Source organism: Quercus robur, chromosome 7, assembly GCF_932294415.1.
Source record: "Quercus robur chromosome 7, dhQueRobu3.1, whole genome shotgun sequence".
NCBI lineage: Eukaryota > Viridiplantae > Streptophyta > Magnoliopsida > Fagales > Fagaceae > Quercus > Quercus robur.
In genome coordinates this window covers 4,433,238-4,505,326 of record NC_065540.1, presented here as the reverse complement: position 1 = coordinate 4,505,326, position 72,089 = coordinate 4,433,238, and the positions used below count along the sequence as shown (strand labels likewise).

Below are 72,089 nucleotides of genomic sequence, written 5' to 3'. Positions count from 1 at the left end.
TTAAAATTATATAAGCTTTTCTTCTCAAAAAAAAAAAAAAAAATTTATATAAGCTTTTGTCATATGGTCCTAGCTAGCAGTGAGTACTGGTGTCCCTAGATACAGCTAATTACTTAATGAACGGGTGAGGTTTTGGTTGTTGATTTTTCTTTATTACGGTTTTCAATTGGTAAACTGAAAAAAAAATAAAATAAAAAAATCCTCCATTTATAGCAAAATTGTGAACAGTAGGCCACAAATGGAAAAGACACTCTAATCAAAAGCATTCATATTAAACTAATTAATGCCGAAAGTCTGACCACTATGATCCTATAAATGTCTAATACTGGCATGTTGTTTATTGAGAGTACTGTAATTGTTCAGAAATTGTTTTTACAATAATATGGAGGAGTGGGATCATGTTTTAGTACAGACCCAATTTGAATTAAGGCTATATGACCTAACCTGACAAGACATGCCTATTTCACTTTCCTGTAATCAGGTTCATAGATAATTCGTGACAGAAAAATTTAAGCTTGATCAGCGGAACTTTAAGAACTTACACATGTATATTTGGCTCAGTTCAAATTGATTTATATCTCTCACTTTTAAGTTCAATTAAAATTGTCAAAAGTCTCATAACTCAATTAGTGTTTTCAAATAAGACATTTAAGATTTAAATTTCTTTCCAAACCAATTTAATTATCCAAAAAAAAAGGTAAAGTTTGGATTGGCATATTATGAAGTTGGTTAGGTAAAACAAAAAATATTTACAAAAACTACCATGATTATTTTCTAATATCAGACTTGGTAAAGAGAAAGAGAAATGATAGGGCATTCCAAAGATGCCGAAGAGATAGGGTGTTTCACGGAAAACGGAGACAAAAAAGGTATTTCTAGCCAATAGGCATAGTCTTGGCTGATTGGAGGGGAGCTTAGTGCGAAGCAAATTGCCTAATACACGGGTTCTTTAATCTATAGTCTTGCTGGTTACCATCACTGTCAATCTATATCTGCATTTGAAGAACGCAATTGGCAAAATCAACATCATTTGATCCAAATTTCAAAAATGACATTATAAATAAGTGCGACATAATTATGATCAAACTACCCTATACCTTAGGGGTAATAATCCCCCTAAAAAAAGACCTTAGGGCTAATAACCCCCCACAAAAAACCTTAAGGGTAATAAATTCGTGATCCGAAAAGAAAGACAAAGTTTTTCTCCTAATGAATATGAGGAGAAAATGATTCCAAGAGAAAATTTTCAAAATTGGGTTTTGATGATTTTTAGAAGAGAAAGTCTTAGTCGTTGCCTTGTAACTAAAAAAATAAATAAATAAATAAAAGTAAGGGAGTCTTTTTCGTCTATACTCGTCAATTCAATGTCACGTAACAACAATAAGTAATGCCATATGTACTACCGAGTCCTTGATGAGGCTATTATTATAAAAACTTTGTAACTTAACTTACATTTCTTGATATTTTTAACAAATACGTACATAATTTAAATCTCTTTTTAGCTATCAAAAAGAAAAAAGAGTCTAGAGACATGACGTTTCTATTAATATTACCACAACTTTAAAGTGATGAATTAATGTAAAAATAATTATTTAACATTTACCGTCAATCATCATAACAGTAGACGGTAGTCTTGTAGAAAAATTACTTTAAAAGATGAGGTTATGTTTTTAAATTTTTATTTTTTACAATGTCCCCACCAAATAATATACACATTAAACATGAGTCCTCAAAAATAAATTAATATAAATATCTTAAAAGAGAAAATGCTGTTAAAGCCATGATATGACAGTGTATCAAAGTGAAAATAAAAACATAATTAGTCATGGATTGGAAGAGCTTGCTTTAAATCCTTTCCTTCTATAGTATCCTATGACTTTGAAGCTTAACAGCTATGACACCAATAGCAAAATATAATTTTTTGGTAAATGCCATATCTCTTCTGTTATGATCACATGATAACATATTAGTCTTTCCATAATCAGAAAATCAATAACACAAACCCACATGTTTGGATAGATTAAAGTTGACCACCACTTGTACACTGATTATAAGCCAGCAGGCCCAGCACTAATTAAATTAATCAATGGAGTAATTAAAAGGGTTAAATATGAGCTTAATGGGGTGAACCAAACTTTCACTTTCAAAAATGGGCCAAAGTTCAAATTGACATTGTTTGTTTATTAATTTTTACGAGACTCTATATGAGTGCTCTTCCATTTATGGTGCCTGTGAAAAGAGCGTAAAACTGTAGAGAATTCACCAGAAGTGGAAAAATCCATTTGGGTAGGTCCCAAAAGAGGGCTTTGTTTACTACACACGCTTTACAGAAGGGCGTGGCGAGTATATTTTCTAGAGGAAGGTTGCGTAGAAAACCAACAGTCAGTTTCATTTTTTCATTTTTTTATTGGGTCAAGAACCTCAACACTGACTCCTTTGTATAAAAAAATTAAAACAGGTCACCCCGACCACAAGCAGAAGGGATGCAGTGATATCCACGCGCCAACTCATTGTCAAACTCAATCTTGGTGTGTGTTTAGGTTTGACTGTAGATGAGCCTAGCTGATATTAACAGCTGCGAAAAACACTGCTTGGAAAAGTTTGTTTGCAAACAAGTCAAATCTAATCACAAGCTTAAGCTCGATTATTAGACGCGCTAAGCTCAAACAATGTATTGCATTGGTGAACAAAACGAAGGTGATTTGAGTGTGTATATTTGGAGGGGTAGGTTTACTCACTTGTACAGGACTAGGACTAGGCTTGAGTGGATTAGCTCCCCATACCTATTTCTTATCGTGAGCTTGTTAATAACTACCGTTTGTCTCATTGGGAGTCACAAAACTCACTAATCTTTTTAGTCGACTAGAGATAGAGAAACAATAGACAAAAGCCATCATTCCATTTAGGGGGAATAATCCCAAACACCATGTATAAAATACTCCATCAATCCCCTAGGTAAGGGATTGAACAATTTTTATTCTTTTAATGACTACAAAGCTTCACATAAGCACACTATTTATTATCTTTGTCCATCTCTGACTTAAGCTTTGGATGATTTAATCCTTTAAGGTCAACAATCCCAGTTGACCTGAGACTTAGGAAATAGGATTGTATTCTCTTGTTTGCAGTTTCAGTGATCAAGACCTATTCCTAACGCTAGAATCTAGTTCCTTTTTGCTACTCCATTAATCACTCACCTAAAATATTACTGCATATATTTGTATGTATACATATCTAACATATATTTTAGACTTGAGATTGCATTGTTTAAATTTATAAAGAAGTTCATAAAATATTAAAGGGAAAAGTACACAAAACCTCAAAGTTGTTTATCCATAAAACACTATATATATATATATATATATATACATATTTTGAGAATAATTTATATACAGAATATGATTGTATTGAAGATGTATTATAAGCTCTTAATGTACGATAAGAAAAGAAAACCCTACCATATATAAAATTCCCCAGGTGACAAATAACTTTTTTTTTTTTTTGGGCTGAATTTTCATTAAAATTTGTCTGTTTTTCTACTATGAGAAAATGATTTTTTTATAAATAATTTTATAAGAAGAGTAATTATAAGGTTTCCTACTAGAATAAGGAATTTACTATTTACCAATCTATACCTAAAAAAAAAAAAAAAAAACCATTATATACTTTTCACATTATAGTTATAGAGAATCAGCAATATGATAAGCGTGACTCAACAACTCAACAACCACATCGGTTAATCTATTGTAAATTTTAGTTTATAATAACACTATTTTTTTTGTTATCATTTTATAACACTATTATGTAGTACCGGGAAATTTTTATTCTAATAAACTATGCAAAAAAAAAAAAAATCTCCAAGACACTTAACAGACATCTCACCCGTGCATCTAGTACATAGAACATGTCACTAGATACAAAAATTAATTTAAAATTTATATAATACTGTAATTAAATTAAATATTTTATTTTATTTTAAAATTATTTAAAATAAAATTGTAGTTTGAGTCTAATTTTTTTTTTTTGAAACTTAACTAATAGAGATTTACTTAAATCAAATTATAGTTGGAATTAAAATTTAAATTTCTTAAAACTTAGCTGTGGGGGCCAGTTAATTAGGAAGTATTGTTAAGGCAGTATTAACTGGGCCTATGGCCCGATCCGAGGACGTTAGACCATCCGAGAAGGTCTAAATAAGATTATGAGGAGAACAGAATGAAGAGAGGAGTAGAAACAATATGAGATAGGTCCAATAAGCATCCGAGGACAAAAGCCCTCTCGGCAACATGTGTCCGAGGTCGATCTGAGTGCCATATCATCACAGACTTACTTCGGAGTTACATCATCACTAAGGGTTAGACGTCGGACAAGGGATAAGAAAGGAGAAGGACATCAAATATCTTCAAAAAACTACTACCTCCGCATTAAATGACTCCTAATTAATTCTCTGGCCGCATTAATGTGGAAATGACCCCTGAACAGTGATCAAGCAACCTTACAGCTACTAGTTGATGGTTCTGGAAAATGCTAGATGGGACAGGAACGAGTTCTCCGAATCTAACCTACACGTGTGTGGTAGGGATGACACTAAGGCTGGGATATATAACATAGAAAGATGTACTAAAAAGAAAAAGGAGAAAAAAATCAAAAATCTGGACTGTAACTCTTGTACGATTTTATTATTCAACAAAACCATATGATACAAACTACTTGAGCTATTCCGAGGATAGATTTTCTAATCTTACTTGTGTCTAATCGTCTTGAACCGTTAAATCTAATCGTTTTTCTTCTGGGATAGATCTAGTTCTTCTATCCACGCTCTACAAATTTATTATTTGGGCCGTTGGGGTTTGAGCCCAATCCGGTTTTGGAACCAATCCAATTTCAGTCCTTACATTAGCTAAAGTGAAAAATCTTAAATAATGAAAATTTAATTATTTATTATAGAGAGAAGATAGTAATTTGGCGCAACTACAACAGTCTAATTTTTATTACTCATATAGTAAGTGTATGATGTTTTATACACTTGGTTTGTATACATATTCATTGCTTTAAAATAAAATGAAGTTATTTTAAAAAAGAAAAGGTAAAAGATAAGAATGATTTACCACAACTGGCTCACTTTTTGCAACATATTATGAATAAATTCATTTTGAAGTGGCACACATGATTATAGAGTTTACTATTATTTTTTTTCAACCATATAAAGATATATATATATATATATATATATATATAGGAGAAATATATTTTTAAGTTAATTAAATTACGTAATTGTCAAAGACCTTGTAGCTGAATTGGCACCTTCTCATGCATAAAATGCTTGGGGGTCTAGGAGAAAAAGAGTTCAAGCTGCGTGATTAACAACATATTGTAATTATTTCTCAAAAAAATTACGTAATTTGTTGATTTTACTCGTATTAAAATATATTTGTACTTTGATATGATCAAACATTTATAATTTCATTTTAATCTATTTTTAATACTTAATATTTTCTTATTTTTCACATAAAAAATTTAATTAATGAAATTCAGACCTTTTTATTTTTATTTTTTTATACAAGATAGAAATTCTACTCCAATCTAATCTAAGCATATGTGTGTGTCCTTTTTAGAAACTTGAACCTCGACCTTACCTCCTATACCCCACAAGTATTTATACTTATAGAATAACTGTCACGCCAAAAGTGCGCAATGGTAAATTCAAACTTTCAATTAAGTTAACTTGTCATATCTATCCTTCAATAAGAGCATAGTTTTAAATGACTCATATACTAAAGAACAATCATCATACAGTAAAATTCATATTTTCAAATCCTATCGTATTTTTAAATTATTTAAAAAAAAAAAAAAAAAACTTGTCTGGTTAAAGAAGCTCTTTACAGTAAATTTCCTTTTTTTAGATAAAAGAATAAAGAACTTCTTTCAAATTAATAAGATATAACCCCTACAAAATCTCACCCCAGTTGCGGCTCAACTGACTTGAAGCGTGGTATTCACGCGCCAAATACGAGAGTGAACTAAACAACCAGTCTCTCTTTCCGGGGACCAAACAAGTGAACTTAACTAACCCAACACAACAACGTAACCCCAGAGAGTACAATTAACCATAGTTGACTCAAAAACGCTGTAACACTCAACCACAGTTAACATCTCTAGTTAACTACTGCCTTGCTTTTAGAGCAGAAAAATAAAAATAAAAAACCCGCGATAAATTGAATTTATCGCGATACAGTAAGTAAAAATGAAAGATGAATCTTAAATGAAGACAAAATTAATCTGTTAGATTAATCAGAAAGGGAATAAATAAAACCATTAATTAATTCGAAAGCAAATAAAATATTAGAGAAATATATATATAAAAAAAAAAACCCAAAGTGAAAAGAAAATGGATAGTTTTCCTTAAAGATCTTTGTTGTTTTGCTGGCTTCTGAAGATACACAGAGTTTCTTCAGATCCGAAGAAAAAGGTAAGAAATCTTAAATTCTTATGTTAAAAAAAACAAAACAACATAAAAACTCAAGACTGAAGAAGAGAGAGAATAAAAAGAAAAAGAAAAACTAGTACTACTACTCTGTATTACTACAAAAACCAGTACTAAACTGGTTTGATATTTTTGAAAAAGCTTGTTTCTGTTGTTATTTTCCTTTTGTCTCTGCTTTTGTACATCCAAAAGTTTGTATAAGAATAAGAAGTGCTGATTTTATTTGTTCTATAATTTTGTTTTTTGTGTTTTCAGGATTTTTTGTGGCGAAATTTGGCGGTAGGAAGAGGTGTTTTTTTTTTTTTGTGTTTTGTGTTTTGTTTTGAGAGTGTGATTGTGTGAGTTTTGTAGCAGATCTTTTTTGTGTGTGATTTTGAAGAAGCTGTTTGAAGCTATAGAAACAAAGATTGTGTGGGATTGTTTGTTTTTGTGACTCTCGGTGAATTTGAAAAAAAACAAACAAAGAGTGCGTAAAAAACTGTGTATTTTTTTTTTACTTGTTAGTCTCCGAGTCCAAGCGAGAATAGTCTAACTGTGATTTCTTTTGGTGGTGGAGGTGGAAGCTGCGTACAAATTTAGTATATGATTATTTTGTGTTAGGGTTTTTTTTTTTTTTTTTTTTTTTTTTGGTTTCTAAAATGGTGGCTACAGAGTTGAAAAGCACTGAATTCAGAGAAAAATGAAGTTGAGATTCTGTAGAAATTGCTGCTTTCAGTTTTCGGATTCGGTTCGAATCCAATTCTGATTATGCGTCTCCTCTGGTCTTTCAAGAAGAAGATTCCGAATACTTCTTTTTCTGATTCACTGTGGCCAAGTGGCTTTTACAAGGTAAAAATCCATTATATCCAAATTCAACACTTTTAATCATTGAACTGGTTCTGATTTTTCTTTATGGTGTTTTTTGTTTTTTTTTGCTGTGACAGAGAGTTTAAACTTTTTGATTAAAATCGGTTGAATTTTGAATAATGATCACATTTATGGATTCGAAAGAGAAGTTGAAGGAAGTGGATAAATGCTTAGATCCTCAGCTATGGCACGCCTGTGCTGGCGGCATGGTTCAAATGCCTAGCGTGAGCGCCAAGGTTTTTTACTTCCCACAAGGCCACGCCGAGCACGCTTGCGGCGCCGTCGATTTCCGCAGCTGCCCCGGCGGGCTTCCTCCTTACGTGCTGTGCAGAGTTTCGGCTATCAAGTTCATGGCTGATCCTGACACCGACGAGGTCTTCGCGAAGCTTAGACTCGTTCCGGTGAGTGGCAATGATCAGGAGTTTGATGATAATGGAATTATTGGAGGAGGAATGAACGGTTCGGAGCCGCAGGAGAAACCGGCTTCGTTTGCGAAGACTTTGACGCAATCGGATGCAAACAACGGTGGGGGGTTCTCTGTTCCGAGGTACTGTGCGGAGACGATTTTTCCGAGGCTGGATTACTCGGCTGATCCGCCCGTGCAAACCATTTTGGCTAAGGATGTTCATGGGGTTACCTGGAAGTTTAGGCATATTTATAGAGGGACGCCTCGGCGGCATTTGTTGACTACCGGGTGGAGTACTTTTGTGAACCATAAGAAGCTCGTGGCGGGGGATTCAATCGTGTTTTTGAGGGCGGAGAATGGGGATCTTTGCGTGGGGATTCGGAGGGCGAAGAGGGGAATTGGGGGTGGGCCGGAGTCGGCTTCTGGGTGGAATCCGGCGGGTGGGAATTGTGCTGTGCCGTATGGGGGGTTTTCGGCTTTTTTGAGAGATGATGAGAGCAAATTAATGAGAAATGGGGGTAATGGGAGCTCAATTGGGATTGGGAATGGGAATGGGAATGGAAATGGTGGTGTGATGGGGAAAGGGAAAGTGAGGGCTGAATCGGTTATTGAAGCAGCAACACTTGCTGCTAATGGGCAGCCATTTGAGGTTGTTTACTATCCTCGTGCCAGCACGCCGGAGTTTTGCGTGAAGGCTGCGATGGTTAAAGCAGCATTTCAGATCCGGTGGTGTTCGGGAATGAGGTTCAAGATGGCTTTTGAAACCGAGGATTCATCACGGATTAGTTGGTTCATGGGAACCATTTCTTCTGCTCAGGTTGCTGATCCCATCCGCTGGCCTGATTCACCTTGGAGGCTTCTACAGGTACTAGAAAAATGAAATTAGCTTAATTTGTGTTTGCCTGATTTCAAATTTCTGAACTAGGTACTCAAATTGGATTGCTCTGGACCATTGGTTACCCAAGAACAATCAATTTGCCTATTTTCTTAATTCTTGTTCTGTTCACTTTGCTGGCCTATAGTTGTTCTGTTACATTATGCTTTAGAATCTTGCAATTTCTAGCTAGCGCATCAGGTGCAGTAACTTCGTTGTGATTGTGTAATGTTGCAAGTCAGTAGTATCATGGTGGGATGCATCTCTTTCTGAGGAAAAGATATGAGGGGTTCCCTCGACTAGGTGTGTGAGCATTTTCTCGGATTTGCACTGTGACTCATAATATTGGATTTGGAGATGCCCAACATTGCTGGTCAATGTTACTTTCTGCTGTATAGTTTTAGATGCATCTCCCCATGAAATTTCGATGGACATTCCAATGGCTTGAGTACATAATATATCTGAAAGTAATGATCTACTCTTTAGGGATTCGTTTGTATACATAAATGAATGTGTAACTCAAGGTTATTGATAATTGTCAATTATTACTTATCAAAAAACAAATCTGAAAGTAATGATGCCATATCCAGCTTTGCTTTCTGGTTGAACTCTTTATTTAGATCAAATATATTTTGTGTTAGAATGAACTTTACTAATGCACACATATGCTTTAGGCACTGCACTCTGACTTGATTGAATTTCCTCCGTAGAGCTTTTTGAAAATGAAAAATTGATAAACCTTTTAAACTTTCTATTGATTCAATCAAGGGAGACCTGGTTTATGATCTACATGATTTGACGATGCTGATATGCAAAAACTATGAAAATAATCATATTGAATTTGTCTTGTTTTTATTTGTTTATTGTTGGATGAAGAGAAGTAATGTTCTTTCCGCTGGTTACTCTGTAAACCTCTGGTTTTCTACCCACCGTTCAATGCCCAAGTTGATTTCTTTTCCTTCAACCAATTCTAATTGCTGAAGTGCTATGTTGTAGGTTACATGGGATGAACCAGATTTACTTCAAAATGTGAAACGCGTAAGTCCATGGCTGGTGGAATTGGTAGCAAACATGCCCACGATGCATTTGCCCTTCTCACCACCACGGAAGAAGTTGAGAATGCCACAACACCCAGAGTTCCCCCTCGATGGTCAACTTCAAATGCCGACATTTTCCGGCAACCTCCTTGGGCCCAACAACCCCTTTAGTTGTCTACCTCATGACAACACTCCTGCTGGCATGCAGGGAGCCAGGCATGCTCATTATGGTCTATCTTTATCAGATCTCCACCTCAATAAACTGCAGTCAAGTCTTTTTCCGGCTGGTTTCCCGCCACTTGATCATGCTGCCACACCCCCTAGGGCCCAAAAAATTTCAATGTTTCAAAAGCCTAGCATGAGTGAGAATGCTTCTAATGTTTCTTGCTTGCTAACTATGGCACATTCTACACAGACATCAAAGAAACGTGATGATGTCAAGACACCGCAGTTTGTACTTTTTGGTCAACCGATACTTACAGAGCAGCAGATCTCTTTGAGCTGTTCTGGCGACACAGTCTCACCAGTTCGTACTGGAAATAGTTCATCAGATGGGAATGCTGATAAATTGACAAATTTTTCCGATGGTTCTGGATCTGTACTTCATCAACAAGGCATACCCGAGCGCTTATCCTGTGAAGGCTTCCAATGGTATAAGTATAATCGCCAAGAAAACGACCACAATTTGGACACTGGTCACTGTAAAGTCTTCATGGAATCGGAGGATGTAGGTCGAAGTCTTGATCTTTCATTGCTTGGGTCTTATGAAGAATTGCATAGAAAACTAGCTGACATGTTTGGCATAGAGAATTCTGAGGCACTGAGCCATGTGCTCTACCGGGATGTTACAGGTGCAGTCAAGCACATTGGTGATGAACCATTCAGGTTGGAGTCATTTGCTTTTTTATTTCTTGCATTAGCTCCTGTTACCAAGAGTTGTCTTACATGATGAACCTTTCTTTCTTATTGCAGTGACTTCATGAAAACAGCAAGGAGGTTGACAATTCTAATGGATTCAAGCAGCGACAATGTAAGAAAGTAGAGAAAGCAGTAAATCTTTGTTCCAATTGTACAGCTGGTTGATCACACCCCTTGTTCATGTGCTGACCTTTTATCCTTCTTGAAGTTGTGGGAGCCGGGCTGATCCATTTTTTGGTTTTGTCAAGCTTGACCGCTCCAGATTTATGTTTTTCTTCAATTTTTCAAAGATGGAGGAATCTTTGGATTTTGAAACTTTCTTTCAATTGTCATAGATTCGGAATTTTTGTTAATATTGTTTCTTTAGATTTCTTTCTCCTTCCTTTCTTTTTGGTTTTCACAAATCCTACAATTAGTAGCGGTTTGTAGGCATTGTCTGAGTCTTTTGAGATTGTCATTGAAAAATTGTTTTGAGAATGGAATGTATCCTAGTCTTTCTCACCTTTTGAGAATATGCCAATGAAAAATTTGTATTGAGCATGGATCGGATTGAAGTCTTCTGAGAAACACTTTCTTTCATCAAGCGCAAGTGCAACTTAATTACTTATATGGGTTTTGGGCATAGCCATCTCCAAATTGGCTCCCTTGTTTTGCATTTGTAGTTTGGATTTAAGTAAGTGAAATAATTGTATGTATGTATTTTCTTGCTACCTAAATCCATGATTGAAACGAACTAAAGAGTACAAGATATTGCAATTACTATTAAAGACTTTTAAGGGTCTATTTGGATACTGCTTATTATTGAAAATATTGTAACAAAATAATTTTTAAATGTGTGAATAGTACCGTGGGACCTAGTTTTAATAAAAATTTTGTTGAAAAAAGAAGTTTAAGAATCCCGTAAACAGTGCATGGGACCCACGTGCAAAACGTTAGACGCATAAGCATTGGACGTTTGTGCTATACAAATGTACGGGACCCCATGCATAAAACGCTGGACACACAAACGTTGGACATTTGCGCTATACAAACTCACGAGACCACATGCATAAAACGCTGGACGCACAAATGCTGGACATATTGTAGCAAAATAATTTTTAAATGTGTGAATAGTACTGTGGGACCCATTTTTAATAAAAATTTTGTTGAAAAAAGAAGTTTAAGGATCCCATAAATAGTGCGTGGGACCCACATGCAAGACGCTGGACGCATAAACATTGGACGTTTGTGCTATACAAACGCACGGGATCCCATGCATAAAACGCTGGACACACAAACGTTGGATGTTTGTGCCATACAAACGCACGGGACCCCATGCATAAAACGCTGGACGCACAAAGGCTGGACATTTGCGCTATCCAAATGTTCACCAAGTATGAATGGAAAGAAAAGCACAAGAAAAACAAAGTTGAAGATGATGCTTACAAGTTACAACTTGTATTACAACTACAACATGTGTTATTTTCTTACAATTTTGTCTTTTTAAAAATATTTTTGGAGTATGGGAAAGGGAAATAAGATGACATATTTTTTTTCCCTATATGTCATAACAGATAACAAAAATTTGTGCCGTGCATGACCAAAAAAAAAAGAAAATAAACACAATAAATTAGAGTTTGGTTAAACGTCTAATCAATTCATAAAACATAGGTCGAGTTGACCTAATCTGCTCTCACACTGTTTGTGGGGTAGTTAAAAGAGTATCAGCCGTTTCACACAGCAATTAAGATTTTCAGAGATTACATATTAGCATCCAAGCAAGTAATAATATGCCACATGGAACACCAAAAAAAATAAAAAATAAAAAAAATTAAATGAGTTATAAAAGGTACAAGTCAGAGCTCCACATGGATAAAAAAATAAAAAAATAAAAAAAAATAGTCCCATCCTGATGCCGCAAGTGTGGGGATTACTAAGTAATCAAATCAATAAACTACTACATCATTGGGATTGCCAAAACCAAAAGTTGTCAAACACAAAAGTCAATAATTTAGAGAAAAAAAGAAAACAACAAAGAAAGAACAAGTGGATAGAGATAAAGAGAGAGAGGTGTGTGATGTGTGGCCAAGTTATTATTAGAAGAAGTTAGAAACAAAACACAACACATTCTGTCTCTATCTTTTATAATCAGCCGCACGTGAGAATGATGGGGTCCCACATGGCAGGTTTCGGTGATTGTGTTGTGGGGGTTTCAATTGGGTGTGGAGAGTAGTAATTATAGGTTCACGTGTGGACAACGTCAGCTTTGTGTTTTGCATGTGTTGCGGCGTTTCGATTACTGGGCTGTTTGTTTTTTGTTTCTTTCTTTTCTTTGTTTTTTTTATTTTATGTAACAAAATTTCTACAACCTCGTTGCTTTTTTTTTTTTTCATTTTGAGCTCTGACTAACAACACAAACAAAAACCCACCTGTCGGATCCTACCCACTTTTGCTCTCTCTCTCTTTCTTAATTTCAACGATTGTGATTTCATTTTACAGTGAAAATTTTTATATAATTATTTTGTTTTCTTTTTACGTACATTTTAGGACAAATACTCAATAATTCTCATTTGATGTGTACGTGTTCCCGCGTGATAGAGCAAGTTGTGTCATTTATTAAAAAAAAAGATAATTTAATAAACCAACAAGTTGTTGTTTAATTAATTTTTGTCTTGTGAATTAATGGTCAAGGTCTCAATCTAATTTACGTAATAATTTTATTATTATCATGAGATTTTAGGATCTGTTTGGTAAAGGAGTTTGAGTAATGTTATTTGTAATTTTTTGAAATACGTATGAGTGAAAAAGTGTATAGAAATATGTGTAAAGTTGTTTAAAAACTAAAAATGTGTGTTTAAGATTGCCTACCAAACATGCCTTAGTTTTTTGTTTTTTTTTTTAAGCATTATCTTATACAGTGTGTGCATATACAGTTCGACTACGTGTAATAATAATTAACCTACGAAAAAAAGCAAAAGTAGGTTTAAGTCCCATGATTGTTTTGAAACCTACCATTGATTAGTATGTCTTGAAGGAAAAGAAAAATATAAAACCCACATCATCAAAATAGCGTTCACATCAGAACCTGTCCAACCACTTTCTTTTATTCTAATATTTTCCATGACCTTAACACAGTTATAACTCTCTCCCTATTGGAAATCCAAAATCCAAAAAAAGAAAAAGAAAAAAACACATGGACATGATGCACCAAAGTAAACAAAAATAATAAAATAAAAACCCTTTACTTCAAAATTCATAGTCACCGACCAAAAACACAACCCGAAACATAAGCATCCTTTGATGACCAGATCCTAAGTTGGATCATGTGAAAATTTTGCGGAAACCGTTTGATCAACGGTTTTTCTTTCCACTGGTTTCCTTTTATATATTTTTTTAGTTAATATTACTACTTGTACCGACATATTTCTCTTACCTTTTTTTTTTTTTTTTTTTTTTTGGTAACTTGTAACTACATCAACTTGATTTGCTTTTGAACAAAATTTTTTGTTAATATCTACCTATTATTCTGTTCAAGCTAATTATTGTTGATAATATGATAATTTTTCCTTATAATCTAATCATAAAGTACCCATCATTTAATAATTGTGGCTATGGTGCAATTTTATAATTTGGAAAACGTTAACAAAAACGTCACCAACATGGTATTGATGTTGAAGTAGAATAAATGATACCAAAATTAATTGATCTAACTAGCTTTTATATATGTATATATAGTAAGGACTCCATCCCCAAAGTTGGCAAAACAGTAGTACTAGAAAAACAAAAAATGAAAACCCATTAAAGTTGGCAATTGACTTGTTGTGCAAAATAGAGATAAAAGGGCCAAAAGATTAGTTGGGAAAAAATAATAGTCCTGTACCTTTTCTTTTTTTTGCAATTAAAAACAATCTGTATCTCCTTGCTTTCTTCAATTTTATGCAAGTGGGGTTATTCAATTTTAACACCCCAATACCAAATTAGGAGGAAACAAACTAGAGCCATGGGAGCTAGTCAAAGATGGGTCAAATCAGCACACGGGGAAAAGAGAAGCAAAAAAGAAAAAAAAAACCATTTCCCAAAGCATTGTTTTTTAAAGTTTGGTTTACTTTGTTTTCAGTTCCCACCACCATGTATGGCATAGTTTCTACCTAGAAAGATTAAACAATAGCAAATAAAATATACATTTATAGCATTATTATGGTTGTGTCTGAGTGTCTTGCAAAGGAGTACTTACTTTTCTAATAAGGGTTTAACTTTTGGCTTGAGAAAAACGTAAAGCAAGAAAAAAAAAAAATGTGAGTTATGAAACACAGAGATAAAATGGAGAGAAGGAGTTGTTGTTTGTGAGATCCAAGTCACGTAAAAAAGGGCGGGGTACATGGAACAGCTGCAACAGCACAGAAGGTACGTCATCCACAATGAATGAGTATGGTTAATTTGTCTGCTCCATTATTATCAAACCATTGTTATTAGCGCCCTCACTATTTGATTCGTGCACCACTCTCTACCACATTTTCTCTTTCTTTTTCTCCATACTGTGTGGAATCATTTGAAACCACACAATTACGAAGCATCCTTTGCTTTTTCTACGTCAAAATTCCACTTTCCCCTTATATATATATATATGAGAGAGAGAGAGATGTAATCATAATTTGTAATGTTTCTTAAAAGGTTGGATTTTGTTAACATTCTCTTAAAGACATTTGTTTAGAAATTTTTTTATAAACAAATAAAAAATAATTGAGTTTTTGACAATTTTTTATTATATTTTTCACAAAAGTGATATTAAAAATTTTCTAAAATAGTTTATTAACAAATGATTGAGGGCACCTATTAACAAGACATTTTTAAGTTAGGTAATTTTTTTTTTCTATAAAAATGAAAGTTAGGCAATATTTCTTCAAATTTATTGGAAATAAATATTGTGGGGGAAACGAACATTACCACCTCGTGGACCATGGGCCAAAGAAAGAATGCCACATAAATTTCCAAAATGTGAAGACGGTCCAAGATCCCGACATTGAGAGCCCAAGCCTATGTAGTAGTAGGACGGCCCAGACAACCCATCGTGGGAATTAGAGGAGTACCTAATCGAGGAGAGAATCCAACTAGATTGACGAGGACATTATCTTGGTCCTCTTTCTCAAGGAACTTGAAGAGGATGATGCAAAACCCAAAGTAATAGCCACCTCCACATTAATTGGGTGTCCCTACCTAATATTAGTTATATTAAATGATGAATAACTGGACTGAACAATAAAGGCACCCTAAAAGTCTTTCATTATAATCAAGAAATGGTAGGAGGAGTGGCTGATGGAACAAGTATCTTTTGTCATTCAACTAGAAAATGCACAGGAAAGGAGGAATGAGGAAAGAAAGAATAGAGGGAAGAGTTAGCCCACAGAGTTGGAGATCTAGAATAATTGAGGAGAATGAGAGAAATAACAAGAGTTTGTAATCCTTTTTTATTTATATTTTGTATATCAGGAGAAAGGTTTTCTTAATCTAATTTGTTTTGTACTTCAATTCTTGTCCAATATTTCTATTGTGGATTTTAAAAATCCATTCTTAGAAATTATTTTTGTTGATCAAGAATTTTTGGTCTATTAATCACAACCCGTGTTTTTGACCCCCACAATAATCAACTTTGGTGTGTATTTTTCTAATTTCAACTTAACAAAACTTGAAATTATTCATTGCACATATGATTTATTACATCTTCTCATATAAAGATAAGTTTTACATGTGGATCTAAAAGTCACATTTATGTGAGACTTGGTGCATCTGATGCCATTTTGTTTTTGACAATATCTCATAAATGAATAACATGTTTCTTTTATGTGAAGGAAAAGTTAGTCAATGACTCAATGTTAATTAGAAGCTTCTATGAAGTTTTCTTCAATACACCAGATTAGGTGCATTAAATGGTCTGACTCATTGTTTTGCTTATTTTCCTCTAGGATATTTCCCCATTCTTTCTAATTATGCTAGCGAAGATAAATCCTCGATTATCCAAAAAATATAGATTATTAAAAAATAATGAATTTAATCATTTTACTATCATTCTAACATTCTCATTTAAGTGTAGATTTATATTCTTTCTTAATAAGTAGGTAGTCTAAAATATAAAACTTTTAAATTTTAAAATAGGAGATAAAGTTAACGCTCTCATTCATGTACTATTAAATAGAAGATAAAAGTAAAAATTTATTTCAAATTTAAGACCATGATAAATTATCTATTGTTCTAGAAGTTTAAGTTATTAAAAAAATTAATTATTTAAAATTTTTTAACAAGTACCAATACTTGCTCAGCATCAAATACCAAGCATAAGTGCATAACTCAGAAAATGGTTGGCTTTCCTGGGTCTTTGATCCTCATCAAATTATCAAATCCATGGATCTCAAAAAGGAATTTCAAAATTGAATTGCACGTATCTTAAATTTGGTTTGTCATTGACCATAATAATGTAATAGAAATTGTTCCCGATATTTAAGGTGAAGTTTTAAGATTCCATTAGAACATTTAGCAAGAAGTTATGGGTTAGGTTTTGCGATAGATCTCACTTAAAGCATAATTGACCAAGTATTGGTTAAGTAGGTAGATGAAGTCCATCCGAGGACTAATAAGATAAGTTAAACAGTTTTAAGGGTATAATTTAAACACTTAATAAAGCTAATAATAAACTAGCTCTTAGATGAACAAATTATTTCTCTGCATATGATCATCGGTATCTCTATCCAATCAGACTTAATTTATATTTTTCACAAAAAACAAAGACTTAATTTAATTGTACTATGATAAAGAGAGTAGAATTCAACAATTTTTTTTTTCTCTTAATAAAAGTATGTGATCATGGTTGTCAACTAAGTCATTGTTAAAATTTGCAGTTAAAAAAAATCCTTAAATTTAGAAAAAAAAAAAAAGAAAAAAAAAAAAAAGAGACAAATATAAGTGATAAGAGAGGTGGCAGTCTCTTGAAATCAATTAATTTTATAATTGTAGTAATAGCACAAAAATAAACTTTTTCTTATCAGAAAAGATTGTGCAAAAAATACACAAAAAAATTGTGCAAAAAATAAAAACTATTAAAAAAATTGGTGTCACCAACTTGGTATAAACTACAAACCAATTGATGATTAGCAGAAACATAAACAAAAAAAAAAAAAAAAAAAAAAGTCTGATTTAGTGTGCGTTTGTTTGGGTATAGATAAAAAATGAAAATTATTTCACTATTCAGTTTATTTTTACTACTATTTATGAATCTCATTGTATTATTTCAACTAACTTTTATCTTTATCTACAATACTTTTAGCAATAATTTTTTAGTTTTACAAAATAAGCGGTATTCAAACACTCTTAGCGTGTGTTTGGCTCCAAGTTAAAAAGCCATCTTATTTTACTATTCAGCTTATTTTTGCAACTGTTCATGGGCCCCATTGTACTTTTTGGTATTATTCATGGGTTTCACGTTATTTCAGCTAACTTTTACATTTATCTATCATATTTATAATAAAAAAATTCTCAATTTCAGTAAAATAAGTAAATTTCAAATAAACCCTTATTTAAAATACAAACAAGAAGTTGAAATTGCTGTTGAAATAGTGACATTAGAATTGAGTAATGTTGGACAAACAAAGAGGACCAATCAATATGACACAATCAGCTCATATAGTCATATGCATTTATCATCTTTATTGTCTGTTTTGGGGGAGTTTTATTTTTTTTGTTAGTTTCAATATTTTTTTTCTCTTCGATGATGCCAAATTATCAAAGAAAAAATTGCAGTGGCTCTTTTAAAATCTTCAATACGTCAAAATAGCCACTTTCCACAAGGGTGAGAAAAGTCAGAAATGATGAGATGAGATGATAGAAGTGAAACAAAGCAAAGCAAAAGTGGGCAGTGGGTACAGCCCAAACCCAACAACACCTGTGTGTGTGTATGTAAATTTCTCTTTCTTTCAGTCTCTGTCAAAAAGTCAGTGTTTTTTTAACCAAAACAAACAAAAAATAAGAGAAAGAGAGAGACAGACAGAGATTCTAATGAGGTGGCAGTTGGGTGGGCCCCCACAAAGGCCCACTAAAACCATGATCATCACGACCGACATTCAATTGTATGACTGCTAAACGTCACTCGCTGACTGTGACTTGACATTGACATCTCACTGTTTTTTTTCAAACGTACCCGCTACAGTTTCGTATTCGCCAATTTCTCTTCGATCCTATTTTTTGTTCGGAAGTTTAGGTTAAGAGGAAAAAAATTCTTCAAACTTCTCTTACATTTTTTTTAATGGTCTTATTAATTATTTATTTTAGAAATTTTTTTATAAATTTTTTTTAAAATTATTTAAGAAATTAGTTACTTTTTTCATTTCTCAATAAAAAGTTTCCTAAATTTGTTTTTTAATTGATATTCTAAAGGCATATTAGTAAAATTTAGGCGAAGTTACAAAGTTGGTCCCTCAAATTTAGGAACGACAACAGGTTGAGTTTGAAGTGGATTTTCTAATTCCCAAACCTGCCCCGCGGGCCTATCCCCATTACTCGAACCTTTCCCATTTAATAAACAGGCTTTTTTTAAAACCCCAAACCCATCCCGTTGGGCCCTACCCTAAACCGTTTTTCCAAATTTAAAAAAAAAAAAGATCAATTTTATGTTTTCAACTTTTAGCCCTAACCCTTGGCCCAATTCTGAAATCCAAAATAAATCAAACATAAACTAAGCAAAAATCAAACATATACAAGAATCAAGTATTGCCTAATGAACTCAGGTCTAATGAAATTCACATCCAATGATATTTAATTCAAGCATTAGTCCATTACCCAGTGAAACTTCACATCTATAAACAACCATTCGGAGCAAACAAATTTACAAAAACAATTTTTTTTGGCTCTTCTCCCCTTCACCAACTTGTTCAAGAAACTTCACTCTGCCACAACCACTTGTGAGAAGAAGGCCCCAAATTGGCAGTAAATAACTATGAATCAGTACTGAGGGGGGTACTGAGAGAGTGAGAGTGAAGGTGGTTCAACGAGAGCTTGCCGCGTTGGCCTGTGAGGATGGATCGGCGGCGGACTGAGAGAGTGAGAGTGACTTGAGGCGTGAGGGAATGAGAGGTGTAAGGGACTAAGAGATTTGAGGGTGGGTCAGTGAGAGTGATGTGAACCCCGTCAAAAATAACGAGACCCAACAACGAAAAGGAACCTAAGATCGTTCTATGGACAGATTCAAATGGGAGACCTTGACCCGTTGTTTATGACAAACAAGAACTTCAGTATAAGGAAGACGCTACAAACGGTGGTGGAAACTTCGTTTGATAAAGTCGAGATGAACGCCATGAGAATTCCCGATAAGTTCGAGTAGTTCTTCAAAGAACCAAAGAGAATAAACCTCACAAGTTTTATCAATAATCAATGTCCCCATTTTCCATTGCTTATGCACCTATTTAAAGGGCTGAACATTACAAGAAAAAAAAAACCCTAACATAGAAAACCTAATTAAAGCCGAAAATGGGTAAGGAAAGAAATCCTTACCTTCCTAAAACACACAAGACATATAAGGCAATAAAGGCTGGACGCCTAGAGTCATATAGAAGGAAAAAAGACAACATAAAAGGAAAGAAAGTGGCGCCTAGAATAGCCATGCAACCCGATCCTTCTAGAATAGACCCAAAATATTTCCTGCCAATTTTTAGCCTTGACTGGATCCTTCTAGAACTTGAATCAAGGTGACGATTTTTTGTTGCCCACGTGGATCATGCTCAATGGGCCTTCACGAATTTGCTTAAGCCCATAACTCTTGGATGAGTCCGTTGAGTACATCCTTAAACTTCTTTGCTCGTGCTCTCGTAACCGGTCCAATTGGTACTTGAACGAGATCCTTTGAAGCGGTGCCTTGATCTCCATCATTCCCCTCCTCTTGAAAAGGATTTACCCTCAAATCAGCACCTACATCAAAAGGACTCAAATCAGTAACATTAAAAGTGGCACTTACATCGTACTCACTAGGTAAATCTAGCTTGTAAGCGTTGTCATTGATACGCTCGAGGACTTGGAAGGGACCATCTCCTCTTGGGAGCAATTTGAAACATCTTTTCGCCGGGAATCTTTCTTTTCTCATATGCAGCCAAACCTAATCTCTGGGTTCAAAAACCAATTTGCGACGTCCCTTGTTGGTTTGTGTGGCATATTGCTCCGTTCTTTGCTCAATGTTGAGTCTTGCTTTCTCATGAATCTGCTTCACAAAGTCAGCTTTTTTTTTTGCCATTTAAATTAACGTGCTCCGTCAAAGGTAAATGAGATAAATCCAATAGAGTTAAAGGATTAAACCCATACACAATTTCAAATGGCGAAAATTTGGTAGCAGAATAACAGCTCTATTATATGCAAACTCAACATGTGGTAAATATTCTTCCTATGTTTTGATGTTCTTTCTAATGATTGCCCTCAATAAAGTAGACAAAGTCCTATTTACTATTTCAGTTTGACCATCAGTTTGTGGATGACAAGTAGTGGAAAACAATAACTTAGTACCTAGCTTACACCACAAAGTCTTCCAAAAATAGCTCAAGAACTTAGCATCTCTATCCGAAACAATTGTCCTAGGCATGCCATGTAATCTCACAATCTCTCTAAAGAACAAATCAGCAACATGCGAAGCGTCATATGTTTTGTGACATGGAATAAAATGTGTCATTTTAGAAAATCTATCCACGACCACAAAAATTGAATCTCTTCCACGTTTAGTCCTAGGTAGTCCTAACACAAAATCCATTGAGATATCAATCCAAGGCTCATTAGGAATTGGTAAAGGAGTATACAAACCGTTGGGCTGCACTTTGGATTTAGCTTGCCTACATGTGACACATCTACCACAAATCTGTTCGACATCTCGTTTCATGTGAGGCCAATAGAAGTGTTCCTGCAAAATAGTTAAAGTCTTTGCAACTCCAAAATGTCCCATTAATCCCCCACCATGTGATTCTTGCACTAATAACCCCCTCATAGAACAATTAGGCACGCATAGCTTATTTTCCCGAAATAGGAATCCATCAAGCTTAAAGAACTTACCAGAGGCGATTTTCTCACAAGCTCGATATTCCTCACAAAATTCGCGGTCTTCAGCATATAATTCTTTAATGTGTTCAAAACTAAGCAATTTTGCATCAAGTGTGGAGAGTAAGGCATACCTGTGAGAAAGTGCATCGGCGACTACATTCTCCTTACCTTGCTTGTACCAAATGACGTATGGAAACGTCTCTATGAACTCCACCCATCGCACATGCCTTTTGTTTAGCTTGTGTTGGCCCTTCAAGTGTTTCAAGGACTCATGATCGGTGTGAATCACGAACTCCTTAGGCCATAGGTAGTGCTGCCACATCTCTAAAACCCAAACCAATGCATACAACTCCTTGTCATAAGTTGGGTAGTTTAAGGCTGCCCCGCTGAGTTTCTTGCTGAAGTAAGTAATTGGTCGTCCTTCTTGCATAAGAACGGCGCCTATACCAATACCTGAAGCATCACATTCAATTTCAAACGTTTTAGAAAAGTTGGGTAAAGACAACAAAGGTGCGTTAGTCAACTTCTCTTTGATTAATTGAAATGCCTTCTCTTGTTCTTCTCCCCACCAAAATCCAACATTTTTCTTGATCACTTCGGTAAGCGGTGCGACTAAGCTACTGAAGTCCTTCACGAACCGCCGGTAGAAACTAGCAAGTTCATGAAAACTACGAACATTACCTACACTTGTGGGGCTCGGCCAATCTTGGATTGCACGTACCTTCTCTTTATCAACCTGTATACCTTGTGCAGTAACAACAAATCCCAAAAAATACAAGCTTATTGGTGAAAAAAGTGCATTTCTTTAAATTAGCAAACAACCTTTCTTTCCTTAACACATCTAAAACGGATTTCAAATGTACTACATGATCGTCTATGTTTTTGCTATAAATGAGTATATCATTAAAATAGACAACAACAAATCTGCCTATAAATGCACGCAAAACATGGTTCATAAGTCTCATAAAGGTGCTCGGAGCATTAGTCAAACCAAAAAGCATAACTAACCATTCATACAAACCATATTTTGTTTTAAAGGCGGTTTTCCATTCATCTCATTCTTTTATCCTAATTTGATGATAACCACTTTTTAAATCAATCTTAGAAAATATGCAAGAACCATGCAGCTCATCTAACATATCATCTAAGCGTGGGATAGGATGACGATACTTTACCGTTATGTTGTTGATGGCTCGGCAATCAACGCACATTCTCCACGTCCCATCCTTCTTAGGTACAAGTAAGACCGGAACCGCACATGGGCTCATGCTCTCCCTCATGTGCCCTTTCTCCAACAATTCACTTACCTGCCGTTGAAGCTCCTTTGTCTCCTCGAGATTGCTCCTATAAGCTGGTCGGTTTGGAATGGTTGCACCGGGAACAAAATCCATTTGATGTTCAATCCCTCGAATTGGAGGTAACCCATGTGGTGTTTCCTCGGGGAAGACATCCTCGTACTCCTGCAAAAGAGAAACAATAGAACTAGGCAAAGCAATATCAAGTTCATTAGTGTTTAAAAGTGTCTCTTTGTACAAAAGTACAATCATCAGCTGATTTGAAAACATTGCTTGCTTGATCTCACTCACTTTTGCATAGAAATTCTTTTGTTTTCTCTCTGATTTTCTCTCAAGGGCCAAACTTTGATTTTCTTTTCCTCCCTCATTTTTCTTGGCCTCTCTCTGATTTTCACTCTTTTTCTTTTGCTCACTCTCTTTCTTTTGATCACTCTCCTTTTGTAATCTTACTTGATCCTCATATACTTGCTGCGGTGTCAATGGTACAAAAGTGATTGATTATTGATTAAGTACAAAAGAGTACTTATTCGTAAAGCCATCATGCTTCACTTGCCTATCGAACTGTCATGGACGCCCTAGCAATAAGTGTCCCGCTTGCATCAGTACTACATCACACAACACTTCATCTTCATATTTACCGATTCGAAATGCAACTAACACTTGCTTGTTCACCCTGATCTCACCACTATCATTTAGCCATTACAACTTGTACGGTCTAGGGTGCTTTACCATGGGCAATCCCAATTTCTCCACCATAACTGTGCTTGCAACATTAGTTCTCCACCATCAATAATCACACTACATACCTTGTCTTTAACGTAGCACCTAGTGTGAAAGATGTTCTCCCGCTGTATTTCATCAACTCCTTTTGCTTACAAGCTCAATGCTCTCCTCGCCACCAATGTCAATGCGCTAGGGGCTAAATACTCCTCCTCGGAAACATCCTCTAATGGCGGCATGTCGTCAGTGTCGGAATCTTCATCATCGGTCACAATTTCACCATTGGCTTGCAACACCATGACTTGCTTGTTTGGACATTGACTTGCTATGTGGCCCCTACCTTGACATCTAAAACATTTAATATCACGATTCCTAGAGGTAGAGGCTTCGGTTTTACCTTGAGGAACGTGGCAGGTGGTCACGGACTTGCGCTCGGGTTTGGGCGTTTGTGACTTGTCTAGCGGCTTAGCATGACTCGATTTCCAAGAGGTAGAACTAGAGTTATGGCCTGCACGTGTCCCATTCCCTTTCTTGAGTTGTTGTTCCACTTTGATAGCCATATGCACCATATCTTCCAATTCCACATAATGCTGCATCTCTACCTTATCATGGATCTCCCAATTTAAGCTAAGCAAAAACCTAGCCATTGTAGCCTCCCGATCCTCCTCTACATTAGCGCGGATCATAGCAATCTCCATCTCCTTGTAGTAATCCTCTACGCTTCGACTCCCTTGTCTAAGACCTTGTAGCTTTTTGTACAACTCTTGGTAGTAGTAACTTGGAACGAATCGCTTTCTCATCACTACTTTCATCTCCTCCCATGTGTCTATTGGGCGGTCTCTATTCCGCCTCTTGTTTATCACAAGCTGATCCCACCAAGTAATAGCGTATTCAGAAAATTCAATCACGGCTAATTTTACCTTCTTTGTTCGGAGTAATTGTGGCAATTAAACACGAACTCCATCTTCTTCTCCCACTCAAGATATGCCTCAGGATCAGACCTACCTTGAAAGGATGGAATCTTCATCTTAATACCACCCAAGTTGTTATCTTCGTGATTCCTAACTTCTCTAAATCTTCCTCCAGGTCTCCTATTGCTAACAATGGAATCCCGATCGTCTTCTTCATCAAAACCAGACCCATTACGCTCTTCATCCTCCTCCCTCGGTGGAACTCTTTCCCTTTTACGCAAATTACGACCGTTTTGTGGTTGCTCCTCACGTCTATTCTCCATCTGATCTATTCGTTCGTGAACCTGCGCCATCTCTATCTTCATCACACGCCTCATCTCGCTCATTATGGCCTTCAAAAACACTTTCGGATCAACCAATTTTGTATCATCTTCGGCAATGCTCTTACCACTATCGCGAGACATGATTGCTGCAAAACAAAGGTTAGAAGAAAAAAAAAAGGAACCTCACGAATCACTCCCTTACGTGTTTACACTCAAGAATGTGGATCATTCTCCACTCGTGTTTCACTCAAAATAATATGGCTTTTACCCTCTGATGTTCTCACCACTCTTGCCTTTTTCCACTCGATAATTCTCTTTCAATTCTTTTGAAACTAAACAAACAACTCAAAATTTCCAGCAATAATTCACTAAGAACTAATCAAGGAATCTCAGATTTGAATGTAAGGAATATGGGAATTTTCATATTAGAATTAGAATTAGAAGGAATACAGCAGTTTGGAATTTTGGAAACACAGAATAGTGAATTTTTTTTTTTTTTTTTTTTTTGTTCGGACTCCTTTCTGTCTTCTTCTTCGAGTCTCTCTCTCTTTTTTTTTTTTTTAATGATCAGCAACTAGCTTTTGAGAATAATGAAATAAGATTTCGAAATAACTAAGAGATGTGAGATCAGACCAAAAGTTTAGACATCAACAAGACACACAAAGATTGAACAGATAGGGTAAAGGAAATTCAGCTAAGAAGAGATAAATATGTTAAAGGATAGACAAACCTGAACTAGAAACCTGCTCTGATACCAAATGATGTGAACCCCGTAAAAAATAACGAGACCCAACAATGAAAGGGAACCCAAGATCGTTCTATGGACAGATTCAAATGGGAGACCTCGACCCGTTGTTTATGACAAACAAGAACCTCGGTATAAGGAAGACGCCACAAACAGTGGTGGAAACTCCGTTTGATAAGTCGAGATGAACGCCACGGGAATTCTCGATAAGTTCGAGTAGTTCTTCAAAGAACCAAAGAGAATAAACCTCACAAGTTTTATCAATAATCAATGTCCCCATTTTCCATTGCTTATGCACCTATTTAAAGGGTTGAACATTACAAGAAAAAAAAAAAAAAAACCCTAACATAGAAAACCTAATTAAAGCTGAAAATGGGTAAGGAAAGAAATCCTTACCTTCCTAAAACACACAAGACATATAAGGCAATAAAGGCTGGACACCTAGAGTCATATAGAAGGAAAAAAGACAACATAAAAGGAAAGAAAGTGGCGCCTAGAATAGCCATGCAACCCGATCCTTCTAGAATAGACCCAAAATATTTCTTGCCAATTCTTAGCCTGAACTGGATCCTTCTAGAACTTGAATCAAGGTGACGATTTTTTGTTGCCCACGTGGATCATGCTCAATGGGCCTCCACGAATTTGCTTGAGCCCATAACTCTTGGATGAGTCTGTTGAGTACATCCTTGAAATTCTTTGCTCGTGCTCTCGTAACCGGCCCAATTGGTACTTGAACGAGATCCTTCGAAGCGGTGCCTTGATCTCCATCAGAGAGCTTGAAGGTTGAACCTGTGATGAACTGGTGAGGTGGTGAGTCGGTGACACACTTGGGCTAGCGGTGAGAGTAAGTGAGTGTGAGACTTGAAAGTAAGGGCGAGTGGATGGGGGTGGGGTGGCTGTTGTTGCGAGTGGGTGGTGGCGGGGCGGGGCGGGGCGGCTGCTGAGTGAGTTTGAGAGTTAGGGTTAGAATAGTTGATAGGTTTATATATGTGTGTATATATATATATAGGTTTTTTTTTGGTAATTTTAGGTTAAATGGGTCTGGTCGGGTCCAAGTTTGGGGCGAGTATTATGCAAAACCTACACCCGACCTGAACCCACTTCGGGGATTTTATTTTAAAAACCCAAACCCAAACCCAAACCCAACCCTACTATACCCGCAGGTCGGGTAAAAATTGCCATTCCTAAAGTTTATCCTCGGAACATAATTGGTTCTTCAAGTTTCAACTAAGCACAGTTAGTCTTTCAAGTTTAAAAAATGAGTTGTATTAGTCATTTTACTAACTACTGTTAGTGGTATTATTTACATGGCTAACAGAAAAATAACTTGGCGTTTTTTTAATGACATTACATTTTTTTAATTAAAGAATTACAATAACTAGTTTCCACTTTAAATCAAATCTAAAGCAAACTAACCCAATATCAAATCTAAAATCACAACCCGATTAAAAATTAAATCCCATTCATTATTTGATTTTTGTTTCACAAACGCACGAGAGAGAGAGAGAGAGAGAGAGAGAGAGAGAGAGAGAGAGAGAGAGAGAGAGAGAGAGAGAGAGAGAGAGAGAGAGACGGTGTGAGGATGACGATCAGTGATACATTCTTTATTCCCAAAAATTTCATCACAAGCGTAGAGACTACCCTTGAACCACTCATTTGTAAATAGATTGTAAGTGTGTATAATCAAATCATCCCTCTCAAAATTATTGAATGAAAACTAATAGAGAGTATCACCATCATCATCAGTTGCAACACTATTACCACCACCAATTAGCTTGCACACGGAGACAGGAGTGTCAAATTATTCCCAAGATTGATCATTGATGCTGTATGCGAGAAAATGACATTTAGGAGGAAAATTGTCAGGAGTAGGCTGAGTAAGGAATGAATTGACGAGAATTTGTAATTGGGTTGTGATTTTAGATTTGATTTCAACCGGGTCAGTTTGCTTTAGATTTGATCTAAAGTGGAAACTAGTTATTGTAATTTTTTTTAATTAAAAAAAGGTTAAGTCATTAAACAAAATTTCAAGTCATTGTTCTGTTAGTCATGTAAGTAACACCACTAATGGAAGTTAGTAAAAGGACTAATACAACTCATTTTTAAAACTTGAAGGACAAACTGTACTCAATTGAAATTTGAGGGACCAATTGTGCTATGAGGGTAAATTTGAGGAACTAACATTGTAGTTTCACCTAAAATCTATCTTTTTATTAGATGTACATTTTGAAAATTTAATTGTTAAATTACATGTTTTATTATATCCTCAATTCTCGCAATTTAAAAAAAAAATCAAAGATTAATAAACAATAACTATGTTATCAATCACATGTTTAAATTTCATGTTTTTGTAATATAAAATTATGCATAAAAATAACAACTGATTTGAATAAAATTTGACATCTTTATTAAGAAAATAAAGAATATGCAATTCGATAGATAGATTTTAAAATTTTACACCTAATAAAAAAATGTTGTATGGGTTTGAAGGATTTATTTACAACAACTTTCCTTCTTGTTGGAAGTTAAAACTGAAGGTGAAGGGACTTTTACTCGATAATTTGATAGCTTTTTATATTTTTTTTATTTAAAAAATAATTATATACTTTGTCGGGGGCGTTTTTGCAACAAGGGCCGAAAATGCGAGAACGGCCCAAATCTCCCATTGAGTTCTTTAGAAGTGTTTATTGAGGAGAATCAAGCTCAAAATTCCAAATGTATAATGAATAAAAGGCTAATTGTGTTTTGACAAGAGAGAATCAAAATACTAATAACAAAAGTGCAGAAAAAACATAAAAATATAACAGGTCTGAAACTTCGACCCACAGTCAGTGAGAAGAAGAAATTGAGAGAGGTTGTGAAAAAGAGAGAGAAGATTTCACTGTACCCATATTTTCACCCCTAAGCTTTGGAATTGTGAGAATATTAGCTGGCTGAATGGGCTTTTGCTCTAAAGTTTCAGCTCTGAGGGTAGAACATAGTTGGTTATTTTTGAGCTGAAGAGAGAGTTTTATATAGAGTTTGGGGTGTTGCTAATGATTGGTTTTTGAGTAGTGGAAGAGGCTTTTATCCCCCATGATAGTAATTTGGTGTTTTGGCCTGGGTTGCTTTTGTTTAGGGAAGAGTTTGACATGATTTTGGAAATAAAGTGGCTGGTTCCATTAATTGTTTCCTTGTCATTGTAGGCTTTTGACACCTTGGCTACAATAGGCTAGCTAATTAGGGTCAGCTGTGTTTTTTGGGTGGAAAAGAAAATATGGTAGCAAAATTAGGTTAGGGCAGAAACTTTGGGCCATAGTTAGCTAGAGCATAAAAGCTCTTTTGGGGTGGAAATTTCGGGTACAAGACTTTCTCCATAAGCTTGAGGTGATACCAGTGTCCCTTGCCCACTTGGTAGCACGCATTGGTTAGGCTCATGCAAAAGGTTCGAAAAAAACCGACCCATACCCTCCAAACCACACTTCCTTAATTTCCCCCATAAATCGCATGGGCTTGGGTCATGCTTAAAAAAATAAAATATAATACATGAATTGAGCCTAGATGGAAGTCGATTTTTGTTGAATCGGACTTGTACAAAATGTGTCGTAAAAATGGGCATCAACATACTTTAATACAATTTATTTTTTAAATTAAATGAACCCATAAAAATAAGGTCATCCTAACACAAATTTTCATCAATTGAGCTACCTTTATCTCTTGAAATAGACCCCCAAAAAAAATCCTTATACTTTAACATTTAACTAACTTATAATCCATTTGAGACATTTAGAGTTTTTTCCCATATAATAGGATTTAAAATATACAGTGTCTTTTGACATGGTTATTATTCTTTATTATGGATTTCTTTTGGATTAGACAGGATTGAAACTTGGAAGATTAGATCATGTATTTAACAAAAAAAGACTATCAATTCAGCTTATTGAAATGTACGTTGATACATCTAAAGTTTTGGTGAGGGAAACATAGCTAAAAGGGAAATGGGCCTTCAAGCTCAGATAGCAATTCTGTTGGGTTTGAAGGAAATGGACACGTTTGAAAATCCAGAAACCATTGGGCTTTGGGTTGGGCTCCCCACTTCATCCAATCGCTTTAACACGGGCCAGAGGCATCTGTATCATTGTAATCTATTTCTTTTAGAGGTATCTGTTTTTTGTTAAAATAAAAATAATAAGAGAGACATCTGTATTGATACGTTAGAAAATGACAAACATATAGGGTTTGTGATTTTATTTAGTAATATATCAAATTACATAACCTTTTTTTTTTAGAAATAAAAAAGAGGCTCGTGTGTGTAATCATTTTTCCACAACTTATATGGTATATTGTCACTTAAGCTTTTTGGTAAGCCTGTGAGTATTACTAGCGCACAACATAGTATGCTAAAACTACTTGAACCCACGACTTCTTGGCATTTTGTTCTTTCTGAGGACTTTCTACCGCTACACCACACTTGCCAGTGGTTGCATAACCAAATGATGATAACGCTAAACTTAAAATTAAATTGGTGAGCTCACATTAATTAGTAACATGGCGTTTCTCTTATATATTTGACTTGGTAACCAATTTACACGTAATCTGTGCTTCAAATTCCAATGAAGTCATATTCATATCATAGTCGAGATAGTTGAAAATACTGGGTTTAATGTCTAGTTAATTAGGAACTTGAATATTACAACACAACTTGTCTCCCATCATGAAAGCTCTTCATGACAATTGAAACCACGGAATTTAATTCTCACATTTTTGCCACAATTACCGGTGCCATATATGCACACCAGTGTCCAATTAAGATGACGATGGCTTTTAAGAGATTGTCAAAGCGTAGATCTCTTCTTCTTCTAGGAAAAAGTCATCATATGTTATCACATTTCAATTTCTTTGGTGGAATTCCATTATGTTTTACTTGACCAGTGCTCTTTGATCAATTGCTCTAACCACAATAATGGGTGAGCTTGGGAATTGTGTAATCCAAATCTACAAGGCTCATTCAAGTATTCAATAAAAAGCCAAAGGAGAAAAGGAAACTTTAACTAGTGGATAATCATTTTGAGAAGCTAAATCATGACAATAAGAATAGGGACACTAATATTTTTCATAATTACTGACTTGATCTGATGTGATTAGTGTATAATAAGGGTGGTTGTAGTGGTTTACTCAAGTAAAAACGATATTGCTCAATCATAACAAAGCCATAGTAAGAATCACTATAAACAACTGCTTCTCAGCACGCGCTTTTAGAGCTCCAGATCATTCCAACAGGAACATAATTTCCTGGCATCAGCATAATCTTGCCACATTAATGGTGGCAGGACAGTTCTCATCTTCAAAACTTCACTTTTTTAATAAGTAGTTGTTTTCTCAAAATAGTTGCTTATACACGAATGATTGAACTGATATCATCATGCTTAAGCATCCCAAGTCCCAAGAGTAGTATGCCATCATTGCCATCATAATCAATCACTAGAATTTATTAATGACATAGGTGTGAAGATACAAGCAAAGAAACAAGCTGCTCTATCCCAAGTGATGATTTGGCTCCAGCTTAATTTTTTTTATTTAAGAATTTTGCTAATATGTGTCCTTAGGACACACAATAATTAATTATGTTTTTTCAATTTTCGAGAAAATATTTCAAAAAATAGATGGTTTAATATGTGCTTTAAGGGCACACATTAACCGGACCCTTTATTCAATAAGACAGTAGTAAGTATATATAAATGACATGAAGTCAATGAGTACACATTAGAAACTCTTTTTTTATTTAGAAAAAAAAGAAAAAAGAAAAAGGTAACTATTATACATATGCCACACCTTCTCCAGGTCAAGTGAATAGCTAGTTTAGACATACATGATACATGCCACACCATTATTAGTCTAGAATGTCTCTTCTAAATATTAAAACACTTGACACCCTTAGATAGAACACCTGAAAAACAAATTTATCAGTAAGCTAGAGTGAGAATCCAAAAGAGCAAACAATGAAACTTCCATAAACCAGGTATATAGATAGTACTAGTATTTAGGCTAAGTCACAAATTTTGGGGAGAACAGATTGCCTAGTCTCATTAATAATGTTGAAGTTTCCTAGGCTCTTATAGTCTTTTCATTGGAGTACTATTATTGTTGTGAAAAATGCAGCCTGAACGATAAAATAGCAATCACCACAAGATAACATGGTTAGGCTAACTCACAAATTTTGGAGAGAATGAATTGCCGAGTATTATTAATAACATTGAAGTTTCCAGGGTCTTTACAATCTTTTCATTGGAGCACTATTTTTGGTGTAAAAAAATACACCCAAACCAATAAAATAGCAAGCACTACAAGATAATGTGTTTGGGCTAACTCACAATTTTGGGGAGAATGAATTGCTGAGTCTTATTAATAATGTTGAAATTTCTAGGGCATTTATAGTCTTTTCATTGGAGTACTATAATTGTTGTGAAAAATATACCCCGAACAATAAAATAGCAAGCACCACAAGATAACATGGTTAGACAATGTGGACTAATTCACAATTTTTTGGGACAATTTGGATTGCCGAGTCTTATTAATAATGTCGAAGTTTCCAGGGCCTTTATAGTCTTTTCATTAGAGAACTATTATTGTTCTGAATATACACCCCAAACAATAAAATAGCAAGCACCACAAGATAACATGATTAGGCAACATATTTAGGCTAACTTACAAATTTTGGGAAGAACAGATTGTTGAGTCTTATTAATAATGTCAATTTTGCCGGGCCTTTAAAGTCTTTTCATTGGAATACTATTATTATTGTGGAAAATACACCCGAAACAATAAAATAGAGACCACGACAAGACTAAATAATACATGCAAATTTATCTTTCTTTTAGTCCTTGTATCATGGGAAACGATACAAAGACTCCTATTTCTCTCTAGTCCAAATTATACTTTCCCTTTAGATATGATGGAATTCTAATAATTTGTAATGTCTTCCTACTTTTTAAAGTAAGGCAATATTTGTCTCTATTAAAATAGAAAAGAAAGTTGGGCAAAATTTCTTCTAATTTATTGTTAGAATTTTTGTCAAATTTCACGGAAAATTCAAATTCCTATTAGATAGTGCTTCAAATTTTTTTTGTTTTTTGGGGTTAAAATTGACGGATAACTAAAATAGCAAGGGACATTCTCAATTTTAAAGTTTATAAAAAGCTGAAAACATAGCCAAAAAAAAAAAAGGATAAGTACAATTAACTCCTTTTCTAATGATAATCAACTTTAATGTGTATTTTTCTAGTTCTAAGTTCTAACTCAACAAAAGGTGAAATTATTCATTGCATCAGATGTGATCTATTACACCATCTTCCTACATAAAAATAGGTTCTACATATGGATCTCACACATAAAACTCACATTTATGTGAGACACTGAGACATGTAGTGCATCGGATGCCATTTTGTTTTTGACCATATCTCATAAAAGAATATTAGGTTTCTTTTATATTAAGGAAAAGTAGGTCAATGTTAATTATAAACTTCTAAGAAAATTTCTTCAATTCACCAAATTAGGTGCATTAAATTGTTAAACTCATTGTTTTGCTACTAAAATTACATAGTCATAATTCAATAGTCTTTACCTACTGGTTTTTTCCCCCTTCTTTCTAATTTTTAGTAGTACAAATAAATTATCTATTATTCCAAAAATTTAAATTGAAAATTATGAATTTAATCATTTTACTATTATTCTAATACTCCCATTTAAGTGTAGATCCATACTCTCCCTGAATAAGTGGGTAGTCCAACATGTCAAGACTTTTAAATTTTTAAATAGGACATAGAGTTAACACTCCCATTCATATATTAAATAGAAGGTAAAGTAGAAATTTATTTTGCATTCAAAAGTTTAAACTTTTGAAAAATAGAATATTTAATTATTTAATCATTACTCTAACAAACACCAATATTGTCTCTCATTGAGACTTGAGAGCATGAAATACCAAGCATAACTCTAAAAATGGTTGGCTTTCCATGGGTCTTTGACTCTTATCCAATTATCAAGTCTATGGATGTCAACTTTCTCAAAAAAAAAAAAAAAAAAAAAAAAAGGTCTATGGATGTCAAAAAGGGATTAATTTTAATTTCAAAATTGAATTACATTTATCTTATGTGGGGGTTAGTTAGCCAGATGGTACTATTAAAACTATACGAATTGGGCCTATGGCCCAATCCGAGGATATTTACTAGTCCGAGGATGATCAAATAAGGTTATTATGGGAATGGTAGAAGAAGGAGAAATAAAAATTGTATATGATAGTCCAAAATATGTCCGAGGAGAAAAATTATCTCAGAAATAGAGATCCGAGATCAATAGAAATGCCCTGTCATCCTGAACATCCTTCAAGGTTGCATTACGGTTAGAAGTTAGATATTGGATAAGGGAGGAGTAGAGGGAGGCAACAAATATCTACAAAAGCTATTACCACCACATTAAATGCATCCCAGCTAACTCTCTGGTCACATTAATGTGGAGGTGATACATGAACAGTGGTGAAGCAGTCTTACAACTACAAGTTGAAGGTTCTGGGAGGTGTTAGATGAGACAAGAAGGAGTTCCTAGAATCTAACCTACATGTGTATAGTGGGGATGATACCAAAATTATAGTATATAGCATGAAAAGGTAGCCTAAAAGAAGAGGGAGGGAAAAACCAAAAAATCTTTGTAATAATCCTTTGAACTCTTGTAACCTTGATCATCAACTTGATATTATAACATAGCTCCTCGGATTGTGCCGAGGACAGATTTTCTCACTTTACTTGTGTTGATTCTCTTAAATAAATAACTGTTATTGTCTTTCTTACCAAATAGAACTAGTTCTTTTACTCACAATCTACAAATTCATTATTTGAGCTTGTTGGGCTAAAACCCAATCCTATATTGGGTCCAATCCAAATTCAATCCTTACATCTTAAATTAGGTTTGTCATTGTCCAAAATAATGTAATAGTAATTGTTTCCGATATTTAAGGTGAAGATTTAAGATTCCATTATAACATTAGCAAGAAGTTACCGGGTAGGTTTTGTGATAGCTCTCATTTAAAGCATAATTTACCAAGTTTTGGTTAAGTAGGTAGATCAAGTCCATCTGAGGAGTAATAAGATAATTTAAACCATTTTTAAGTATATAATTTAAGCACTTAGTGCCTGTTTAGCTTGATTAATTTTGCTAGCTTATTTTACTATTCAGCTTATATTTGTTACTATTCATGTGTCATACTGCACTTTTGATATTATTTATGGGTCCCACTATACTATTTCAACTTAAAGATGGCAATTTTGCCCTGCCCTGCCCCGCTTCGCCCCACCCTGCCCGTCCCCATCCCGTCCGGCCACATGTTGATAAGGGTTATAATTTTAAAATTTTCATACCCTAAAACCTTACTATTTAAACAAACATATCAATATTAACTTATTTTATTTCACCCAACGTGGTTTTTTGTCTCTATTTTGTTATGTGTTATACTACGAGATTTTGTTTTTTTTTTTTTTTGAAGCACTTGGATAATATTATTTAATTTTTGCTAAAAATTAATTTAATTTGATGAGATAAATTTAGTTGTAATTTCAAATATATTTTTATTGATGAAATAGGTTTGATTTAAAAAAAATTGTACTAGTTATAGGGCAAATTAATAAAAAATAGAGTTTTACGAGGTGTGGTAGAGCTTTGTGAGGCGCCAAGGGGCAAGGATGGGGAGAGAAAATTTTTCCCGTCATGCGAGGTGGGGATGGGGCAAGACAAAACCATGTGGGGCAGGGGCAAAGACCCCACCCCACGGCCCCGCCCCACCCCATTGCCATCACTTATTCAGCTAACTTTTACCTATATTTACCGTATTTTCAGTAAAAAGTTTTCAATTTCAGTGAAATAAACGAATTTCAAACAGACCCTTATATAAAGCTATAAACTAACTCTTAGATGAACATATTATTTATCTGCATATGATAAACGGTATCTCTATCCAATTAAAATTAATTTATATTTTTCACAAAAAAAAAAAAACAAAGACTTAATTTGATTGTACTATGATAATGAGAGTAAAATTCGGCTATCTTTATTCTCTCTTTTTTTTTTTTTGAGAGTATGTGATCATGGTTGTCAAAAAGGTCATTATTAAACAAAAATATGGGTGATAGAGAGGTGGTAGTCTCTTGAAACCAAATGATTTTATAACTACAAATACAATTCAAATAGATTTGAGGAGAATTTTAGTAACTACACAAAATAAAAATTTTCTTATGAGAAAAGAATAAAGAGTCCCCAACATACACAAAAATTGTGCAGAAAACAAAACTAGTAAAAAAATAGCAATACAAAATTAGAGTCACCAACTGGGTATAAACATCTTCTTTAAAAAAAGAAAAGAAAAAAAAAGAAGTATAAACTAATTTATTAGCACAAACAAAAACAAAACAAAGTTGATTTGATCGCAATCAAGAAGTTGAAAGAATGACATTAGGGTTGTGTTTGGTTTGACGGGAAATATTTTTTGAAATATTTTTTTAAAGTATTTTATTGTGTTTCTAAAAATATTCCGGAAAATATTTTCAAGTGTTTCGTTGCGTTTCATGAAAATGCTATGAAAAACATATTTTCTACTACTTTTCTACAGTTTCTCACTTTCCAAGCACATATATAATAAAAAAAAAAAGTAAAATTTTTAATAAAAAAAACTTGATCGGGGACTAGTGGTGGTGACAGCCACCATAGACTAGGGTCATTAGTAGGGGGTAATGGTTGGGTGGCAGACTGTGGAGGTGTAGGGATAGAGGTTCAGTTGATGACTTTTTGGTGAAGTGGAAAATGGTTTGCCACAATTACCAGTGTCATATATGCACACCAATGTCCAATTAAGATGATGATGGTTTTTAATTGTTCGTTTGGATTAAGAGAGGGTAGAGTAGAGTTGAGTTGACCCAAAATTAATCTAATTTTAATTAACTCTACTCTACTCCCCTCATTCCCCCTTCAATCCAAACGGACCCTAAGAGATCATCATAGTACCTTCGATTCAGTTTTTTGACAATTCACAGTTTATCTAATGGAATCGTCCAGAAACTTTTGCCATGCACCTCTTCTTCTTCAAGGAAAATGTCGTCATATGTTGTAACATTTCAAATTCTTTAATGGAATTCCATTATGTTTTACTTGACTAGTGCTATTTGATCAAATTGCTCTAACCACAACAATGGGTTAGCTTGGGAATAGTGTAATCCAAATGTAGGCTCATTCAAGTATTCGATAAAAAGCCAGAGGAAAGGAAACTTTAACTAGTAGACAATCATTTTGAGAAGCTAAATAATGACAATAAGTATAGGGACATAAACATTTTTCACAATGGGTCATGTTAACGAGTGCTCTTAGGTCAATAGTTAATAATTCATTTAAGAAAAATTTTGGCATCACTTTTACGAAAAATGAAAAAAGTTATCGAAACATTAATATATATATATATATATATTTTTTTTTTCCCATAAAACTTTCTTTAAATGGATTGTTAACCAATGCTCTAAAAGCATCCGTTAGCATTTCCCTTTCACAATTACTGACATGATCTACCATGATTAGTGCATGATAAAAATGGCTTTAGCAGTGAACTCACGTAAAAATTATATTGCTAAATCATAACAAAGCCATATCAAGAATCACTAAAAACAACTGCTTCTCAGCATGCCCTTTTAGAGCCCCAGATTATGGCAGAACAGGTCTCATCTTCAACTCCACCTTCCCCCCAACACTCAAATGTAGATTTCACTTTTTTAAGTAGTTATTTTCTCAAAATAGTTGCTTATGCACAAATGGTTTAACTAATATCATGCTTAAGCAACCCAGCAGTTGTATGCCATTACCATCATAACCGATTTTTTAAGAATTTACTAATAACACAGGTGTGAAGATACAAGCAAAGAAACAATCTGCTCCCAAGTGATGATTTGCCTACAGCGCAATTTTTTATTTATTCAATGAGGCAGCAGTAACTAGATATGTGCATATCCCACACCTCCATATCAAGTGAATAGCTGTTTTAGGGATACATACATGATACATGCCACACAATCATTGGTCCAGTTGAAAAGCAAATCACATAGAATGTCTCTTCTAGATACCATAACACTCAGACACACTTCCAGTGCATTTTTTCTAAGAAATAGAACACCTGAAAAACAAATATATCAATAAGAGTTAGAATCCAAAAGAGCAAACAATGAAACTTCCATAATATTAGTTTTAGTTATTCAGAGTTAAAATGTTTCAGATATCGAAACAAGAGTTAACAGGAGAAAATGCTACATTGAATTTATCAAATGGGAAAACCAACATAAAAATCTGTGGTTACACCTATGGCCCTACTGCGTATTTAACTGAGTCAAAATTTGGAAAGAGGTTCACGGAAAGAACATGCTTGTTTCCTTTCTGCACAGCAAATAATTCAAAATTTGGAAAGAGGTTCACGGAAAGAACAAGCTTGTTTCCATTCTGCACAGCAAATAATTCAAATGGTACACTGCCCCACTAAATCAGTTACTCTTGGTAACTTTCGGTGGATCACTATCAAGTAACCTATGCTTATGACTTTAACTGCAGATTTTACTACATTCATTTTTTAAGGTGAACTTGATTTTCTTCTGGATATCCCTAACAAGAACCACAATGATATTCTGTTTGATCAGAGGAGTTGGGGACTACAAAAAAGAACCTCTCCATTGTTTTAATTGGTAATAACAGATGTCACACCAAAAACTTCTCAAACTTCTAATTAAAGGAGATAGTCCCATTGTTGCTAATTCAGCAAGAGACCAGCTTCAATATTGCCCAACAGAACCAATGGAGTACTAGATCTTCAATCTCCTCCACCCAAAAAAAACAAAAAACAAAAAACAAAAAAACAAAACCAAAAAAAAAAAAAAAAAAAAAACAACAACAACAACAACAGAGCATCACCTCACATATAGGATCAGATCTGCTAGTAATAATTATTGCATAAACAATCAACTTGCACCAATTTGAATCTCATCACCTTAATAATTTGCTGGGGTTAATCTCTACTATGAAAACAAGAACTTGGCATGTAAACGTTCTTCTAGCCTACAGCAAAGGTAACATTGAACTTATCCCCCCCTTCTTGGAGAACTGAAAAAATTATTAGAACAACAAAAGCAGAAGGTTGGGAGGAGAGAGTTATGGGGTAAAAGCGGCTTTCAAATCAAAGGAGAACTATTGGTAACATAGTACTGTGACCACCTGGTCAAACTGTCAAGTTTGTGACTTTGACAAATGATTGTATGTGGATTTTTATTTATTTTTTATTTTTTTTATAGATATTACATAGCAGTACCATCAAACAAAAGTAGTAAAGGGCTTATAGGTTAACAATTATGAAGTTTTTTTACTAAAGGTGGAACAAACAAATTGATTCAGCACTTAACAAACTCAAATTTTAACAAGCCAGAGAGTCTGATTCAGTGTTCATTGTTCTACTGCCAAGGACCTCCACGAGTAAGAGCATCTTGAAAAACTCTCATTGACAGAATGGAAATACAGAAACAGTCTTGACTACTGTGAGAAACACCAAAAAATTGGAAGAGCAAGCACCACAACATCCAAAATTTAATGTGGTTTGGTAAACATTATGCCTTCATCCACAAGCAACCAACCAAAATCCACTATCAATGATAAAGACTACAATCATCAATCAATTCTCACTAAATCTCACAAATATAAACTAGCCCAAATCAACAATACAAAAAAAGGCACCCTCACATTCATACACAAGTGAAGATTTTTCCTTATAACTCTCACACATAACAAAAGTTACACCACCACTCTATTTTCAGGGAATATCATACCTCAATGCTTTTTTTCTTATCACTATGAGATTAACGCTCTTAATAGGAATAAAGTATCACCTTGTTGTTCTTCTAAACCATGTGGGATTCCAAAATTAACAAGAAAACCTCAGAACTTATCCCCTCATGGGCTGGACTTAAGAAATCCCAACCTCCAATTCATGAGGTGCTTTTACTAGTATCCATTTGGGTATTTCCCTTTGCAACACCAACAACCCCCCCCCCCCCCCCCCCCCCCCCCCCAGGGGGTGGACTTGTGGGAAGCAGTACTCCTCCACGTCCTCAACAGAGGATGCAATCACTAGAATTTAGCTTTGCAACCATATTAATTACATTCTTCATAAATCTCTCTTTCTTCTATTCATTAGTACCCTTTCCCTATGGCGTTTTAAGGAATGAAAGGCTCCTCCCTACCTTTTGCTCCATTATATGCTCCACCTTTAACTGTCTCTCCAATCAACTTATACAGAATCTTGAAAGTCGACCCTTCATTGCCACCAAAGTATCTTTATTGACTTTCATAACTACATCTTTTAGATAATATCCATAGTCTTAAGTATCTAGCTGACCTTAAAAAATCAAATTGCTTCCAAGTTGGAGTATATGTCTCAATTAACTAAAGCTTTCCATTCAGATCTAACATATTAAAATTTACCGTACCTATTCCCACATTACACATTATTATTCACCTAGCAGAACCTACATCACAAGCTTTGTACTTGCCAACTCAATCTTTATTCCAACACATATGAAAGGAGTAAGTAGAATATAAAACCCGCAAAATTTAATGGAACCTTTTTACTAATAATTAGAACATCACCACTATCTTCATCCTCACTATCTGTCGTAACAATTGATGCATTTACAGGATATGCAACAAGCTTTTGTCTACTACAAATTTAACTCGGCTCAGTATTTCTTGCATTAATATTGATAATGTCCCAACTAATGACAATAAACACATTCCATGTCATTAATATCCATTTTGGGTCTAGACTATGATTTTGATTTCTTTCTATTAGAATTCCTCCCACACAATACACTCCTACCATGACTTGATTCAAACTTTACCACAAATACCCCAATTTCAAAATCATTCATTGACTTATTGAGCTTCTCTTTCTCCAATGAAATTATTATCATAGTATAGTTACAAGGGTATCATATGAAAGAGGGAGTGAGGTTAAGAGCAACAAGCCTTACTCCTACTTGATTCAAATGACCCCTAATGTCAATACCTTCCTCCATGTGCAATTGATACAACTCATCTGCAAAAATGAATGTTTCTAAGTGATTTTGACATGTGTATCTTCTTTAACATTAATCTTAGGTAGAAGTTTCATTCAATACACTATCATTTACCTATGGGAAGAAATTCAAACAGAGAGTATTCATTACATTCATCTCAAGTTATTCCCATTCATCATCAAACACAATGGCCAGTTTTGTCAACTTTCTATACAATGCCTTAATTAATACTTGCTTCTTTAATCAACCCTTCCTGCTGTAGGATATTGTTGATAATAATTTGCCAAATACTAAAATTAGGGTTGTGCATGGATTGGGTTTGGGATTGGGGTATTCCCGACATCCTTGGATTGAGAAATTCCTAAATCAACCCAACATATGAATCATGATAACTCTAACAACCAACCCCATCCAATCCAACTTGAGGGATTAGGTTGGGTTGGGATGTAAGTCTCAAAATTCAAAAAAAATCATAAAAAATTTAAAATAGATATATATATATATATATATATATATATATATATATTTATAGATTGAACTATTAATCGTGTGGCTTAGGTCGAGTTACTTGGGTTGAAATTTTGCCAACCTAAATCTGAGCCAACGCGAGCTTCGGGGGAAAAAAATTTAGAACCCAACTTAACCCATCAACCCATGAAAACCCAATATGAGGTAGCGGATTGGTTCCCTCAAGTCGGTAGGTTGAATGCATGCCCTTAACTAAAATTATAATTATCAACAAAAGGCTCTACCTCAAAATTTGTCCTCACCATCTTCAATAACTTGAAATATTCTTATACCGATTTGTTGTAAGAAACATTCAAAACAAGAAAATAATAAGCACCATAACACACCAAATTTAACATGATTTGGCCAATTCTATGCCTACATCCGCAAGCAATGCCAACCAAAATCCACTATCAATGAAGGATTACAGCCACATTCAATAATCTTAATAACACTCATAAACATAAACTAACACAAATCCCTATTACATCCAAAGGTTCTCTCACACAAACGCACATGGTAACACTTTGTCTTCTATATCTCCTATACACAATAAAACTAAACCACCACTCCATCTATAGGGTATATCATTCATTTCTACTTCTTTTCTTATCAATGTGGGATTATAACTATTCACAAGAATTAGCGCAGCTCTTTGTTATTCTTCTGCATAGTGCTGTGAGATTCCAAACCAACAAGAAAACCTTTAAACTTCTATCCTCATGAATTGAACTTAACACCAACAAACAAGCATCAAAAGAAAAAATTGGGGTTAAATTTCATCTAGTCACTTTCGGGAGGTACCACACAAACCTATTGGAAGAACTGAATGCATAAGATTAAACTATGATTGCTCAGCTCTTCACAATATCATGAAGCTGGACATCACAAAATTCCTTTTAAAATAGATGATGAAAAGTTATACTTTGTCTATGGGGATTTTATATAGTCATATATCTTCCAAAATATTTTCTTTTCTTCCTTTTCCAAAATCTTATTTTCCACAGTTTCTTTCTCTATGCTAAAAGCCTGCACTAACAATAGTTCTTCCCCTCAGTAACGAAATTACCACCCCCAATTTCCCAATTGAACAAAGATCAGCCTACTCCATATGCAAAAAGGGAATAGAATAAACTGAGACATATTATCAATTTAAATAACACAGAAGTAAAACTAAATATAAATCAATCGTGGGGTTTTTAGCATAATCAATGTGCAAGGAAACATCCAAGGTTTTTTTCAATAGAGCAAAGGAATTCACAATTCCTCTGTTCAAAAAGAAACTAACACATCCCTCGCTAAAAATTCAACAATCCATCTATATTACAATAAACCAAAAGTAGAAACAAGCACCTGCAATTTGCATATAGACACACACACACACACACATAATATATAAGAAGTTCTATCAGGTCAAGAGCAACACAAAATCCCAGAATCAAAGCAGTATATCCCAAATTCAGACAAAATAAAGCACGACCCAGAACTTCAAATCCCTCATATAACATAGCTATGTGTCCCAGTTGTCTAAATTTGATAGATAGTAATAGTTATCAAACAAAAAAAAAAAAAGAAAAAAAAAAAAAGAGGACAGGACAGCAGAGTGTTTTTTTTGTTTTTGAAGAAGTCGAGGAAACAAAGAATGGGAATTTAACCTTAGTAGTAGTAGAGCTCGAGGCCCATGCCATCGTGAATCTCGTAATCCTTGAGAGTGATGTGGTCTTTGTAGACGATGTACCATTTCTGGATCCTAATCTTGTCGGCCCTTGTACCAATCTGAGCCGCCACAAGCTTCTTCAGATCATATATGTTGTCATCCTCGTTGCACTTCACACGAACCTTCTTCCCCAACCGATCGTTCAGCACCACCTCTATCATCTTCACACTTCACAAATCAACAACCCCTTCTTTAGTCCCTCACACAAATTTTGGGGAGAACGATTGATAAGTCTTGTTAACAATGTCAAAGTCTTCAGGTCCTTTATAGTCTTTTCATTATTATTAGTTTATTGGAGTGCACTATTCTATTATTATGCAAAATTGTATTTTAAGTCCTTTCTTAAAAATGTAATAAATTATTAAAACTTGAAGAGTTAATAAAATAAAATAAAATAAACAAAATCTTGAGTCTCGAATTTTCAATAACATTTTTTTCTTGAGAAGGAAATTTTCAATAACATTTATACTTTGTTTGGAAGTTTGGAGAGAGAGATAGAGAGAGAGAGGAGAGTCGAGGGGAGAATGGTTATCTTCCATGTTATTTGGATGTTTTTTAAAATTAAGTAAAGGGAAGGGAATAATAATTTTTTCATAATTTGTAATTTTGTTAATATAGTAAAGGTAAATTTGGTAATTTATTTTATCAAGCATTTCTATGCTCTACTCTCTCTCTCTCTCTCCAAATCTCTCAAATTTGGAAAAATTAAAAATGAGGGGTTAGAAGTAATTAGAACTCCTTCAAATTGCTCTAAATCCCTCCCCTCACCCCTTAAAAAACATTCAAATAAGGTAATTTAATTTACTCTCCCTCGCTCTACTCTACTCACCTCCACTCCCCACCCATCTAAATAAGCTATTAGATTTGGAAATTTGTTGCATTTGGTTAAAGGAATTGTTTAAATATTGTGATTTCAAGTAAAAGTGAAAAATGCTATGTTTTTTCTACATTACTTAAAATTTATTGTAAAAATAATGTTGATGCATCACTTCAAATGTATTAAATATAGTGTATTTATAAAAGGAAACCCAGCATCGATAAGTATGGATTTTACTTATTTTTTAAAATGTGATTTAACTTTTTTTTTTATTTGATTAATGGAATTTTATACGTTTTGGAATGACTATTTAAGATAGTAGCATTTTTAAAAAATAAGTATTAACATAAGAGTAGTAAACTGGTAAAATATCTTATTTTTAAGAATTCAAATCATGATAAAAAGCAATCAACATGAAGTGGATACCTTAAGTTGCTACTAGCTTTCATTTACATTATGTTTGGATCGGTTAAAAATAGGGATAATGGAAAAGATAGAGAAGAAAATTGAGGAGAAAATATCATTTATCCTTATTTGGTTGAGTTGAAAACGTGAAGGAAAGAAAATGATGGAGCTCGGTATTTTTCATCCGAGCCTACCAAAATGTATCTCTCCGAATTTAAGAGAAAACCGGGTAGAAAATGAAAGAAAAAATCCAAATGACTTTTTTACCCCTGTTCGCTGTTGTCTTTCCGTTGCCAAAGTTGTGTTTTTCTTTTGGATACCGAGAACTTTCCTTCTTCTTAACACAGCTGCAGATACGAAAAGGGAATTTGGGAAGCTGCTGCGCAGTACTGCTATAGGCGAATTAGTGAGATTAATGAATGGAGAAATAGAAAAAGAATAAATTGCTCAAAGACAAAATAAATACGCCAAAAAAAAAAAAAATGAATTGCTAAAAATGAATATCCTTTGAAAATTTACATTTGCTTAATTCTAATATAGTGTGCATTTGGTTTCAAATTAAAAAGTTAACTTATTTTACTATTCAGTTTATTTTTGCTATTATATATGGGTCTCACTGCACTTTTTGATACTATTCATGGATCCCAATGTACTATTTTAACTAATTTTTACCTTTATCTATAGTATTTTCAGCAAAAAAATTTTAGTTTTAACAAAATAAATGGACTCCAAATAGACCCATAAAATGTTCCTTTTTGGCATATTGTATCCATTTCAATAAACCTTTGTATCTTATTTATTTTTTCTTGCATTAGTTTTAACTCTGAATCATCCCAAATCAAACAATAAAATCCTTATGGAAGAAATCACTTAACAGATTAGTAGTAGGATTATCACAATAGTTCATGTTGTTTGAACTCAAAACCAGCATTAACATCAAACGTATTCAGGTCATGCAGCAGCCTCTGCTGGTTTCTACTGCTATTGTAAATGGGGTAAAACAAACAGTTGATATGAAATTGCTAGCACCGAACAAAGGCCATGCCTGAAACAGTTACAAATGTCACATATACAACGCCTACCCAATTACTAGAACATGTAATTGAATAAGACTTTCTGGCTATTGTGAAAATTACTAAAACTCCATGATGATTTAGTTACAACTGATACTAATTTGTTGATTTTGTACTTATTTTGTTGGTAGATTGATTGAAGTGACACGTGGTGGGTGCAAAAATTAATATTAAATTTAGTATTTTTAAGAGTTAAATGAATTGTCTATATATTAAAATTAGAATTAATTTCTAACCTTGCATGTACTTTCTGATAATGTTTCTCAGATCCACTTGAAGAAAGCAGTGAATCAATATTGCTAAGAAGGGAAGATTTGAAAAAAAGAAAAAGATGAATCTTCCATGGGTTACTTGACAAGTCTTATGGTTTATTTCATTCCATATTTGCCACTAACATTGTTTCCTAGAAAGGCTTGATGTTTTTGATAAGTAAAAAGGAGTTTCATTTTTTTTTTTTTATAATCTTTTTTTTTTAAAAAGAAAAAAAAAAAAAAAAAAAAGGAGTTTCATGTTTGTATGTATTTGTCTTCTTTATTTGGTTATTGGTCATAACAACGTCATAGAAATTTCTGTAAGGTGGTTCATTCTTAACATTTCAAGTGGTTAAATTGCTATTACTTTATAATTAATGTTGTAATAAACTTTGAGGTTGAAATTGATTTTGTGTAATGCCTTATTTGCAAGAGTATAATCTACCTTCCAAAATACTAGGGGGAGAAAAGGTGCCAGAAATTATTAGGACTGAATGTAATAATAGTGTGGTTGATTAACATATTGCATGACAAGGGGTAAATAATCTAATTCCTATTATGGCTTCAAAATTCTACGAGAACTTAGTGGTTGAATGCATCTTTAAGGTTTTAATTCCTTTGAGGTGTGATTATTTTTACGTGAGTAACGATTATTATACTATTATGCATAATTTTCCCATGCATCCCTAGAGTCAGGCGACTATTCCTAGAAAATTGAGCAAATTACAACACACGAGAAAATCATATATTAAAGTCAATGTATATTCAAAATCCAAATTAACTTATAAATATAGTTTAATTTTGTGTCAAGTGACCTATTTATATTACTCAATAAGAAAGCTAAAATTACCTTCATTATTACTATTATTCAATATTTTTGTGTGAAAGCACAGGTTAAAAGCTAGTTAGTATAGCGTGTACTGTGTAACAACATAAGAGTAACCTTACTTAACTTGAGAAGGTCTAAAATTCATCAAAACAAAGAACTTCTAATGCATTACCACAAAATAATAATAATAATAATAATAATAATAATAAAAATAATAAAAATAAATTAAGACTCTTCGATTCATTTAGCAAAAAAAATTCTATCTTTTACAATTTCTTCAAAGAGATTTAAAGGTGGGAAAAAAGGGGGGGGGTGTTCTTTGAACTTGAAAATAGGTTTAAGAACTTTGGGTTATTTAAAGAAAATCGAACTCAATAATTTAATGTTCATGCTTTATAAATCCAGGCCTTTTTTTGGTAGATAATTTGATAGTTATAACAATGAGGGATGAGACATTTGAACTCTAGATATCTTATTTGGAAACATCAATATAATATAATTAAATTACAAGGCTCTTGCTTTAAAAATACACAAATTTAAAGCGCAAAACACTCAAATGCTAAAGAGTTGTCAATTGAAATTCTAACATAAATAAAAAATCTACTAATAAAGCATTACAATTGAAACTCTACTTACTACACCAAGGCCAAAAGGAACATAGGGGTTCCTTAAAAGCTAAAAATAGTTTTGGCTAATGAAGTAGAATGTTTAAATGTTAGTACTAAAGTTCTTAAGTGCGCTATTCCATTTTTTTTTAATAAAAATAATTTATTGGCATAATTATCCAATCTTTTTCTTTTTTTCTTTTAAGATACTCAATGACCACTAATTTTTAAGAGAGAGAGCGAGAGCAAAATAATAAGAATAACAATAAATAATTTTTATTATTATTGAATTAATTAGGTTCAAGTATTAACATATAAAACATCTTTTAACAATTTGATAGTGACAACTTACAATAGGAATGAGGAAATTCAACCTTAGCTGTCTTTATAGAAAAAACAAAGAGGTGCCATTTGGGCTAAAAACTCTTTACATCCTGTTATGCCATCTTTTGCCATTTCTCGCTTCTAAAAAGCTTTTTATCAATTTGGCTACCAGCTGTGTGAAATAGTTACAAAACAATTTGCAATAGAAGTTTGCTAAACCCTCTAAACACTAAAATTATACTATTAAAATTATCTTAAAAGCTAACAATTAAAATTATACTTCCCATGTCATTACCAAAAGGACCTAAACAAAACCAAACAAAGATATAATATAATTACTGCAACTCTAGTAGTAGGAGTTTAGAAATAGGAATATGATTTGATAACAGTTTACCACATGAAACAAAGATGATTAAGTACATAGTTTTTAATCAATCCGATTAGATGGATAAAATTGCCAGGATGATGAAGCTGAACCTGATTCTAAGCATGAACTGGCTGAAATTGAAACGTCATTTTGTGGCCCCATTTCTTCATTTCTAACATATTCAAGTTCTTCAAAATTTGGTTGAGCAGTAGAAACTTTTTGAACTCCCTCTAATTCCATCATGATCTCCATCATTGTAGGTCGTTTCTTTCCATGCAAGTGCACACATCTTTTTGCAAGGTTAGCAATTGCTATGACTTCATCTTTATTACGAACCTTACTTACTTGAGTATCAAGTATATCAAAGAGTCGATTCTCTTTAATTGAATGAACAAAATATGTAGATAGATTCCGACGTTCTTGTGATCTCGTTGAAGAAACTGGTTTTTCTCCTGTTAAAAGCTCAATAAGGACCACTCCAAAACTATAAACATCACTCTTTTCTGTAAATTGGCTTGTTTGAAAGTATTCTGGATCTAAATACCCAAAAGTGCCATATATTAGCGTGGTTACATGAGTTTGGTCAATGGCCACTGATCTTGAAGTGCCAAAGTCTGCTACTTTTGCTCTATATTTCTCATCGAGGAGTATGTTTGAAGATTTTATGTCTCGATGGTAAATGGGTAGTGAAGCTTCTGAGTGTAAGTATGATAGAGCTCCCGCGATTTCCGTGGCAATTCTTAGGCGCATATCCCATGTTAGCAATGGAAAATCTTCATTTTCATCGTGGAGATATTGAAAAAGTGTGCCGTTAGGAACAAATTCATAAACTAACAAAGGAACTTCTATCTCCAGACAACACCCAAGTAGTTTAACCACATTTCTATGATTGATTTGTGAAAGAATGATAATCTCATTAACGAATTGTTCAAGATTTCCCTCATCCACTTTGTTGCACCTTTTAATTGCCACAATTCTTCCATCAGTTAACATTCCTTTATAAACTGTACCTTGTCCACCTTTACCAAGTATTCTATTTTCATTAAAACGATCAGTTGCATTTTTCAACTCCTTTGAATCGAATAATATTGCCTTCTGAACATTGTTTTCATTTAAAGATTCTCGTTGTTGTAATAACAAACCACCATTCCTTTTGAAGAATTTTTGCTTGAGCATGATTTTGTTTCTTTTCTTTATCACTTTGTATAACCACCAAATAATGAGTAGTAGAAACAATAGCCCAAAACTTGGACAAATAACTGCATACATCAATCAAATAAAATAGAAATATCACATCAATCATTTTTTTTTTTTTTTAAGGTTACAAACATCGGCCTAAATTTAGGCTATATAAAAATATGAATAAGTGTAAATAATGGTCAGTTTGGATATCGCTTATTACTGAAAAATGAAAATAATGTAGTAAAATAATTTTTAGATATGTGAATAGAATTGTGGGACTCAGTTTTAATATTAATTTTGCTGAAATCCGCACTTGCAGAGCTTGTGAACAGCGCACGAGAACACACAAAAAATTGCTAGATGCGCCGCTATCCAAACCCAGCCTAGATTTGAACATAATTATGATGATTTGAAAACATCTTTCCTACTAAAAGTCGCCAACTTTTTTTATTTTACATTAATATGTTCTCGCAATATGCATAGCCTAAATTAGCGTTACCTCCAAATTAATTTCTTAAAAAAAGAAAGTTGCTGTTAAGTACTTGATTTTTCAGGAAACAGTTCAATGGTGTAATGCTTTTTAAAATTTTTTTTTTAAAAAGGCACAGTAAGGAACTTATGAGTTTGGGATATGTTGTCGATTATCTAACTTTTCAACATTTCCCTAGGTCAGTCCTGCCTTAAATTGATGAATTCTTATAAAATTATTTTCTAAAAACATATTATTTGTATACTAGTGCGCATCACTAAAATCAACCGTTACTATTTCTTGGGACTAACCAAAGTCCTTCACTCATTTATCCTTTATACTTTCTTCCAATATTTAATACCTCCCATCTTCTTCATAATCTTTTCTTAACCCTTTTTTAATGAAATATTATTAGATCCACTAAAAGAACTGTTGATGTGGTCCTCCCAATTAATGAGATAATGTCATTTACACAAATGTACGAGTGAATTTCCTAATTAGCATAAGGAACAAAAAATAAAAATTATCACGTGATGTCATATTTGCATAAATAATGACATTTTCTTGGTTGGAAGATTAGGAAATACCATATTAGCAATCCTTCGGGTGGACCTGATAATTTATTTTTGTAACAGAGTCACATTAACGGGTATTATTAGAATAATTGTTAATAAACTATTTTAAGAATATTTTGATACCACTTTTATGTAAAATAGAAAAAGCTATCTTTTCCTATAAAAACTTCCCTAAAAAACGTTCTTAGGGCATCTACTAATTTTTCCTTTCTTGACTCTTTAAGATTCATCTCTTTCCCCAATCGCCACCAATATGCTATGTTTTCAGAAATATGTTGACTATTATCAAAACAATAAGTGAAATTCTTGACCCCTTTCTCATGAACAATGAGTGAAAAACATGAGGTTGTCAAGGATCACTTGTGGCGCTGTGCAGCTACTTCATTTTGCATGCAATTTGAGGCTGTCAAGGATCACTTGTGGCGCCGTGCAGCTACTTCATTTTGCATGCAATTTTATTTTAGTTTGAGTGTGGTGGTGCATTTGAGCAATTTGGTAAACACCCCTTGTCCTCTCTTATTCCGTAGTAAGGTGTACAATAAAAAGAGAGAATATATTTTTTCTAGATAGATTTGTAATTTTCGTGGGAAAATATAGAAGAGTGATGAGTAATGCAATTCAACTAACAGTCTAAGTCTAAAACTATCAAGTAATAGGAGAGTCCATTAATAAGTCAATAATAATAGTATTTAATTAATTAGATAAACAAATAGTAAGTTTTTATTGATGAAATAGGACAGAAAATTTGGACTCATAATAGGAGGAATGCGATATGCCTAAATCATTTAGTGATAGATTGCCAAGAGAACAGAAATTTAAAGCTAGTTGACTTTTTTATGTGCTTCTTTTCTAGACGTGCATTTAATTTGTAAACTAAAAGTGTATGAAATAGTCTTTTAAATAATAAAAAATTATTTTTTATTCCGTTAACTATCTCGGAAAGTACAATCAAGTCATCTCCTATCTGTTATGATCTTACTAGTTAAGAAAAACCAGTAAAAAGTAATAATCAGTTGTACCGTCCCGCTTAAATGTCATGAATCTTGTGCTATATGCTCTAGCTCAGCTCAGCTTGTTAAGAGTATTAGCATAAAAAAATATTACTTTATTCTATTTTATCATTTCAAAAAATTACTTTATCAATTATACTATTCTATTTTATAATATTTCTAGCATTCCAAATTTTTATTTTCCTATTCTACTCATTAAAATAATATATCTACACAATAAAATAATATTTCCCTCAATCACCATCATTTATTATTTATTTCTCCCAATCACCATCACAATAAAATATTATTATTTTTTTTTAGAATTATGCTATAGTGTAATTCTATCTAGAATTACACTCTAGCACTATTGCAAAAAAATTTGCAATACTTAGCAATAGCATTTCCTGATGCAATACATTTTGAGGCTTGAAATGCCAAATATCCCTTATATTCGGCATTAGTATTCCCCAATACTAATGTTCTAAGATATCAAAGATCTTATTATTATTTTTGGGTTATGTTAAGCTGTTTATAGGATAATTGTTAATAAAATATTTTAAGAAATTTTTAACATTATTTTTATGAGATATATAAAAAATTATTAACAGAGTTAATTACTTTATCATTTTTTAATAAAATATTTTCAAAAATAGTTGCTAAACCAATAATCTTCAAGTTTAAGTTAACATACCTATAATGGCTAACATCAGCCGAGATCGAGATCGAGATCGAAAGTTGCACTTGAAACTGCCTTTTGCATTCTTGGAGTCGCATCCATTTGTAGCTGATACGAATAGGATAACACGCAAATTAATAAATTCATTAATCTTTTTGTGCTTTTTGGTGTTTACATACATATTATTCTTTGCATTCATTTATATCTAGGATGACGGACAAATTATTAAATTCATTGAAATTTTGGGCACAAATGCACAATTTGGTGCTCACTCATATAGGCAACAAAGGTTTCAAAAGTACCAAGCAAGTATGTTGGTAACTATTAATTTGGTCTCGATATTTCAATAGCGGATAATTTGGTTTTTGTTATTTTCAATTTGCCGTTAATTTTTGTTATTGAGTTGACAGTTGAAACTTAAGACCAAATTACTGCAAGTTGAAAATATCAGGAATTAAATTGACTACTACAAAAATGTTGGGATCAGATTGACAATAACCCCATAATGGATAGACCAAAATGATATTTTCTCCTTTAAAATAACATTGTATTATGTATAGTTAAAAAAAAATTAAAAGAAAATTTTACTGTAAAATGAATAATCTCTATTTCAAAGATGGATCACAGTTTTTCGACTATATCTTTTAGGACAAAGTTTGACGACAAACTTTATACCTATAGGCTACAACTTCACTTAATATTTTTTTATTAAATGTGAATGATAACAAATTCACCATTAGATTACATTTTTTTTCTTATATGTCATCCCTAATTCTATGCTTACCAAATTTTCAGAAAATCAAAGATCAATAGTTATATCATCAATCAAATGTTTAAATTTCAAGTTTTTTGTAGTCTAAAATTATTCAAAAAAAAAAGTTTATGAATTAACACAAAATTTGACATGTGTGTTAAAAACATAAATAATATGTAATTTAAGATTTTCAAAATATGTAGTCATATTATGTTTTTTTATAGTAGAAATTGTAGCCTTAGACTATAACCAAATTTATAACCAAACTTCATCTATCTTTTAGCATCCACCAGTTGATTATCTTTTATACCTCTTCTCGACATAACCAAACATGATTTTATTTAATATAATTACTCTTTAGTAACCATTCCAACAAAATATACCAAGCATTGTCTTTTCAAAAGCAAAGTTTGTAATATACAGAAAATAGCTATTAGGCCTTTTTAATGGTCCATGAGTTAGGCAAGTTATTATGGGGGCGTAAAATGGATTACTATAAATAAAAATGGTAAAATATTATTTTTTTTCCTAAATTCTACTTTTTTTTTTTACTTTAAAAAGTTCTTTTTTCATCCTTATATTTTGTAAATAGTTTTTTCAATAATTTTGGAATAACCGAATAAAAGTAGACATAAATTTTTTTTTAATAATTTAGGGGTAAAAAAAATCTTTTTTAAAGTTTAAGAACAAAAATATAACACTTTCAATAGTTAATGAAATATGAACTTTTAGAGATGAAAAATAAGTTTTTTGTAAAGTTAAAAAGACTAAAATAATATTTTACCAAAAAAACAAATTTTAGAAGAAAAAACAAAGAAATATAAAACTGGTTTTACTTACGTTGACATCCCCTGGGAGGGTAAGGATTTCCTTGGTATCCGTAAGCACATTCGCAAGTAAAGCTGTCGAAGTCCTTGTCCTCGTCTGAGAAAGAACACCTGACATCGTGTCGTTTCTTGAGGGATTTAAACATGTTCCGGGAGACATTGGTCCGCACTGATATCGCCCATTCCAGCACTACAGGAACGGTTTCCCAGTATTGCACAGAAGAGGGATCTGGTTTGTTTGACTCTAACCAATTTTGGTCCATTAGGAAAGCATACTTGCACTCTTCTTCCTCCGTTACTTTTGATTCATTGATACTTCTGAATTCTACATGAAATTCTTGCTGGTTTGAAGGAAAATAGTCTGACTCGCAGCAGTTGAAACCGGAGCATCTAGTTCCTACGATAATCTTGCTTTTATTGCAATGCGATTTGCACCCAAAAACCACAGGACCAAGTCCGGTTATTGTTGCAAAGTTGTCGCAGCCAACAGAAATGAATGTGTTATAATCGAAGGAGAAGTTAGAGGGACTTCCTGAAATGTTCAAAGCTGCACCACTTCCCGAGCTCCTACAGCCTTTCGAATATATGATTGGCATTTGGACCTGAACCGTAGGATAAGAATTATAGGCACCGCTACTAATATTGATTTGCAGCACCTCCTTGTCAATACTAGTTAAGAAGGCTTTAACAGAGCTGCCAGTTCCATTGCAAACAACTTCGAACATCTTGTCCATGTAGCAATGAGGTCCGATTCCAAACGGGTATGGAATTTCAAGATTTCCACAACTACTATAACAATCGGGTTTTGCAATAGGTGCTGCTTCCGCTTCTGCTTCCGCTAATTCATATGTCAGCAGAATTAAAATAGTAATTCGCATTACAAATTGCACAGCCATTTTCATATTTGGGTGTGAGTTCAACAAATTAAACATACCCATATATTTATGTAGCCTCACGAGAAAAGTACATATAAGATATTTCATTTACTTGGACCTCATGAAATGGACAGAATCAAATGCATTTCAAGTTTCAACCACATGATAAAATTCCAACTTGCACGCATTAATTGCTGTCGGTGGAATTTGTTGGGTCCCAAAATTTATATTATTACAAAAATTATCAATCACAACACAAATATTTTATTTACGTGGAAATCATGTTCTCTTTGAAGGGAAAAATTACAGGACAAACTTCAAATCAATTTATTATTTATCAAATTAATTATAATAATTTTTGTGTATATCTCACGACTAAAGAAAAATATCTCTTGTTTTTCTTTGCTATTATACATACTAGTTATTTCTCTCAAAGGCGGCAACACTTTACTTTCTCCTTTCTATTTTCTTTTCCACGCATAGCTCTCTCTTGCCTATCTTTTTTTCTCTAAGCGTTTGTACTCTTGGCTGTTCTCTCTCCTTTTTCTTGTGCGGCTTCCTCTTTTTTTGATCTTGCATATACTCTCTTTGTGTCTTCTTAAAGAGTAGTGAGTTAAAAAAAAAAAAGAGTTTTTTTTTGCTTAAGTTGTATCTTTAAGTGTTGTTGTCATGCCCTGAACCCAACAATACAAATAGGCACGTGACAATGACTGTGCGCTCATAAAGTTTTCACTCTATAAGTGTGCAAGGCCTTTTTAACAACAAAAAATTATCCCCAAAGAAAATTTCATCAATAAAGACACAATCATCCTCAATAATGCAATTGTCAAAAGATCTCCAAAGTACCAATTGTAACAACAATCCAAACCTCATGATCGTTAAACAAAAGATATACTAATTATTACAAGATCATCTTATTTAAAAAATTCATTATCTCCTTTCAAGCGTACACTATTAGCAAAAGTCTCAAAACTTGCTATTCTTCATAATTTGAAATTGGAGGGGAAAAAGGGAGGGGGGGGGGGGTTGAGTTGATAAGTGATCAAAGTCCTAATAAGTTTTATCAAGCAAATAGATCTGTAAAATAATAAGTTGTACATAGATCGAATATTTTAATCTTACATATATATCATAGATAGATTAGAAAATAATTAGTTTCCCATCTATTAAAAAGCTGTAATTTACAATAGGTTCCAAAAATACATAAGCAGTTTCAAGGATTCAAAATAGTTCAAATACTTAAACATAATTCATATTCTTAACAATCTTTTATGACTATGGTCACATTATATTCTCATGACTGGGCATCAGATTCACAAGAAACTAGTTCCGTGCTAATATATATCCCTCATTAGCTAGGTCCAGAAACATGATAAGCTTGTGATGCCCCAGATAGAACTAGTTTTGGTACCAATGAATAACCCTTATTGACTGGGTGTCAGAGTCAAAACATAGTTAGATTGTCTAAAATCATATACATATCAAATCATAGGTCAAACAAAAATATATCTCATTCAAATACATACATACATACATATATATATATATATAAATATATAACCATATATTTAGTAATAAAATATATTTGTGATAAATTCTTTATTCTTCACTTTAAATCAGTAATAAAATTGAAATAAAAAAAATGTAACAATTATAAACAATATTTAGTAGTTAAAATATAGTAGTATAAGCAAAATGAAACCAATTAGGATAAGGTTACTTATCTCATCTAACTTACCACAAAAAAATTTATCCCTAACATTTCCTCTAAAATTCTTAGATATCACCTAAAATAATTTTTTTTCAAGTACCATTTACTCAATAATTAAATAATTTAAGAAAAACTTATAAAGGTATTGGCCTAGAGAAAAACTACTAAAAATATCTAATAAATTCTCATTATTAACTCTCCTCATAAATGACAAAAATAGCATTACAGGAGACTTATCTTGTATTTCAGAACTATCATTAATTTATATATATAAATTATATCTCTCACCAAGCCTAAAAGCATTAGCACTGGGACTTTCAGATGCCATATCTTGGCAAATTTTAGCATTTTCGCACAAAAATCAAGTAGCATCAAGAATTGTAAACACCAATGTGGGGGGTAAAAGACTAATAGGTCCATGTTGATGTCTACACTGGGTCAGGGGTCCAGCCCAAGGAAAAACCCCTCCTCGACCATGGGGAGAATCCTCCTTGGCATGGATATAGCTGAGAATAAAAGAGGTAACCTGCCACTGGTAGTGACACTTCATATTGTTCCACAGGGCAGGAAAAACACTAAAGTAGAAAAGGACAACGGAGAAAAAGGAAGTGTCTAAGGGATAGACTATCATTATTACATTTAGTGCCTTGTGCCTAACACAGCCATACTTCTCTGTCCTTACAACCACTCCGAACAACTGGAGGGAAGGGCTGATGGGACAAGTACCTACCCTAGGGACCCCATTCAGGAGGAAGGAAACTACTATAAAAAGGGAGTAAAGAGAAACAAAAAGGCGGGGCGGAGACCCCTCATCACACTAGAGGCACCAGAAAAAGCTCCCCGGACCGTGCCGAGGAGCAATCTCCCCTGGAAAACTCGATCCTTGAAGAACACTGTGATGACCGTTGTCCATACACTAAACCCTAGCTCTTTGGCCCACTCTCTACAAATTCATTGTACCAAGCTCACTGGTCTAAGGTCCCATGCATCTTGGGTTTGGCCAGAAAAACGTGACCCTACAATTGGCGCCGTCTGTGGGAAAAGCTTGTGCGTTAGCAAGTGCAACGGCTAATCACGGTGGGATCAAGCTCCTGCCAGTAGGAGTCCATCAGGAAGACTGTTGTGGCGATGGTACAAGCTACACGAAAGCCTTTCCATTATTTCCCAAAATACATCGTCATTGCCATAACTCAGCTTCCACTCAAGCCCACACTTCGAAGCGTTGATTACGTGGGAAGGGTTGTTAAGCGAAACGTGGTCCTAGGGGCTTCTGACGTCAGATGTGTGCCCCGGGCACTTGACAAGGGACTAATTCTCGTGGGCCTAGTAGTCCAATCCGCTGAATCCCCCTCTGGAGAAAGAAGTTGATGGCCAAACCAAAAACTTAAGTGCTAAACAGAACCAAAGTCTTGCATGGTCCTCGGACTCAAACCTATGGGGAAACTAGTCACTTCAAAAGTTTAAGTGCTAGACAGAACCAAGGTCTTGCATGGTCCTCAGACTCAAACCTATGGAGAAACTAGTCATTCCAAAATTTTAAGTGCTAGACAGAACTAAGGTCTTGCATGGTCCTTGGACTCAAACCTATGGGGAAACTAGTCACTCCAAAAGCCTAAGTGCAAGACAGAACCAAGGCTTGCATGGTCCTCGGACTCAAACTTATGGGGAAACTAGTCACTCCAAAAGTTTAAGTGCTAGACAGAACCAAGATCTTGCATGATTCTCGGACTCAAACCTATGGGGAAACTAGTCACTCCAAAAGCCTAAGTGCTAGGCAGAACCAAGGTCTTGCATGGTCCTCAAACTCAAACCTATGGGAAAACTAGTCACTCCAAAAGCCTAAGTGGTAGATAGAACCAAGGTCTTGCATGGTCCTCGAACGCAAACCTACAGGAAACTAGCTACTTCAAGAAAGGTCTAAGTCCTAGGCGGAATGGAGGTCCTGTGTGGTCCTCAAACCTCCGGCTTTATGGAAACTAACACACAACGATACCTTTCTAAGTGTTTAGACTAGGTACAGTCATGCCTCGATCCTCGGACCAGACACCTAAAGCGAGTTAAAGTTGCGAATATCGTCGAAAACGTGGAAAAGAACCCTAGTACCTAGCGACCCACTCAGATAGTTTATTTTAGGTTACACGTCCTCAGGCGTCCACCTCGTTCGCAGTACAGAACATGCGGCTGTTATCCCGGTTAGTCTTATATAGTTAACCTACTTAAAGTCGGCATTGTTGTGCCCGTCAGTTTTGATAAATTCAAAATGATAACTCTTTACTGGCAATGACATCGGTTCTAAGTACCGTTCGGAAGAAAAGACACCAGCACATCCATTCACGAAATAATTATTGCATAAAAGAAAGGATCAAAATGAGATAAAATCATCTTTTATTAGATAAAGAAATAGTACAATGTACATAAAAGGGCTTAGACAAGCCTATATCAGAAGCTAACTATAAAAAAAAAAGGAGGGCACACGGGAACGGTGAATCCTCAATCTAGCTCCAACAGCAATAGCGCAAGTACGGATGGCACCGGTGGTGGAAGAGAAGAAGAAGCGGAGGTGCCCGATCCATGACCTTGCTCTAGCAGTAACCAAGCAAGTCTGGATGGCACCGGCGGTGGAAAAGAAGAAGAAATAGAGACGCCAAAATCTCCATAATTGCTCTAGCAGCAATCGAGCTAGTATTGCTCTATCAGGAACCGAGCAAGTATGGATGGTATCAGAAATGGGAGGCCCAAACCCTCACATGCGTGGCACACAGTGTCGAATGAAAATCCCAGTGTTGTCGCACAAAAAATCTGATGCAACCTACAACTGTTTCAGATTTTGGCTGAAGGAAGAGAGACTCCTTTCTTGTCCAGTCGAGAGGGAGAAATATCTTCAACCTTTGCCTCCCTTGCCCTAATTGGGCCATTCTGAATCTCAGAGATACCCAAGGCTTCTGAAGCGGGTTTTGTTCCTTCACCCTCACCCTAACCATGACCATTTCACTCCCTAAATCTCAGTCACTCTCATAGTAGAGACTTTGAAAACATTTGGGGAGTTATAAACCTGAAAAACTCAAGGGTTTGCAAATAAAGAGGGACGATCTCCCACCACGCGTCTTATATAGGGGACAAATCTGGAGGCAATCAATTTGCCCTAAATCTCCAAGAAGGAATTACAAACGAGATCAATCTCGCTCAAATTCCAAAGTAGTCTTTAGCTGTTGGATTTATGTCACCTCGTGAAAGGGTCCTAATTAAAGCGCGCCTCGTGTACCGAAACGACAGAAACACGGCTTGGATACACTAAAAGAATGTCTCACAGACAGGAACGCGCCTCAGGCAAACGAAGAGACTCTGGCATTAATGGAAGGCAAGACTTGGCAAGTCGTGACAAAGGCCCGATGTCACCAAAACCCTCCTCTCTGTCCGAGGAGTCGAACAACAGGATTTTGAGGGGCTATTGTGGGAGGTAAAAGACTAATAGGCCCATGTCGATGTCTACACTGTGCTAGGGGCCCAACCCAAGGAAAAACCCCTCCTCGGTCATGGGGAGAATCCTTCTTGGCATGGATATAGCCGAGGATAAAAGAGGCAACATGCCACTGATAGTGACACTCCATATCGTTCCACAGGGTAGGAAAAACACTAAAGTAGAAAAGGACAACAGAGAAAAAGGAAGTGTTTAAGGGATAGACTGTCATTATTACATTTAGTGCCTTGTGCCTGACACGGTCATACTTCTCTGTCCTTACAACCACTCCGAACAACTGAAGGGAAGGGCTGATGGGACAAGTACCTACCCTAGGGACCTCATTTAGGAAGAAGGAAACTACTATAAAAAGGGAGTAAAGAGAAACAAAAAGGCAGGGCGGAGACCCCTCATCACATCAAAGGCACCAGAAAAAGCTCCCCGGACCGTGCCGAGGAGTAATCTCCCCTGGAAAACTCGATCCTTAAAGAACACCGTGATGACCGTTGTCCATACACTAAAGCCTAGCTCTTTGGCCCACTCTCTACAAATTCATTGTACCGGGCTCACTGGTCTAAGGTCTTATGCATCTTGGACTTGGCCAGAAAAACGTGACCCTATTGATAAAAAATTTGCAATAGTGCTACAATGCAATTCCAAAGGTAGAATTGCATTGTAGCTCAATTCTAAAAAAAAAAAAAACAAATATTTTTTTCCTGCTTTTCTCTCTCATCACACGGTCTCCCATCTCTCTCTGTCTTTCTGTCTTTCACTCACTTTCCTCTCTTTCTCCCTTTTCTCTACAATCAATAAAGCTCTATCGTGATCATCAACCTATGGGTAAGTACCAACGGAGCTCCTCGGATCATCCACCGTGATCATTCACCGTGATCATCTTTTTTTCCTCTCTATCTTCCCTTGAATCAAGCCTCCATGGTGGAGATGTGGCGTGGGACTCATGGATTGATGGCTGGTGTCATCTTCCGTGGTGTGGGTTTCATTTTTAGTGGCTGAGTTTCATTTTTGGTGGTATGGGTTTCATGAATCAACGGATGGGTTTCATTTTTGGTGGTGTGGGTGGCTGGGTTTCATCATTCCTTGGTTCGGTGGTTGTGGTTTTTGTGGGTTGGTGGCGGTTGAGGTGGATCATCGATTGGCATGGGTTTTGACCGTGCGTATGGGTATGGCCGTGGCTTTTTTTTTTTTTTTTTTCCTAGTAGTGGTGGATTTGTGACTGATGTGGTGGTGGTGGTGGTGGTGAGGGTTGCCGTCGTGGTGGTGATTTTTGGTGGCCGTGGGTGATGTTCATGGATATATATTATTTTATTGTGTAGAAATGAGAGAAAATAAATAAATAATGTGTTGTATTGTAAATGATGGTGATTGGGGAATATATTATTTTATTATGTAGAAATATTATTTTAATAAGTAGAATAGGAAAATAAAAGTTAGGATGTTAAAAATATTGTAAAATGGTATGATATAAATGATAAAGTAAATTTTAAAATAGTAAAATAGAATAGTTTGTAGATTACAAATGCTAATGCTCTAACAAATAGTACGCTGTTTCTCACACTAAAAATCCGCATAGTCCTAACATTATTATTATTTTTTCTTTACTTTCTGCCGCTAATAGTTCCTAGTAATAAAGCTTATAAAATATATTTTTTTTTTTGAAGGGGCCTATAAAATAAATTATGTAAAGGACATCCAGCTGGACCAATCTTCTTCTATACGTGTGTTCCTCCTCTTTTTTTCTTTTTTTTCGCCGCCATTGATTCTCTTGAGATGGGGACAAACAAATAGCGATCATGAAAAATCAAAACACCTGACACTTACGAATGCACCATTTTTTTCTTGTTTTTTACGAATTATGCTGGTCTCACAATTTGTGGCACAAGTTGTGCCACAAGGCATAACTCTTTTTTTACATGTGATAATTGAGAATAAATCTAGTACCACAATAATTTTCATTATTTGAGTCACAATTTACTTTTGTAGTTAGTTGTAAGTGGTGAAAATAAAATGATAGGTCCATGTAGGTCTATAATTTTACTACTCATAAATTATCATGTGATAAAATTATAGTAAAGTTATGAAATTAGTTATGGTACTAAAATTACTCGATAATTGATGACTTGTCAGACTTCAAGCCTAGACTAGCTACTAAACTTTTTTTGCATTCCCAGCCTCCCCTACTCCATCACTTCGGTACTATTTCTTGAAGAAAAGCATTTGCAGAAACTTGACACCCAGCACAACAAATCTTGACACAAACATAGTAATCTGTAATTTCTATCGCAGTTAACGCAATAATGGGCATAGAAAAGATTAGGTTTTCGAGATAGAAACAGCTATTTTTAGCGTCCAAAATATCAAAATATAAATCTAAACCATTTTTCAATTACATCATAAATTTAGATAGTGTCATTATTGACCAAAAATACTCATATAAAAATATTTTAATTTCATATAAAGTTTAGATTTGAGGAAGAATGAGATTTCTTAAGCTCTTACTTTAAGTATGTCGTCAGTCTTTTTCTACTTGAATATTCTAAGTAATCTACTTCAAAAAATATCTATAATTATAAGTTGACTTAATTAACTTTTATATAACTATGGTTTCAACCTAATTTTCTAAAAACTCCCTTAAATACTTAATAATATTTGATGGGGTCTAAATTAAATCTAGTCCGTCTATGGTAGTTGTCTATGACCAGATCATGTCCAAAGAAGTTTTACAAGGAAGGAAGCTCAACATAAGCACCATAAACATGAATAGGATCTGTCCATGAATATCGTGATCGTCCAAATTAGGATGGTTGTCCATGGCATGCAAGGGTATGGACGACCTAACAACACTTAGCCAATTTTAAAGGAGCTCTCTACAAGCTCTATGCAATCATACCACGATCTGTCATTTTAGAACATGGTGAGGATTCCTCGAAATTCGCTCCATTAATCCATTTTCTCCATTAACTCCACACATCCCCCATGATGATGGTGGATCCGAACAAGTAGACTCACTCCTAAGTCTCTATAAAAGGATCAAGTCTCAATAAACCAAGGTAAGTTCTACTATTCACTAATTCACCATCCTTGTGTTCTAGAGAGAAAATTGACTTAAACATCGGAGGGTCCTTGGCCAGCTCACACCGGCCACCCTTGATTTTTTTTTTTTAGGCCATTAAGCCATCACTGTAGCCCGAAACATTCAGCCGACTGATTTTTGTGCATCATCAATATTAATTATAAAATTGAACCCACAAAAAGATTTACTTAAATACCCCTACCTTTGAAGTCATTTTTTTTTTTTGAGTATTATACCTATAATCTCTATTAAATATAGTGAAATTATTCAGAATTTGTCCTGTGATTTTTACCTTCAAGAAGAAAGAGTTTTTCACGTAAATTTTTGTATTTTTGTGAAGTTGTGTTTCTACTGTGTTTGCTGAAATTTATTGATAATTATATAGAATTTTTCCCAACAAGAGAGAATTTATCTATTGAAAGAAGACTGTGTTATATTGCTTAACTTACAAAATGATCATGATTTGTACAATATATACTAGCAGAAAACAGAAACAGGAAAGATCAAGAATCAGTTACACAATCTGAGGTATTTCTAGAAGATGCAAATAACCACCTCTCCCACATGCACACGTACGAACACTAATGGGTTTAGTATACAAGTTGTTAAAAACGACATCGTTGCACTTATAAGAAACGGCATCGTTTCCTTTTAATCAATAGACGCATTTGGCTTTCTTCTTAGACGACACCGTTTTCGCCGTTATCGTTGGAACAGTGTCATCATCTTCAATTTCTTCAATACTGCAGCTTGGGCTTTCAAGTAGTTATGAAAGAGGCAAAACAAGAAGACAAGACAGTATAGTGTTTTTTTGTTTTTTGAAGAAGTAGAGGAAACAAAGAATGGGAATTTAACCTTAGTTGTAGTAGAACTCGAGGCCCATGCCATCGTGAATCTCGTAATCCTTGAGAGTGATGTGGTCTTTGTAGATGTTGTACCACTTCTGGATCCTAATCTTGTCGGCCCTTGTACCAGTCTGAGCCGCCACAAGCTTCTTCAGATCACATATGGTGTCATCCTCGTTGCACTTCACACGTACCTTCTTCCCCAACCGATTGTTCAGCACCACCTCTATCATCTTCACACTTCACAAATCAACAACCCCTTCTTTAGTCACTCACACAAATTTTTGGGAGAACGATTGACGAGTCTTGTTAACGATTGACGAGTCATTGATGTTGAAATTTTTATCAATTTCTATAAACAAATTTAATCCAACTAAATATACAGCCAAAAAAATCCGTCACTTTCCCATCAACCAAACAACCTACTTTCATCACTTTTTCAACAACCCAACCACTTCTAAATCACATAAAATTTCTCGATTCTATAACAAAAGAAAAATTTTACTGCTAAAATTTATAACAAAAGCAATATAAAAAAGGAGGTATGGAAGCAATAGAATATGAAGGCTGCTCTAGAGGAGGACTAGCAGCAGGATTTTTTGCTGTTACAGAATCATGCTAGCAGGTGGAGGTTGATAGTCAACAACTACAGAATTTAATGGAGGAAACAAAGGAGGTGCTAAGACAGTATATGAGAGAACATTAGACAAATTATGAGACCAAGAATGAAAAGGAAATACAAACTTATGAAAGACTACATCCCTAAAAATGAAACATGACTAAGACTGCAAATCAAACAATTTGTAACCTTTAATCCCAAAAGGGTAATCAATGAAGATGCAGGGTCTAGATCTTGCTTCAAATTTAGTCCTATTCCTAGATAAGGTTGAGGCATGGCAAAGATAACAAATTACTTGTAAATGTAATTATTAAGGGATTTATGTAATAGGGAGTTGGATTACCTAAAATAGGACTAGGGACTTCGTCAATCAAATAAACTGCGGTCAAGACACAATCACCCTAAAATTTAAAAGGTAAATTGGCTTGAAACCTAGGGGCTGGAGCCATATTTAAATGTATTGATACTTTCTCTCTATCACTGCTTTTTGTTGTTGGGTGTCAACACAAGTGAGTTGGTGCACAACACATTTGCAAGCAAAGAATGAAGTCATGGCAAACTCAAGAACATTGTCTATTCAATTGTATCTGACTTCATTTTCATTAGATAAACGCAAAAGTGCACCTACTATGGTCATCTACAATGGTGAGAAAAATAATTATGCCCCTTTAATGTAGTATTGAGTATTGACAATGGACACCAGATATCACAATGCACAAGATCAAAAATTGAATAAAAAACGTGATTATTATTGAATGAGACCCTTTTTTGTTTAGCTAGAGGGGAAACTGTACAGGAATTAGAATCAAGATTGCAATGGGTGATCTCTGGTACTGCAGAAACAAGAATATCTAATCTACTTGTAGATGGATGACCTGATCTATTGTGCCATAGATTTTCACACAGCATTACAAGATTTATTACAAGGAAATGATTGAAAAGAACTGTGACTTGAATTCACACCACAGTGTTTCAAGAATTGGAATGGTAAAGAAGGCAATTGAAGTGACAGAGAAGCCTAATTTGAGACATTGCACTGCTACAAGATTTAAAGATTTACCTGCTTCTTACACATCTCAATTATCTTCCACTACTGCGCGTCCAAGTAAAAAAAGGATGACAAGAAAATCCAACAACAAGGTATGTGCTTACATGTAAATGATGAGTGTTACATTAATTTGGAAATCTACAGGTTATATTAGACTTTTTCTTTTCTGGTTCTGTCTAGTAAATTGCTGTACGCTATGCCCTGGTTCTGAAGTGGTATGACTTTGGCACACATGCGAGAAAGTTACAGTTACTACTGCATATGCGCTTGTCTGATTTTAGACTAAATTGCACATTTGCTGATGGGATTCATGTGATCATTTAGATTAATAAGTCAGTCGCAGGAACTGTTTTTGGAAGTAGTTGCATAATGATGAGAGGCTTAAAAGTGATCTGTTTCTGACCTTTTGTGCTGTATGCAAAATTCAAATCCAGGTGTAATATTTCCCCTAGAATAAAATAAGACAATAACAACTTTTTAGTACTTGTCACAACTTAAAAGAGTACAATGGCTTTGGGGGCAAGTGAAAGAGTACGGTACTACTAGTAACAAGAAGGAAGAATATTTCTTTGAAGTCTTTATGCGAAACTTTGCACAAGACACATGAGCTTCTTCTTTTAGGTGAATCCTCTTTACCAGTTTATCAGTATGTAACTATGAGTAGTAGAAACATGTTTTAATTCACTATTGCTCATAGAATGCAGGAAACAAAAAAGCCAAAAATAAGAGAGAAAGAAATGCAACTGTACATCTTTGGAAGTTTGCTCTCTCTCTCACACACACACACAAACCCTTCTTAAATTACCCGTAAGTTAACAACAAGTGCAGATTAAAATGGCAAGGGCAGAAATGGTATAGACTGCCCAACTAGCGAATTTGAGGTAAAGAGGAAATGGAATGGTGATGGCCATGAAAAACGCGGTTATGGTGAAGAATACACCAAAATTCTCTAGCACTTGTGCTGACACCAAGAACTTGGACTTGATGAATTTGCTAACAACAAAGGAAGCAAAAGCAAGCAAGATTGTTAGAGACAGCAAGTGGAAAGCTGTGGAAAGTTGTGAGTTTACTTGAACGGATACCAAAGCTATATCAATGGCCGAAGCCAAACAAAAAGTAACCATAAGTTCAGTCCATTCTTTGTGTTGCAGTTTTACCACACCAACTGCAGCTCGAGCTGGTGCTTCAACTTGGTCGATAGCATCAACAGTAGAAGGTGAAGGCCTAGAAAGCTGGGGGTAACAATATTTTGAGAAGAGTTGGATAAATTGTGTGATAATTGTGTCAAAGAATAACTTGAAACGGCTTGTCATATTCATACTCGATCGTAATCGATCGGGACAGTTGAAAATGAAAGCTATTTTGTTTTGTTTTATCGACTGATTTAACTGTTAATTGTGTCTAGTACTATTGTCTGTACTATATATACTCGTATATACTCCTGCGGCTTCGAGGAAGGTTCCGCTATCCTGCGCCTTCGAGGAACCTTCCTAGCGGAACCTTCCTAGTAGAGCTTAATAGTGCAACCTTTTGGTTTTGTTTGCTACTTTAGGACTAGGGACTTTTGGGACTAGGAACAACTAGCTGGGATGGGGCTAAGGTCTGCGTCAACCATGGTGTTATCTAATAAGGACTATCGAAAATGACACAACTTTGTGACACAACTCGCCACGTGGCATGTGGTAAGTTGTAATTGGTGAAAGTGTGTCCCCACAGATACTCCTTCACCAGTCACAACTCGCCATGTGGTGAGTTGTGACACAAAATTGTGCAATTTTTGGTAGTCCTAGCACAACTCGTCTAATAAACCCAAGCTTTTAGAAGAGGATTTGCTATTTAACTAACAAAACTTCTCTTTCTAGAAAGAAGCTTTTAGCTTTCACACCTAAGATTTTATTTATATAAATCTTATTCAAGATCCACTCTTAGTGCATCCTCCAATTTCCTATTATTTTTATTTAAATTTAAGACATGATTAAACATATAAATGTCACGTGTCACACATCTAACTAAAAATAAAAAGGAATTAGAGGGGATCATTTCCCAAATCTTGTGGTTCGACCTTTAAAACCTATGTATGCAAGTGCAAGCATAAACTAAGAGAAAATTCCACTAAAAAATAGGAAGATTACAATAGTAAACAAAGACATTATCACATAATCCAAATCTCAAATACATCAAAATAAACTCTTATAATTAATAAAAACCAGAGAAATTTTGTTGCTAACTCTAGTTGGGAACACTCTGTTTTGGGAACCAATAATTCAACATATAACACATGTAGTCAGATAGTCATTTGCAGATTTCAATGTTAATGTAGAACAGTGGGTACAAAAGAAGAGTTTTTTAATTTGAAGCCAAGCAAAAGTTGGCCATGAAAATATTTTATAAGCCACGCCAAGACTGTCAAAATTAAGAGTTTTTTTATTGTATGTGATGCCAATACATTTGCACTTAGCACTCAATCAAGCAACATGTAACAATTTTTTATTTTCATTTTGTCTTAGAATTTGATCAAACCTTACTTGCAAAATTTTTCTATTTCTCCACCAAATCCCTATTGTTTCATGAAAATATAAATCAAATCCAACCAGTAATTCACCTTGTGCTAAACAACAAACTTGGTCATCTTGTTTCATGAATTATTTGCAATCCCAATTTTTAAAAAAAGAAAAAACAGAATATTTCTCCCATCAACAATTTCACTAACAAAGTAGAAGCGAACATTAATTTGATTGGTTTGAAAGTGATAGGCTTACTTTTTCGCTAGTTGTATTGCATTCTGACTGTCACAAAACGCACAAATGTACAATGAATCCTTAATTTTTCAAGTAAAATATGTAACCAAATAACTTACTTTATGGCTTTTGTCACTGGTGTGTATTCAAACTTAATGATTTACAATGCAACAGTTGATTGAAAATGTCGACCTCTAATTGAGGAGGTCAATGCATTGTTGGATTCTGTTCCTCTCTTAAGTACTGATAGCTAGCAACCAAAAGTAGTCCCTCTTCCATTTTCTTCATTCCCACTCCCATCTACTATAAAACCACCAAAGTTGGATGACATTTGGGAACATCAATTGATAAGTATACTTCAAGAGCATAAGGATGCTATAGGTTGGAAAATTGTTGATATTAAGGGTATTAGTCCATTTGTGGTTATGCAAAGAATTCACTTGGAAGAGACTGCTAAATCCTCCCAACATGTTTTTGACCCAGGTAAGTTACAATCTCATTGGACTAGTCTAGTCATAGTATGCATTATTTATCTCCATGGTGTTGTTAAGGTTTGGATGGTCCTGTTTATCAGGATTGATCTCCAATTGTGTTAGATCTTTTTGCAAAAAAAAAAAAAAAAAAAAAAATTCTTTTTTATTTTCTGCTTTTAGATTAATCTTTGTGTTTATTTCCTTGTTTAGTTTTATATTCTTTTGTTCTAGCTGATATTTGACAAAAAATAAAATTTATAACAATCAGCTTGATCAAGGTACGTCTCCTCCTTCTCCTTACCTTGTTAGTTGTTTCTACTTGATTCTCATGTTGCATATTAATATTTTGCTCTCTTTTCATTCAAGACATATATTTGAGAGTATCATTTTTAACATTGAGGACAATGTTTGGTTTAGGTTTGGGGGGATGCACATAGATTTCTATCTTTCTATTTTGTTTTGTTTAGTTCCAAAAAAAAAAAAAAAAAAAAAAAAACTTTTGTCTAGCTTGAGGTTTATGTTTTGAGTTTATTATACTACTCTTGCTTAAAGAATTTCATTGCTTTCATGCTCAATTCATTGCACATGCACGTAGCCACTCAGACACAACTTCTTGTTGAGTGATAAAAGTGATTAGAAAATCTTGAAGATAACAATGTGGAGACTGTAACCCTTGTAAGTTTTGAGCAAATCAGTATTTTTGGAGGGTTATTTATTTATTTTTTCTAATCTTAAAGTTCATTTGGAAGTGCGTGACATATTTCCCTTGTTGTAGTCTCATTGTTCTTTCTTTTCGCCAAGATATATATATATATTTTTTTAATTTTATGCCACACTTGAATCTTTTGAAGTTATTGATGTTGAATGATGTATACTAGTCTTTGAGAGATGAGATTAGGCCATTTTTGTCTACTTTGAGCCATATATGTGTTTTTATTTTTCTTTCTTGATATATTATCGCTAGTCATCTCACTGAGCCTTTTAATTAGCTTTTCTTTCTTAAAGCCCTTATCCATAGTGTTTCAAGATGGAATTTGATCAGTTTGTTTCAATATAGTGGTTGTGCAAGAATTCAAAGAAAAAAAAAAGAAGTCGAAGAAAAAAAAAACAAGAGAAAAAGAAAAGAAAAGGGAAAGGTGTCAAAAAGAAGAAGAAGAAAAAAAAGGGTTCTCATCAAATTTTGAGAAGTGAAATGTAAGGAAGGAGTAATGCTTTGAAGAAAAAGAGTTGACATTCTGATAAATCTTGAAAACACTTCTTATTATTTACCTTCACCCATTTTTATTTCATTCCCTTTGCTTTTACCGTACATTATATCCTAATGAAGTCCTTATTTGATCTTAAAAGTTGTGTAGTTCAGATATTGATATGACTGAATAAAAAGTGTGGTATAAATTCTTTTTGGCATCCTTTCATGAGACTACTTGTTCTTTCTTGATTAAGCGTTTTTTCAGTGATTTATATGTGAGGTGTTTGATTTTGCTTACATTATTCCGCTCACATATATTGTTGAGAGTATTACACCCCATTTTAGAGTGATTTCATTTGTTGAGTGATAACACATGAAAGATTTGAGTTGAAGCATACTTTTATATAGAGATTCGAGTCAAGTTTATTCTAAAACTAAGAGTATGTTTGGGTTGACTACCGATTTTCACTCACATTGAGTTTTGATGGCATGAGAAATTTCTTTAGCATTTGTAGTGTTTTTGAACTTGAACTAATCCTCTTTGCACAAGGCTAATTGAAAAAAAAAGTTTTGTTTGATTTTCTTTGTTTTGTTTTTATTTTTCATTTTTTTGTATTCATTCTTAGAATTTTGTGGGTATATTCCCTGATAACCCTCACGAGACTACAACTCGTCCACTAGTGTAAGCTAGGTGTTTAAAGGCTTGTTGCATATGCTAAATACAATCGAAAATTCCAGCGAAAGTGGATTAGTTAGGATTTCATTTTTATTAGTGTGTGTGTGTGTGTGTGTTTTTTTTTTTTTTTTTTTTTTTTTTTTTTAAATTCCCTTGTTTTGTTTTACTCTTTATCTGTTTTGCTTGAGGACTAGCAAAATGTAGGTTTGGGGGTATTTGATGTGCATTGATAATAGCTTAATTTTGCATATTTATATCATTATTAGAAAGCATTATCATACTTATTTTGAGTTAATTCATGCATTTTATATTTGGTCTTGAAAATAATCAATTTTGTACTTAATTGAATCTTATTGAGTGAATTTGTCTTTTGTAGGAGAATGAAATTAAATAAGTGAATTTGTACAAAGAAGAAAGCTAATGGACTTTAATTTTACAAGGGCCATGATGAAGTTAAAGAAGGCCAACTCAATTAAATTTAAGTCCAATTGGAGTAAAGTATCAAAGAAAATTTGCACCAAATCCAAGTCTAATTCGGATTAGGATTCCAGCCTGCACATTAGTTAGTATTTTTAGCATAACTTTTGGCTCAGACGTCCAATTGAGATGATTCAAGTTGGGCTGGAAATTTAACTTAAATAGCTACAACTTTGTAGTTTACCAAAAGTCCGAATTCTGATGTTAAATGGGCCAAAATCGTCAGTTAAGTGAAGCCTAAAAATCTGGGATTTTCTCCAAATAGGAATTCAACTTGTAATAGGATTCCTTGACCTATTTAAAGGCTCTTTAGGGAAAAATTCAGAGGATGGCTGGGGTTTGAACATATAGGTCGCGGCTACCTCTTTGGTTTTCTTCATGATAGTTTTAATAATTTGTCTAGTTTAATGCTTAGTATTTTATTTTGGCGTAAATGCACTTTTAGTCCCTACGTTTTGACCCGATTTTTATTTTGGTCTCTACATTTTATTTTTACCACTTTTAGTCCTTAAACCAATTAACGCATGACATTTAAGTCCTTACCGTCACCCAACTAACAGAAAATGCTGACGTGGCTGACGGCACAGTAAAATAATAATTAAAAAATCTATTTTGGCATTAAAAAATTGCCACATCAGCGTCTAAATTAAAAAAAAAAATTTAATTTATTAATTTCAACTAAATGAAAAATTAAAAAAAAAAAAAAAAAACTCGGGAAGAACATGATGAAAACAAGAACTCCAACCCAGATCAAAGAACTCAAGAACACAAACCTAAACACAGAATTTTCTTTCCTGACCCGTAATTACCCTCAAATCATAACCACAAATCCACCGGAATCTGCCACAAAACCATCAACTATCCACCACAAATCCAAAACAATAAACCCATCCACTACCCACACAAACCCATCGGAGCAAACTACCCCACCCAAATCTGATTAAAAAAAAAAAAAAAACTTAGTTAGTCCAGGCGCCATTCCTCTTCGATCTAAGAACGAAACCCATCACCAAACTCCAATCTATGAACGAATCCCACCAAACAACTCCGATATGTGCCATCACCGAAACCCACCACCAAACTCCAATCTCAGCCACTAAAACCCACCACCAAACTTCAATCCAGCCACCAACCATTACCAATCCAGCCACTGAACAATCATGCAACCCATCACTGACCAACCCAAACTTTGATCTGTGCCATCACCAAAACTCCATCACAGACGTCGATCACCACAAACCCATACCCTCCACCACGCCGATCCACAAATTCAGACCTCCACCTCGCCGATCCCCACAAACCCACGCCCTCCACCTCACCACGACAAGTCGGCAACACCATATGCATAGAAACCCACAAAAAAAATGCCAAAGAGAGAGACCCATTGATTTGAGAGAGGAGCTTGAGGCATATGGGTTTGGGTTTGGGTTTGAGCAAAATCAAGAGATAAAGAGAGTTCAAGAAGGCTAAGCACCATGATTGAGGGAGAAAGAAGAAAAAGAAGAAGAAAGAAAGAAGAAAAGGAAAGAATGGAGGCAGAGAACGATCTGGGGAAGAAAAAGAAAAAGAAAGAAGAAAAAAGAAAAGAAAAAGAGTACGGTGCTTGTGTATTTGATGAACCCAAGAACCCAAGCACCGTTGTTTTTAATTTTTTTCATTTAGTTAAAATTAATAATTTTTTTTTTAATTTAAATTCTAACGTGGCAATTTTTTAATGCTAAAATAGATTTTTTAATTATTATTTTACTGTGTCGTCAGCCACATCAACATTTTTTGTTAGTTGGGTGACTGTAAGGACTTAAATGTTA

General features: G+C 34.3%; 4 protein-coding genes across 4 annotated transcripts; 1 reads left to right on the top strand and 3 right to left on the bottom strand.

Moving 5' to 3' along the window:
• The first annotated feature begins 6,370 nt into the window (after window positions 1-6,370).
• LOC126691844 (auxin response factor 18-like) lies at window positions 6,371-11,105 on the top strand. The gene is made up of 5 exons (XM_050387075.1): window positions 6,371-6,469; window positions 6,740-7,312; window positions 7,408-8,601; window positions 9,607-10,532; window positions 10,620-11,105. The coding sequence occupies exons 3-5, from the start codon at window positions 7,450-7,452 to the stop codon at window positions 10,687-10,689; spliced, it is 2,148 nt and encodes a 715-aa protein (XP_050243032.1). The 5' UTR covers window positions 6,371-6,469; window positions 6,740-7,312; window positions 7,408-7,449; the 3' UTR covers window positions 10,690-11,105.
• A 26,428-nt stretch (window positions 11,106-37,533) lies between these two features.
• On the bottom strand, window positions 37,534-43,187 carry LOC126691843 (ubiquitin-like protein 5). The gene is made up of 2 exons (XM_050387074.1): window positions 42,875-43,187; window positions 37,534-37,774 (listed from the first exon to the last, which is right to left on the bottom strand). Exon 1 carries the CDS (start codon window positions 43,095-43,097, stop codon window positions 42,876-42,878), a length of 222 nt encoding a protein of 73 aa, XP_050243031.1. The 5' UTR covers window positions 43,098-43,187; the 3' UTR covers window positions 37,534-37,774; window position 42,875.
• On the bottom strand, window positions 37,534-63,374 carry LOC126691842 (ubiquitin-like protein 5). Its single transcript, XM_050387073.1, has 2 exons — window positions 63,072-63,374; window positions 37,534-37,774 (listed from the first exon to the last, which is right to left on the bottom strand). Exon 1 carries the CDS (start codon window positions 63,292-63,294, stop codon window positions 63,073-63,075), a length of 222 nt encoding a protein of 73 aa, XP_050243030.1. The 5' UTR covers window positions 63,295-63,374; the 3' UTR covers window positions 37,534-37,774; window position 63,072.
• LOC126691840 (wall-associated receptor kinase-like 22) lies at window positions 47,594-54,011 on the bottom strand. Its single transcript, XM_050387072.1, has 3 exons — window positions 53,096-54,011; window positions 51,517-51,609; window positions 47,594-48,866 (listed from the first exon to the last, which is right to left on the bottom strand). The coding sequence occupies exons 1-3, from the start codon at window positions 53,982-53,984 to the stop codon at window positions 47,668-47,670; spliced, it is 2,181 nt and encodes a 726-aa protein (XP_050243029.1). The 5' UTR covers window positions 53,985-54,011; the 3' UTR covers window positions 47,594-47,667.
• Window positions 63,375-72,089: the final 8,715 nt, after the last annotated feature.

Coding starts and splice junctions, on each gene's coding strand:
- LOC126691844 (XM_050387075.1), top strand. CDS start 7,450: ATGATCACATTTATGGATTCGAAAGAGAAGTTGAAGGAAGTGGATAAA. Junction 8,602..9,606: donor CACCTTGGAGGCTTCTACAG/GTACTAGAAAAA, acceptor GCTATGTTGTAG/GTTACATGGGATGAACCAGA. Junction 10,533..10,619: donor ATTGGTGATGAACCATTCAG/GTTGGAGTCATT, acceptor TTCTTATTGCAG/TGACTTCATGAAAACAGCAA.
- LOC126691843 (XM_050387074.1), bottom strand. CDS start 43,097: ATGATAGAGGTGGTGCTGAACGATCGGTTGGGGAAGAAGGTTCGTGTG.
- LOC126691840 (XM_050387072.1), bottom strand. CDS start 53,984: ATGAAAATGGCTGTGCAATTTGTAATGCGAATTACTATTTTAATTCTG. Junction 51,610..53,095: donor CCCTCCCAGGGGATGTCAAC/GTAAGTAAAACC, acceptor TATTCGTATCAG/CTACAAATGGATGCGACTCC. Junction 48,867..51,516: donor GCTGATGTTAGCCATTATAG/GTATGTTAACTT, acceptor TGATGTATGCAG/TTATTTGTCCAAGTTTTGGG.
- LOC126691842 (XM_050387073.1), bottom strand. CDS start 63,294: ATGATAGAGGTGGTGCTGAACAATCGGTTGGGGAAGAAGGTACGTGTG.